We start from the raw sequence: 51,893 nt of genomic DNA on the forward strand, positions 1-51,893 counted from the left end.
TGAATTTACCACAAGTGGACTCCAATCAAGTTGTAGAAACATCTCAAGGATGGTCAATGGAAACAGGATGCATCTAAACTCAATTTTGAGTCTCATAGAAAAGGGTCTGAGTATTTATGTAAATAAGGTACACTACCGCTCAAAAGTTTGGGGTCACTTAGAAATTTCCTTGTTTTTGAAAGAAAAGCAATTTTTTTGTCCAATAAAATAACATCATATTGATAAGAAATGCATTGTAGACATTGTAAATGTTGTAAATGACTATTGTAGCTGGAAATGGCAGATTTTTTATGGAATATCTACATAGGTGTACAGAGGCCCATTATAAGCAACCATCACTCCTGTGTTCCAATGGCACGTTGTGTTAGCTAATCCAAGTTTATCATTTTAAAAGAATAATTGATCATTAGAAAACCCTTTTGCAATTATGTTAGCACAGCTGAAAACTGTTGTTCTGATTAAAGAAGCATTAAAACTGGCCTTCTTTTGACTAGTTGAGTGTCTGTGTAACAGTCTAGCTTCCGTCACTCTCCTCGCCCCTACCTGGGCTCGAACCAGAGACCCTCTGCACACATCGACAACAGCCACCCTCGAAGCATCATTACCCATCACTCAACAAAAGCCGCGGCCCTTGCAGGGCAAAGGGGAACAACTTCTTCAAGTTCTCAGAGCGAGTGACGTCACCGATTGAAACGCTATTAGCGCGCACCACCGCTAACTAGCTAGCCATTTCACATCGGTTACATCTGGAGCATCAGCATTTGTGGGTTCGATCACAGGCACAAAATGGCCAGAAACAAAGAACCTTCTAAGGAAACTCGTCAGTCTATTCTTGTTCTGAGAAATGAAGGCTATTCCATGCGAGAAAATGCCAAGAAACTGAAGATCTCGTACAACGCTGTGTACAACGCTGTGTACAACGCTGTGTACTACTCCCTTCACAGAACAACGCAAACTGGCTCTAACCAGAATAGAAAGAGAAGTGGGAGGTCCCAGTGCACAACTGAGCAAGAGGACAAGTACATTAGAGTGTCTAGTTTAAGAAACAGATGCCTCACAAGTCCTCAACTGGCAGCTTCATTAAATAGTACCCGCAAATCACCAGTCTCAACATCAACAGTGAAGAGGCGACTCTGGGATGCTGGCCTTCTAGGCAGAGTTGCAAAGAAAAAGCCATATCTCAGACTGGCCAATTTTTTTATTTATTAAGATGGGCAAAAGAACACAGACACTGGACAGAGGAACTCTGCCTAGAAGGCCAGCATCTCGGAGTCGCCTCTTAACTTCTTTTGTGGTAGGGGGCAGTATTTTCACATCCGGATGAAAAGCGTGCCCAGAGAAAACTGCCTGCTACTCAGGCCCAGATGCTAGGATATGGATATTATTAGTGTATTTGGATAGAAAACACTCTGCAGTTTCTAAAACTGTTTGAATGATGTCTGTGAGTATAACATAACTCATATGGCAGGTAAAAACCTGAGGAACAATCCAACCCGGAAGTGGGAAATCTGAGGTTTTTAGTTTTTCAACTCTTTGCTTATCCAAGATACAGTTGAAATGGGGTCATGATGCACTTCCCAATGCTTCCACTAGATGTCAACAGTCTTTAGAACCTTGTATGATGCTTCACTGTGAAGTGGGGGCGAATGAGAGGGGATTGAGTAAGGTCTGCCATGAGCTGACCATGCGCTGACCATGCGTGTTCATGTGAGAGTTAGCTTGAGTTCCATTGCATTTATGAAGACAAAGGAATATTCCGGTAGGAACATTATTGAAGATTTATGTTAAAAAAATCCTGAAGATTGATTCTATACTTCGTTTGACATGTTTCTACGGACTGTAATATGACTTTTCGTCTGAACTTTTGCCTGGACCTGCCCGTGCGTCGTGAGTTTAGATTGTGTACTGAACGCGCAAACAACAAGTAGGAATTTGGACATAAATGATGGATTATCGAACAAAATAAACATTTATTGTGGAACTGGAATTCCTGGGAGTGCATTCTGATGAAGATCATCAAAGGTAAGTGAATATTTATAATGCTATTTCTGACTTCTGTTGACTCCAACATGGCGGATATCTCTTTGAAGTCTGAGCGCCATACTCAGATTATTGCATGGTTTGCTTTTTCCGTAAAGTTTTTTTGAATTATGACACAGCAGTTGCATTAAGGAGAAGTGGATCTAAAATTCCATGTTTAACACTTGTATTTTCATCAACATTTATGTTAACTATTTCTGTAAATTGATGTGGCTCTCTGCAAAATCACCGGATGTTTTGGAACTACTAAACATAACGCGCCAATGTAAACTCAGATTTTTGGATATGAATATGAACTTTACCTAACAAAACATACATATATTGTGTAACATGAAGTCCTATGAGTGTCATCTGATGAAGATCAGCAAAGGTTAGTGATTAATTTTATCTGTATTTCTGCTTTTTGTGACTCCTCTCTTTGGCTGAAAAAATGGCTGTGTTTTTCTGTGACTTGGCTCTGACCTAACATAATCGTTTGGTTTGCTTTCGTCGTAAAGCCTTTTTGAAATCGGACACTGTGGCTGGATTTACAACAAGTGTATCTTTTAAATGGTGTAAAATACATGTATGTTTGAGAAATTGTAATAATGGGATTTCTGTTGTTTTGAATTTGGTTTCACTGGCTGTTGACGAGGTGAGACGCTACCGTCCCACATACCCTAGAGAGGATAATGTTGACGTTGAGACTGGTTGTCAGGTGTGTGCATACTGGTAGCAAGTCAGGTGCAGGAGAGCAGAGATTTGTGAACAGGCGCACACTTTATTGAGGCAAAAGTGCAAAACAACAATAATTATGTTTAACAATAAACATCTTCGTGAAATATCACGGAAAAAGCAAACCAGTCTGGCGCGTCAACAACATACACGTAACACAAACAATCTTACACAAAGACATGATGGGGAACAGAGGAATGAATACATGTAGATTGATTGGAGAATGAAAACCAGGTGTGGAGGGAACAAGACAAAACAAATGCAGCGGCGATGGCTAGAAAGCCGGTGACGTCGACTGCCAAACGCCGCCCGAACAAGGAGAGGAGCCGACTTCGGCGGAAGTCGTGACACTGGTGTTTTGCAGGTACTATTGTTTTGTGAGTACTATTGCGGGTACTGATAATGGGCCTCTGTACGCCTTTGTAGATTTTCCATTAAAAAATCAGCTGTTTCCAGCTACAATAGTCATTTACAACATTAACAAAACACACATCACGACAAGAGAGACACCACAACACTACATAAAGAGAGACCGAAGACAACAACATAACATGGCAGCAACACATGACAACACAGCATGGTAGCAACACCACATGACAACAACATGGTAGCAACAAAACATGGTAGCAGCATAACATGGTAGCAGCACAAAACATGGTGCAAACATTATTGGGCACAGACAACAGCACAAAGGCAAGAAGATAGAGACAACAATACATCATGCGAAGTAGCTACAACTGTCAGTAAGAGAGTCCATGATTGAGTCATTGAATGAAGAGATTGAGATAACACTGTCCAGTTTGAGTGTTTGTTGCAGTTCGTTCCAGTTGCTAGCTGCAGCGAACTGAAAAGAGGAGCGACTCAGGGATGTGTGTGCTTTGGGGACCTTTAACAGAATGTGACTGGAAGAACGGGTGTTGTATGTGGAGGACGAGGGCTGCAGTAGGTATCTCAGATAGGGGGGAGTGAGGCCTAAGAGGGTTTTATAAATAAGCATCAACCAGTGGGTCTTGCGACGGGTATACATAGATAATCAGTTTACAGAGGCGTATAGAGTGCAGTGATATGTCCTATAAGGAGCATTGGTGGCAAATCTGACGGCCGAATGGTAAAGAACATCAAGCCTCTTGAGAGCACCCTTACCTGCCGATCTATAAATTATGTCTCCGTAATCTAGCATGGGTAGGATGGTCATCTGAATCAGGGTTAGTTTGGCAGCTGGGGTGAAAGAGGAGCGATTACGATAGAGGAAACCAAGTATAGATTTAACCTGCAGCTTTGATATGTGCTGAGGACAATGTAGGTCTAGAAATACTCCCAAGTACTTGTATGAGTTGACTACCTCAAGATCTAAACCGTCAGAGGTAATAATCACACCGTTGGGGAGAGGGGCATTCTTCTTACCAAACCACATGACCTTTGTTTTGGAGGTGTTCAGAATAAGGTTAAGGGCAGAGATAGCTTGTTGGACACTAAGAAAGCTTTGTTGTAGAGCGTTTAACACAAAATCCGGGGAGGGGCTAGCTGAGTATAAGACTATCATCTGCATATACAGTGGGGCAAAAAAGTATTTAGTCAGACACCAATTGTGCAAGTTCTCCCACTTAAAAAGATGAGAGAGGCCTGTAATTTTCATCATAGGTACACTTCAACTATGACAGACAAAATGAGAAAAAAAAATCCAGAAAATCACATTGTAGGATTTTTAATGAATTTATTTGCAAATTATGGTGGAAAATAAGTATTTGGTCACCTACAAACAAGCAAGGTTTCTGGCTCTCACAGACCTGTAAATTCTTCTTTAAGAGGCTCCTCTGTCCTCCACTCGTTACCTGTATTAATGGCACCTGTTTGAACTTGTTATCAGTATTTCATCAAATTGTGGCGAAAAACGGTTAATTACTCAGAGCCTCATTATCTGTTCACAACGTTCACTAGTGGCATCTGCTGGTCAGTAATACATAGCAGCGTGTGATTATCAGATAATTGTTTTTCCTCATTGTTTTCATAAAAATGTGGGGTTTAAACATTTTCAAAAACGTAATCTTTGGCATTATTTAGGATGTTTAAGACAGAAGCTTATACTTTACTAAATAAAAAATGATTTGAACAACAGTCCAGAAAGTTTGGTTTCACATAAAACTATTTTCAAAATGGTGCCCATTCAAATGGATTCTACCTCATACCCTCACATCCTTAAATGTTCCATAGTACCCTACTCTACCAGAAAAGGTTAGGTGAAACTTTCTGTACAAAATCCGAACTATATTTGTAAGTACGGTGTCCAGGAGAGGTCGGTGTTTGAAAGCAGCTTGTTTGAAAAAGCAAATGATCGAACAAAGCTTTGTACGTCATTGATGACGTACTGCTGATAAAGTGATACACGCATCGGCACACTGCTTCGAAGTTAGCCACCTGCAGAATCACTCCTTTTTTGGGGGTGTCTTGCTAATTGCCTATAATTTCCACCTTTTGTCTATTCCATTTGCACAACAGCATGTGAAATTTATTGTCAATCAGTGTTGCTTCCTAAGTGGACAGTTTGATTTCACAGAAGTGTGATTGACTTGGAGTTACATTGTGTTGTTTAAGTGTTCCCTTTATTTTTTTGAGCAGTGTATATTTGTGATGGTGAGAAATATTTTTTGTTGTTGTCTGAATTACAGCTGTAACGACCCTTTGGAAAGAATTCAACTTGGTTGAGCTTCTCTAGTGTCCGTGAATTATTTACTCTGAAAAATGAGAACCTAACAAGCTAAAGCAAATGGATGTCCACGTAAGGTTTTTAAACCCCACAACCAACAAGGTTACACTACCTGGACTCATCTTTCATGGGACATGGCTCAGCAAAGGACTGTCCTTCACAGAGTTGACATATAAACTTAACACGTTTCACCTCCTACAAATGTCGATGTTTGGACCAAATGTTAACCACAAGTTTTACAGAGAATTCATATCTATTGCAGAAGCCACAGACAGAGAGATAATTGACATTGAAACATGTTCCTTGCAGTGTTCACAATTCGTTTCGAAATGCATTTGACTTCATAGACTGGGACATGGTGTCTGAAGTCTCTCGTTGGTTTATCTTGATCAGCAAAGACAAGCAATGACACAAGTATTTAGTGAATATGTTAGTTCAACAATGCTCTGCAGTCATCCCAGTATCCCAGTACCTTTTGAGTTGAAAGCTCTTATGAATGAAAGGTGTGTGGTGTGAAAAGGATTGTGATAGAACTTCATTTCTAATTAAGTGTTTCGTATCTGTGCCAGTGCCCAGACTCCTGTATTTGTCAACACATGGTTCCAAATTTTTACTGAACAAAAATATAAATGTAACATGCAACAATTTCAAAGATTTTACTGAGTTACAGTTCACATAATGAAATCAATCAATTGAAATAAATGCATTAGGCCCTAATCTATGGATTTCACATGACTGGGAATACAGATATGCATCTGTTGGTCTCAGATACCTTGGACATTCCTGTATTCAGCATGCCAATTGCGTGCTTCCTCAAAACTTGAGACATCTGTGGCATTGTGTTGTGTGACAAACTGCACATTTTAGAGTGGCCTTTTATTGTCCCCAGCACAAGGTGCATCTGTGTAAGGATCATGCCGTTTAATCAGCTTCTTGATATGCCACAGGTGTCAGGTGGATGGATTAATATTGGCAAAGAAGAAATGCTCACTAACAAGGATGTAAACAAATTTGTGCACAACATGTGTGCGAAATAAGCTTTTTGTGTCTATGGAGAATTTCTGGGATATTTTATTTCAGCTCATGAAACAAGGAGCCATGATTGGCTGAGATAATGGATGGGCTGAACATACCGGGAGATGAGTTTGGATTCGTCTGTCTATAACGTGAGCTGCTCCGTATGTGTTGATAGTCCTTTCTACCGGGCCATTTTTGAAAGATATGACGTTAGTCCTCAAGAACTACAAAAGTATTGCTACTTTTCTCTACGACATTGAAGCCCTGAATTTAGCACGCACTATCGACAGACCAGTTGGAAAACGCGATGGGCTGCTTTCTGCACGTGCTACGGTCAGTGTGAACCGGAGTGACTTGACACAACGCTGTCCAAACAAAATGTAGCTACAAACAAAACTGAGTTAAATGGTTCCAGTCTACCGTAAAGCGTTCATCCATGTATACGGCTAAGAGTCTAGCTACATTTTCAGATATTATACATTTCTAATTTACTCAGAAAGTCATTTTCATTGCAAGTTAAAGCGTACTGTTAGCTAGCTAGCTAGCGAACGTTAGCTTGCTGGCTCGCTAGCTAATGGTATGTGTATGATCTGTGTAGTAATATTATTTAAATCAGAAATTCATTTGGATTGCTAGTTATAGCCTAATGTTAGCTCGCTAATGTTGAACCTATTTGTTAGCTATAGCTACCTGCAGATTCATACTATCCCTATGACAATGTTTGTATTGGTAGTAGTATGAGTTGGGATTATGCCGGTTCATTGTTTAGCTAACTAGTTAGTCTAACAAAAGACTCCACTTCGCCAGATGATTACATGACCCATCAAGTTAGCCAGTTATATCTGGGGGTGATTACGGACATCTACTGTATTTCATGAACATGTGTACATGTCTAGACAATAGTGACCCATCAATTTAGTCAACATCCGCTAGATGTGGCATGGGGGTGGTTATAGAATTTTCTTCACATGACCCATCAATTCAGACAAGTCTGTCGGATAAGCGTCATCTAATAGTTATAACATTTTTATCGGATCCTTTCTGTTTTTTCTATTGCTACTATGCTAGTAACCACTTCACTGAGCAGTTTACACCTTCTGTGTCCTGTGCATGTGACACATAAACTTAGATGTTATTTGATATAGTGTGTTTACCAGAAACGGTAATGTGAAGAGCAACATTACCTGCACCAAAGTCATGTTAGGATATAGGACAAGGACTAGATAGTGTATTTTTACCTGGAGTTTTTCCTTATTGTAGGCTACTACTTTGACCACTTTTAGTCTTAATCTCTGGTCATTTACTAAACTACTCACTCTGTTTAGCACATGGCCTCACATGTGAATCCTTAGCCCCACCCACAGAGATGGGTGGGGCTAAGGCTTAAGAGGGTGTTAACGATGCTGAATGGGTGTAGACAGAGCTCTCCAGTAGGTGTACCAAAACATTCAAGGACCAACTTTATCAACTTTCAAAGCGGAATTACTTTCCCATTATTCCTCAACTGCAGTGTATGATATACTATTTTCTAGTTCTGAGTCTCTACTTTTATCCAATGTAAAAAACACAATTTCAAATTCTGCTACATAATACCGAATCGAGGCAGTCGGTCACATTTTTGCTCAGTGTGGACATGAAGAACAAAACACACATGCTGTATGTAAACAAGCTTTTATTAATTGAAAAAATAACTTTCCTCTACCTCAGCTAAATTATGAGGACCATTTAAGGAAATCTCTTTTGATTTCTCTCTTACTATTCAACAAACATTTTGTAAAGTTACTGTATGTCGATACTATGACTTTGCCTTAAATGTGTTAAAATTATGTAAATTAATCCACACTTTTATAAGAAAAACAGAAACTTCGATTCTTTGTTTTGACTCTTCAAGGGTGGAGGCGATAGTAAAACAAGTGCGTAATCTGCAACCACCACATCTACATGATCTCTGAAGTACATTCTTTCGGAAAGCTTTGAAACAACTTTTTAAATTGAATTGGTATAAAATGTATTTTCCAGATATCAGTGTTTCTATTTTTCTACTCTAAACTGACATTTTTGTGTGTGTTAACGTTGTATCAAAAGACCTACTTGAGCAGTTATACAGACCACTGACATTAGCTTGTGTGCCTGACTGTTTTTGCATTCAACACTGCATTATTCCTTTGATCAGTTTTTGCAGATATACCTAAACACTTCTTGTGGCTCCTTTGTTGATCTGAAAGAATGGATGGCTGGGGGGCTACCAGAGTTATTGGAGTCTCAGGCATTTTGCTTAAACCTATCCCTACCTGTCAGTTCTTTAAAGGGATACTTTGGGATTTATCTACTTCCCCAGAGTCAGATGAACTTGTGGATACCATTTTTATGTATCTGGGTGCAGTTTGAAGGAAGTTCTTAAACTAGCGCTAGCGCAATTGCTAACTAGCTTTAGCGCAATGCCTGGAAGTCTATGGGTATCTGCTAGCATCTTTCTAGTCATTGTGTTAATGCTAGTTAGCATTGGCTTGCGAAACTAACACGAACTTCCTTCATACTTGACACAGAGACATAAAAATGGTTTCTACGAGTTCCTCTGACTCTGGGGAAGTAGATAAAGGGCATCATTGCCAAAATCCCAAATATCCCTTTAAGGGGTCACTTAGTTTTCTACTCTAAGAATTGAGTTAACAGCCTGGGTTCAGGACTATGACATTGGTCCTGTTCAAATACCTTAGAATGCATACTTCCTCCCTACCTACCTTGATTTCTTCAAGGAAGTGGGGAGGAAGGATGCATTGTAAATGTATTGGAACAAGGCCTTGGTGTTTATTTTAGTAATCGTCGATCTTGTACTCGTATTTGTAATCCAAGATGGAGTCCGTGAAACTTTCCGGTGCCGACGTTTGCTCCTCTCCTATGAACCACGAGTCGTACCAAGCAGTAGTGGGCTCCGCCTCTGTTGTCGTGGGAACCGGCGTGGTCGTCGGGGGAACCGGCGTGGTCGTCGGGGGAACTGGCATGGTCGTCGGGGGCAACGTTGTTGTCGATCTCATCAGTCTCTGTTGCCGTAGACGACGGGTGCGGTCGAGCCCTAGCTTTTGCTTTTGCCTGCGACGCGCCTCAGGACCCATGGCGGTAACTCTGTCGGTATGCATCACATGCCTGTTACCATTGGAGACCGTGTTCCGTCTTGTTCCGCCGTTGCCGAGGCTGAGCAGGCGTATGGGCTTGTTGCCGTGCAGGGCCATGATCTGTGGATGAATAGATAGCATTTATATAGTGCTTCAATGGCTCTAAAGTGGCTAATAGGCAATTGAATTATAATTGTAGGTGTAGCAGTACCCACTTGTTTGATACGGTCCCAGTTGGACTTGGCCAGGTTAAAGCTGCAGGTAGTTGCCCCTGCCTCGTAGCCCACCACACACAGCTTGGTCAGGGGGGCGAAACCTTCTGCCCGCACCGTCACACGGTACTCACCTGGGTTCAACAAGCGCCAGTAGTCCCCTGTTACAGCTGTGGAGGAAGCAGAGAGGAGAGGGCTTAGACTGCACACTCAATAAAGATAGCACTAACAGGCTCCTGGACGTCCACTGCATGTAGGTTTGTTCAGGGGGAAGGGACAACAGGTTGTTACCAATATTTACCCCAGTTGTAGTTTAATGAATATACCAATATAACAGTGCATAGCTACATTCATGGGTTCACAACAGTCAGAATGCCAAGGGCAGTAGGCTATGGGACATGGTTAACACAAAGCCAGACACTGTACCCACCTGTAGAGACATCATGGTTGACCCCCTCTACAGAAACTGTAGCATTAGCGATGGGGTTCCCCTCATTGTCTTTTACCACGCCCCTGATCCCACGCTGCACCTAGGTGGGGTGAAAACCAGGGTTCAAAAGGTCAGTCACTCTACAGCAGTGGTATACAAACTTTTTCAGTGGGGACACCATTTTTCCCACAATAATTTATTGCGATGCCAGAGATGGTTGTCCTTCTGAAAGGTTCTCCCATCTCCACAGAGGAACTCTGTAGCTCTGTCAGAGTGACCATTTGGGGTCTTGGTCACCTCCCTGATCAAGGCTCTTCTCCCCCGATGGCTTAGTTTGGCTAGGCGGCCAGCTCTAGGAAAAGTGTTGGTGGTTCCAAACTTCTTCCGTTTAAGAATGATGGAGGCCACTGTGTTCTTGGGACCTTCAATGCTGCAGACATTTTTTGGTACCCTTCCCCAGATCTGTGCCTCGACACAATCCTGTCTCGGAGCTCTACGGACAATTCCTTCGACCTCATGGCTTGGTTTTTTCTCTGACATACACAGTCAACTGTGGGACCTTATATAAACAGGTGTGTGCCTTTCCAAATCATGTCCAATTTACCACAAGTGGACTCCAATCAAGTAGAAACATCTCAACGGATGATCAATGGAAACAGGATGCACCTAAACTCAATTTCGAGTCTCATAGAAAAGGGTCTGAATACTTATGTAAATAAGGTATTTTTTTATATACATTTGCAAAAAATTCTAAAAACCTCTTTTCACTTTGTCATTATGGGGTATTGGGTGTAGATTGAGGAAACATTTTTATTTATTCCATTTTAGAATAAGGCTATAACATAACAAAATGTGGAAAAATTCAAGGTGTCATTCGGAATACTTTCAGAATGCACTGTATATATACAGTATATTACATTTTGGCGACCCCAGCTTTGAATACCACTGCTCTACGGCCACACTCCAGGACTGTGTGTGTGTTTGGTATACTCTCAAAATGTGTTAATTGTTTCTCTGTGTGTGCATACGTGTGTCTGTGTGTACCTGCTCCATGAAGGTGAGCATGGCCTCTCTATTCTTCTCCCACTCAATGACCAGCTCACTCTGATGGGGGAACTTATCACAGCCCAGGAACACTGACAGCTCCAGACAGTTAGTGTGCAGGTAGCTGAAGTCATTCATACCTGAGGATGGAGGGAGGGGGGGGGAGATAGTTGGCAATGAGAACCCGCAATGCAAATGATGAGCCACCAGAGAGCGCCATTACCCGCAAAACTGGGTCCTTTACTCTGATCAATGTTACATTACAGGTTTCAACCTTTTTGAACTACTGTATGTAATGTCGACTATCATAAAAAATGGCTTAATGAACAGCAGACAGCAATGGAATAAAAAAAGGGGCATGTCGGTCCTTACTTCCTTTGACGGGCTGCCACTTGGCGCGATTGACGATTCCAACGCCTCCAGTGATGTCATTGCCGTGACAGGAGCCGTGGGAAGTGTATGTCATCGACAGGTGAGTAGAGGCATAAGAGATGGCCAACCACCTATAACACACAAACACACACATAGTCAGATAGGGTAATCTGATCCTAGATTTGTGGTTAACTTGGGCTCACGAGTGGCACACATCTCAGTGCCAGAGGTGTCACTAGAGACACTCTGGTTTGAATCCAGGCTGTATCACAACCGGCTGTGATTTGGAGTCCCATAGGGCGGCGCACAATTGACCCATCTTCGTCCGGGTTTTGCCGGTGTAGGCCGTCATTGTAAATAAGAATTTGTTCTTAACTGACTTGCCTAGTTAAATAAAAACATTTACTTCATGCTACACACCTGAAAAAGGAGGCATCTGCTGTGGCCCTGGGTTCATCCTCAGGCTCTGCGTACCCCCCTCTCCCTCTGTCATCCTCCTCTTCCTCTTCCCTGTGTCCATAGCCATGTCCCCTCCCCTCCTCCTCCGGCTGCTGGTATCCCCTGTTATACTGGTCTTCTTCTCGCTGCTGGTATCCCCTGTTCCACTGGTCTTCTTCTGGCTGCTGGTATCCCCTGTTCCACTGGTCTTCTTCCGGCTGCTGGTATCCCCTGTTCCACTGGTCTTCTTCCGGCTCCTGGTATCCCCTGTTCCACTGGTCTTCTGGCTGCTGGTATCCCCTGTTCCACTGGTCTTCTTCTGGCTGCTGGTATCCCCTGTTCCAATGTTCTTCTTCCGGCTGCTGGTATCCCCTGTTCCACTGGTCTTCTTCTGGCTCCTGGTATCCCCTGTTCCACTGGTCTTCTTCTGGCTGCTGGTATCCCCTGTTTCTATCATCTTCCTCCGGCTCCTCAAACTCCTCGTACCTAGAAGAATGATTTAAATTGAGTTGATTGTTTGTTTGGTTTCATATCATTATTACTCCTGCCAAAAATAGCAAGAGTGCAGGAAGAGAAAGAGCCTCGTACTGTCTCTTCTTGCGGCTCTGTGCCCTCTCTCTCTTGCCCTCTCTGGTGCTGGCGCCGGCGGTCATGGTTAGGCGGTGATTGTCGTAGGGGTACGCCACGAACCTCTCTCCCCCCTGGAAGTTGGCCCCCAGTACGAATGGGTGGCTCTCCATCCACAAGATGATGGCTCGAGTCTCCACAGCAATCTGCAGGACAAGAAGAACAAACAGCAGCCATCTTTTTTTATTTAACTAGGCAAGTCAGTTAAGAACAAATTCTTATTTACAATGATGTCCTTCCCCGGCCAAACCCTAACCCGGAGGACGTTGGGCCAATTGTGCGCTGCCCTTTAGGACTCCAAATCACGGCCGGAGGTGATACAGCCTGGAATCGAACAAGGGTCTGTAGTGACGCCTCTAGCACTGAGATGCAGTGACTTAGGCCGCTGTGCCACTCGAGTCCCCTTGTTAAGTTGATAAACAGAGAAATGGACTTGCTTGTACTGTCTCTGCTCTTCACACCATATACATTTCCTTCCCTCATGTTTCTCCCCTCCTGTCTTCATCCCCTCGCTTTCTCCCTTACCTTCCCCTCCCCTCCCCTCCCCCTCCCTCCACCTCCTTCCTCCACACACCCTGTCATCCCCCTCTTGATCTGCAGGGATCTTGACATGGTGATTGGGGGTCAGTTTGGGCACCATGCCCTTGTCCTCGGCCTCCCACAAAACACTGTTCAGGTCAGGGAAGTTCTGGAAGATGTCATGGCCGTCCTCCGTCCAGTGGCCTGTTGTCCAACCACTCAGCTCGGAACCCTGTGGTGTCAATGGAACAGGATGTTATGGAGATATGGGCTGCATATTTACTGCAGTAATATCAACGTGTTAAAACCAAACGTCTTAGGATTTGCTTGAATGTCTCTAGTCTTGACTTAACATATGAGATATGTTTTTTTCTCTTGAGGAAAATAAAGTTGGGTGCTAGACTGTTCCTGCATACAACAATACTTTCCTACAGGACAACAAGTTGGCTAAATCAGAAACTGTCTGGCATCCCTTTTCCTTAATAGAAGAAAACAGATTTGCACCCTGGAAGTGTAAAGTATAAATACAGGCTGTATTTCCCTGTGAGGGTCGTTCTTGAATTACGGTGGCCTTTTGGCATGGCATTTTGGAAAATAATTACTTGATTTTTTATTTAAATGTAGTCGGGTACATCTTCCCATTCTAAATCAACTAATATGGTAGCTTAGTGACTTAAAATATGTTTTTACCATTATGATAACATTGTGCCACCAGTGGAGTAGCAACACCAATGAGGATTTTCTGAAATGGAGGCCACAAATGCTCAAATCTAAGGTCAATCCTTTAAAAATAATTTACTAAAGTGATTAATTATTTCCATTTATTTAAATTGGCTGACATATGATGAAGGAAATGCTCATATTTATGACATACTGAAAGGTCGTGATAAGCTAATAATTTTCTTTAATATAGAACCCTCCCTCAATAACAGCTTGCCACTGGAGAAAATGCTCAAGGTCCTTGTCCCACTGGTGATGTGTAGTGACATGTTTTGGGGTTTATAGATACTGTATCTATCTATTATTTTGAATGCTAGACAGTAAACAAAAGTATTTAATATACTTTTTATCTCCCAAACTCAACTCTGGACCTTGAAGCCAGTTCCACTGTATTGTTTCATTGTTCCCCTCTAATCGGGGACTGATTTAGACCTGAGACACCAGGTGGGCGCAATTAATTATCGGGTAGAACAGCAAACCAGCAGGCTCCGGACCTCGTAGGGTAAGAGTTGAATGCTCTTGCTGTAGATCAATAAAAACACCTGTTGTTTTACTAGTATAATGTGTGTCCCTCAGTTTTATGTCATTGGTGTTACCACTTTGAAAATAGCTGATTACAAAAGATAAGGACAAGCCAATTTGCTAGCCCCCAGTAGTTTCAACAATGCATACAAATAGTTGTTTTGCAGTATAAAGGACTTACATATGTTTTCCAATTAAATAACAATGAAATCAAATTAGAATGTATTATTTTTAATGTTTTCGTATTTTTAAATTGTTTTTACATGGTGCCAAAGTCAAGGGACAACATTTACCACCGCAATTCAAGAATGAACCGTATAATATCCAGTACTGACCACTGTGAGGGCTTTCTCCTGCCCATCAGGGTTGAGTGAGGGCACCAGGTGGATACGTATTCCCTCCACCAGGCGGCGCACTCTGGGGTTGCCATCATTGTACTCCTTACACAGGTACTGCAACAGAAGAAGAACCATCTCCCGCCCCGTCGCCTCGTTTCCATGGAGACCGGCCGTGTAGCGGAACTCCGGCTCACCTAAGGAGAAAAACACAGATTGTCATTGTCTTTACATGCTTGAGAGGACACGAGTACTGAGCTTTCTATGACAGTTAGCCTGGAATAACAAACAGGTGCAGTTAGCCTGGAATAACTAATGGGTGCATGTCCTGAAAACTGTGGACACAGACACAATATTGGTTTCATCCCACCTATCTCGTGTTCTGTGGGGTTGCCTGATATCACCATGGCCAGGATGTCCAGTCCGTTGGAGCTGCGACCCAGGCTGTACATACTGGTGATGTTGGGACACTCCTCAGACACAGACTTCATCATCTACCAGAAGAGACGCACAGGGGAAAGCAGCAGTTACCAACCCTGGCCCGGGACACCTTCAGTGAGTCTGTGCAAGTCTTTGTTCAAGCCCAACACTTCTTATTAAATGAATCCCAAAAGTGTCAAGACAGAGTTGAAGTCAGTCGTCACAATCTGTCAGACAAAACATTAGACCTGATTCAAGTTCGAACAGGTGGTACTGATGAGGTAAGGTTTGAATCGCCCCTGAAATGGGAGTGTTCCGTCTCACCATGACCATGTCTGAGTAGTTGTGATGTCTGAAGTCCAGGTACTGGACAGGAATCACCTCATTCTGCAGCCTCTGGTAGGCACTGGTGGGGTCTGAGGAAATAAAAATGCACAGTGTGAACGTTTGCGTGTGTTTTATGTTTTACTATCCTTGTGGGGACCAGAAGTCTAGTAGGGTGGGTGCGTGTGTCACTCACCAGGCAGTGGGCAGCCGAGTACCTCCAGCCTCATACAGCAACTACCATTCCAGCTCTGAGGGATAACTCTGATGTAGCGCGCTAGCATGGGCTCAGCTAACTGATTCAGCACAGGGGTATCCTTATCAGAGTTACCAAAAAACAACTAGATATAGAGAGAGGGGGGAGGAGAGTGGTAAAGAGAGAGGGAGAGACAAATATATTTGACATGATGAACTTTTGTGCCCCATTAAAAAGAGCATGAGAGTGAACCCTGGGACCAAAGTACATTTGAAGCAGCGAGGCTGACAGACTCACCCAGTCAGAGTAACCGTCATGGATGGTTTTCCATTCTCTGCTGTCATTACTGAATTGCACGTAGTACGATGTCACAAAGTCACTCCTGAAACAGAAAGACGCACACAAATTTTGTCACCATTTTGTCTTTATTTCTGAAATTGTCGGTGCGCTTGTGTGTGTGTGTGTGTGTGTGTGTGTGTGTGTGTGGTTTGGTTTCACTATCCTTGTGGGGACCATAAGTCCTCACAAGGAGGGTAAAACAAGGAAAAAGGCTATTTCAGGCTTAGGGTTAGAATTAAGGTTAGGGTTTAGGGTTAGATTTAGTTTCAGGGTTAGGTTAAGGTTTAGGAGTTAGGGAAAATAGGATTTTGAATGGGAACACATGTTTTGGTCCCCACAAGAATAGTAAAATAATGTGCTTGTGTGTCTTACTCGTTGCGTGAGTCTCGTCCCTGTGTTATGATCCCAGTAAACTCTGTTGCTCTGCGAGCGTCCATCTCAAACCAGTGAATATTGTCCTCTGGGTTAGGACACCACGCCCCACCATGCATGTCCTCCTCATCATCCGAAGCCTAGAAACCATGGAAACCATACAGTGTTGGAGATGAGGGTAAGGGGGCTTACCGTCAGGTTCGAATTAGTGTGAGGAGTATACCTGCATGTTGAGTCATGCTCTGTGTCGGCTGGAGCAGTACTGAGACTTCGGGTTAGTCAATGGGTTAGGGTTAGTGTGTGAGGGTTAGTGTATAAGGGTTATGGGTTAGTGTGCGAGGGTTAGACTTAGCGTGTGAGAGTTAGGGTGAGTGTGTGAAGGTTAAGGTCCGTGTGTGAGGGTTAGTGTGAGAGGGTTGGACCTAATGTGTTAGGGTTAGTGGGTGAGAGTTAGACTTAGCGTGTGAGAGTTAGGGTGAGTGTGTGAAGGTTATTAAGATTAGTATGTGAGGGTTAGTGTGTGTGAAGGTTAAGGTCAGTGTGAGAGGGTTGGACTCAGTGTGTGAGGGTTATTGTGTTAAGGTTAGTGGGTGAGGGTTAGGGTCAGTGTGTGAGGGTTAGGGTCTGTGTGTGAGGGTTAGGGTCCGTGTGTAAGGGTTAGGGTTACCTGTATGTTGAGTCGTGCCCTGGCTTGGCTGTAGCGGTAGTGAGACATGGAGGAGGCCAGCAGCTGGTCTGATTCTATCCTATGAGACTCCATACCCAGGGGAGGACACTCTGCCACCAGGGGAAAACATCTCAGTCACACACACATCACAAAAACTTCAAACCACAATGGAAAACCTCTCAAGCTCTTGCTAAAACTCTTGCTAACCGAGTATTGTATCATTGGATGGTAGCAAGTGACTTACTTTTGGGCTCCTTGAATACGTGTGGTCTCTTCTTGGCTTTGGCCCGCTCTTCCTTCTCCCTCCTCTGCTGAGCTCTCTCTGTCAAACAGCACCATAGTCAATCACTAACTACAATTCCAGTAATGGATTCTCTGTGTGCGCGCGTGCGTGTGTCGACAAACGCAGTAATGTCTCAGAGGATCCACATGCCTTCACATTGCAGATAGGAAGGAAACCAGATGAATTCTGTTTCTCCAAATTCAGGAATGTGCTGATTAAATTCAGATTGTTCTTTTTTTCTTCAGTAAATCTAAGACAGGCCACACACTGTTGTATCCAAACTTTCATAACCACCAGTCACATTTTATGGGTAACCCTACTTAAAGTGTCAATATCTCTAACTGGATGTGAAAGCTGTCACATTTTGTATTAAATGGAATTTTGTCCTACATACACATGTGCAATCACGGATAGTGGTGGACAGAGTATCCCCCCCCCTGACCCCCATTCTACAAGGTGTTGAAAGCGTTCCACAGGGATGCTGGCCCATGTTGACTCCAATGCTTCCCACAGTTGTGTCAAGTTGGCTGGATGTCCTTTGGGTGGCAGACCATTCTTGATACACACGGGAAACTGTTGTGGGTGAAAAACCCAGCAGCGTTGCAGTTCTTGACACAAACCGGTGTGCCTGGCAACCTACTGCCATACCCCGTTCAAAGGCACTTAAATATTTTGTCTTGCCCATTCACCCTCTGAATGGCACACATACTCAATCCATGTCTCAAGGTTTAAAAATCCTTCTTTAACCTGTCTCCTCCACTTCATCTACACTGATTAAATTGGATTTAACAAGTGACATCAATAAGGGATCATAGCTTTCACCTGGATTCACCTGGTCAGTCTATGTCATGGAAAGAGCAGGTGTCCTTAATGTTTTGTACACTCAGTGTAATCTCCCATAAACAAAAGTCCCCGGTTCCATTCTGATTATACATTGAGCTGGTTCTACTCTCCTCGCTGTGCAGGAGGTACAGTACAGAATGGAACATGTGGCAACAGCTGTTGGTTCTTATCCCGAGTGTTTCGATCTTCATTCTCAGCTCGTGATTTCAACATCTCTCCCCTCCATTACTGTCAGACTCGCTACTCCTCTGTTTTTATCCCTTGTGTTGTTTTTCTCTCTTTCCCTCATCTTTCCTTCCAGCATGTTCTGGAACCTCTCTTTGCTGTGCCGTCTCTCCCTTTCTTTCTGCTCCAGCCCAAAGCTTCTTCCATGCACCAATACAGGTTAAAGGCGTCTACATTTGAGTCATTTAGCAGACTCTGTTATCCAGAGGGACTTACAGAAGCAATTAGGGTGAAGTGCCTTGCTCAAGGGCACAGCAACAGATTTTTCACTTAATTGACTCGGGGGATTCGAGCCAGCGACCTTTCCTTCCCTACCTTCCCTCACAACACATTTCTATGGTTCAGATTTGTCCTGTTCTAGATAGAATTAACTTGTGTCCCTTGTCTTAGCAAGTGGAGCCATTATGAAGCTTCACAGCTACATGTTTGCAATGCCCAGGTAGAGACTGATGTGTGTTTTCTTTTCTTCCTCATTCGCTTTAAGCGGAAACATGAACCATTCGGGACTGTTATTCCTCCACCACATTATGAATCTGTGAGTGACATGGTCATATGTTCATCTGCTTGACTGGGAGCTGTGACAGCGCAAAGTATGACATGGCAGTGTTACTAAGTTTTACTTGCAATGACTCTGATATGTGGTTGTTTTACCTACCTTGGTTTAATGGACACAAAAAAAATGCTGGGTTGTTTGGCTGACCCATCTGCTGGGTTGCAGACATTGGGTCACTGAGTTTTTTTTTTTACATTGTGGCCTTCCATTCTAGAATTTTGCTTTGATGTGGATTGAGGCCTATACTGTACATTCATATCAGTTGTGTTCCTCCATTTGTATTCACCTTCCCTATTTCTAATGTGGGGTTGTGTTTCTGTGCCCAATTGGAAACTAAAAAACTATGAGCAAACTAACCTATGTAATTGAATACTGTACATGGAAATGAATTGTGATGATACCCATGAATGAATGCTGCACAATGTGCTTATTTTATCTTTTTCTTTTTTTATCAGGGATAAAATTTGATGTGATATATATGACATTGTTTGGTGAAATATGCATAAAAGGAGAGTAATTGCCCCTAATTCTGCACTTTAGTATACTTTTGTACTTCCAATTTTGATCATCATGATTTAGTGAATGCAAAGAAAATGGTTTGATCCACTGGGATTTTTAAAAGAAAGACTAACTTTCTGTTTTGTCTGTTTGGACAAAAGTATGGCTGCGTTAATCTTTTTGCAGGGCAGTCGTGTTCTTTTTGATGAATGTATTTGCAATTTCGATGGTATAATATAGTTTTGATGAATGTATTTATGTTTTGAGACGGCAACTACATTTTGAAAACGCATTTACTGTTCTGCAAAAGGGAGTTCTGTGTCTTGTGGACTTTGTTTAAAAAAAATCAACAACATGATTCCAAAAATTGCTCGTCAACCCAGAATGAAAGTTAATAAAAACCAGACTGATCGTTAAATGAATGTTTGGGTAATCCCAACAACCAATCGGTTGACTGGGTCAAAACAACCCAGTGTCTGTTCTATCCAATATTTACCCAGTGCTGGGTTACCAAAACCCCCAAATTGGGTTGTTTTTAACCCAGCATTGTTCTGTGAGTGCATTGACTGTAAGTTGCTCTGGATAAGAGTGTCTGCTTAATGACCAACATGTAAATGTTACTGTATAATGTGAAGTATCTACAACGGAAGATAGATAGATCACAGTCATTCAGATCATAATGGAAAATAGGCTGTGCACAATACCTCTATCCTCTCTCTCCTTTTCTTTCCTTTGGGTCTCTCTCTCCTCCTGTTTTTTCACTGTGGTAAACAAAGGAGGGAAAAACAGTCATGGATGAATTTGAGGTTACTTTCCCCCACCTCCCCATTACATGTAACAGTATACTGTGTATGTGGGGTGTTTTCAGTGGAGTGAAACATTTGAGAACGTTGCAGATAGAATAAAAGATAACGTCATGATTTCCTATTGTAACTGGCAGACAATCAATCATAATATACACAAACATTCTGTAACGTTTCCACCTCCTGAACAGGCCCAGGTGTTTCTTAAGGTTTGCCACATTTCCAAATGATAAACATGACAAAGTGTTTGACGCGGGTAATAATCTTGATCTGACTGTTGTTTGTTCCAGTCACTTGGCATTTTTTTATTTGGGAGTTTGGAACATCAGCTGCCAAAGTCTTGCTTAACCCAAACTTAGACAACAGACCATATAATTGAAACAGTATACACTTATTTTCTTTCATTCTTGTGGGGAATGAGAAGTGTAGGCCCATTACTTTTGACTCTGTGGTAAAGGGCCAGTTCTTTATTGTGTCTATCTAATTTTTATTTCACCGCAGGGTCCCATTGAAATGAAAAACATATGTCTATTGAAGATTTGGCCAAGGGTTTATTTTACAGTGCAGAGTGTGTGTGTGTGTGTGTGTGTGTGTCAGTGTGTTTTTGGTTTTACCTCACAAGGATAATAAATCAAGGAAAATACAGACAAGTGGAGACATTTCGCAGGGATTATTTTAGGTTTAGGGGTTATGTTTAGGGTTGCAATTATGGTTACGGTTAGAATTAGGTTTCAGGGTTAGGTTTAGGGGGTAGGGTTAGGTTTAGGTTCATGGGTAAGGTTAGGGTTAGGTTAAGGGTTAGGGTTGGGCTTAGGGCTTAGGGAGAATAGGATTTTGAATGGGAATCAATTGTTTGGTCGCCACAAGGACAGTGTGTGTGTGCCCGTGTGTGTACATACTCTGTCCACCACTATGCCCGTAGTCATACTCCTCGTACCATGGGCTTTCATAGGTGGGTGGTGGTGTAACAAGCTCCTCTGTATTGGAAGGAGAAAACACAAACACATCATTACAGTAGCCTAGACTGAGTAGCACACTGTTTCTGCATTGATTCAACAGTACATAACTGCCATGGCAAAACCAACCTGACTCAAGCAGAAACAGACTGGCAGCTTGTCTAGTAGTACTAATCTATTTTTACTAAACAACATCACAGAGAGAGAGAGTCTCTTTGGTGTAACATATGCCTTCCAAAGCGCTCTGAAGTTAAAATGCAGTATGTAGTTTCAAAACATTAATACAGTAATCTTCCACTACAGTGATGGTGGAACAGAGCCTTTATTTCTGCAGCCACAACAGACACTCTGTTTGGACCCACATAAAGCTAGCATAACACGCTGCCTGTTATTTGCCTCGTTAAATGTTTAATTTAAGTTTACAAGGAATATAACAGAGCAGCCATCTTGTGAAAGGCTTCTCGCTCAAAAACAAAACCATGAAAAGCCTTTGGCTGTTTAGAACTACACTCTCACCCACTCGCTCTCCTCTTAAAAAGCAGGGTGATGATCTAGCCTCCTACTCTGTCATTCCCTGGACTAAGAGCTCTATTCAATCTGATCCGCTTTAGCCGACATCAGCATAGCGGTTATTTTGGCGGCGTTGGAGGTGGAACTGCGTTAGAGCTATCAAATCCACAAGCGTCTCCAGGCATTATACCTAAAGCAGACATTGGCATTGGCTGCACAGAGTTGCATTAACCTCTACGGAATCGGTATCCCTAAACCGGGACGGTTGTTGCTAACATGCACTAATGGGACTAGTATGACATTGTAAGTAACAGACAACTTTCCAGGACATAGACATGTCTTATATGGGTAGAAAGCTTAAATTCTTTATAATCTAACTACTGTGTCAAATTTACAGTAGCTATTTCAGTGAAAAAAATACCATGCTATTGTTTGAGGAGAGTGCACAACAACAAAACACTTTTATCACGGCAACTGGTTTGATACATTGAACTCTGAAGGTAAATATTGTACTTACATTCAGTAATCTTGCTCTGATTTGTCATCCTGAGGGTCCCAGAGATAAAATGTAGCAAAGTTTTGTTTGATCAAATCGATTTTTATATTCAAATGTAGGAACTGGGTTCTACAGTTTGAACCCCTGCTGTCTACCCCTGCTGTACACCTCAGACACCGCCAAAACATCAGCTCATCTGATTGAATCTAGGTCTAAGAGTGTGGTTTACAGGATCGACTTCCACACTATAAACCCTAAAACAGGGGTTGTCTTTCATTCATAGAAAGGAGGAATAGCAGCATACACTGTGGTCCTCTAAACGGTGACTGACTGACTGACTGACTGATTGATTAATTGAGATGTAAGTCACCTGTAACAGCATAGCTCCAGTCATCTTTCTCTGTGGGGATGACCACTGTACCATCAGGGAAAGGAAGATTCTCGGGCTCCTCGTCTGTTATTGGAGAACGGAGAAAACGAGAAAGTGAGAATGGAGATCTCAAAGAATAAAGAGAGCAGAAAAGAGAAAAGAGAGAGCAAGATGGAAGAGGCACACGAGAGTAAGGACGGAGGCAGATGGAGAAGTAAGAGAAAGGAGAGGATGAGAATGGAGAGAGATGGTGGAGTGAGAACAGAGAGAAATGGAGAGGTGCAGGAGAGTGAGATACTGTAGGAGTGGAAATCTGGAGAAATGGTAGAGTGAAACAGTAGTGGAATTATGGACACAGTAAAAGTAATGAAAACCTGTTGCAGCTATCACACAAAGTACAGATGAGCTGAGCTTTGCAATGAATGTCACTGACAAACCTTCACATGAGATGAGATTTCCATCATATAAGGTGGAAAACCTGACTCATTGGTTAGAGTCCAGTTGGCAAATATCATAAAGGGTTCGATTTAGAGTGGATCTAGATGAGAAATCCAGAGATAAAAAGTTGTTATAGAATTTTAACCCCGTCCCAAACCTTAACCATTACCTTAACCATTCAGAGTTCATGCCTAACCTTAAGAATTTGGAGTTAATGCCCAAACTTAACCTTTAACACTAATGAAATTCAACATTTGGAACAACTTCGCAATTTAACATTTGAGGAAAATGAATGGACATCTAATTCTGACGTGAGACTGTGAGGGCTGGTAGGTTATACACCTATATTACACGTTTAAACTAATAGCTAGTATTTGAAAAAATACTTTGATACTAATTTTGAAGTAGTTAGTAAAGTTAATTGAAATTGGTATTTTTTGTCATTGATGCCTTTGTTCCATTCATTCATTAAGTTATTCCATCCATAGACTGTGTATATACACAGAGTATACCAAACATTAGGAACACCTTCCTAATATTGAGTTGCGCATGGACGTCGGGGCATGGACTCTATAAGGTGTCTAAAGCGTTCCACAGGGATGCTGGCCCGAATTGACTCCAATGCTTCAAGTTGGCTGGATGTCCTTTGGGTTGTGGACCATTCTTGATACACACGGGAAACAGCTGAGCATGAAAAACCCAGAAGCATTGCAGTTCTTGACACAAACCGGTGTGCCTGGCAGCTATTACCATATGCCGTTCAAAGGCAAAAGATAGCTCCAAGAAGGCGTAGCATTCGGACGTGTGTTTGTCTTGTCTTGTCCCGTCTTGTCCCGCGTAAATAGTCCTCGTATTTTTTGTATACATTTCGTATATATTTTAATTTCACTTTCCATCTTGGAACTGAATATACATTCCCGCAACCCGCCTCACCCAATGTGGTACGGATCTGCTATTTTTTATACTTTAGAACCGTAACCCCAATCAGAAGCTAGCCAGATAACTAGCTACTAGCTAGTAGTCAGTTAGCCACTGCTGCGGTCTTCGCCCTTAACTCGGACACCAGCCAGCTTCAGCTCGGGCAAATACCTGCCAGTCTGCAGGCGCGATATCAACCCAGAGAATATAGGACTGCTTTTTCTCTACCACATCACCGGATTCCTGACGCAAGCTCTGGACAATTACACCGGATCATCGTCGCTAGCTAGCTGCAACCAGGTGGCTACTACTGGCTAATACCTCTGTCCCGAAACAAGCACCAGTTAGCCTTGAGCTAGCCTCGAGCTAGGCCCATCTGCCGGCTAGCCGAAGAGGCCTACCAGCGAATTATTGGGCTACAATACCTCTTTTGCCAATTGGACTGGACCCTTTATTGCCGACACGGAGCCCCGCCGATCCATCACGACTGGTCTGCCGACGTAATTGTCCGAGGTGGTTTCAACAGGCTTTTCCATTGCGACGTTTCTGAATACCCATCTGCTAATTATTAGCTGTCTTATCGGCTGCTATCTAAATAAATATACCGGACAATTTTTTTTTTCCTTTCCTGGGTCACTATATCTATTTTGCCAATTGGATCGATCCCCTCTACCACACGGAACCCCACTAATCTACCGACAGAAACGAACGAGGTGACAAAAAAATAAAAAATAAAAACAGACCTCCATCCTATGTTATCTTGCTACCGATAGCCAGCTACCCGGCCAGCTGTCTGGATCGCCGTGCCCCCAACCAACCTCTACTCACTGGACCCTTATGATCACTCGATTAAGCATGCCTCTCCTTAATGTAAATATGCCTTGTCCATTGCTGTTCTGGTTAGTGTTTATTGGCTTATTTCACTATAGAGCCTCTAGCCCTGCTCACTATATATCCAACCTCTCAGTTCCACCACCCACATATGCGATGACATCACCTGGTTTCAATGATGTTTCTAGAGACTATATCTCTCTCATCACCCATTACCTAGGTTTACCTCCACTGTATTCACATCCTACCATACGTTTGTCTGTACATTATTCCTTGAAGCTATTTTATCGCCCCCAGAAACTTCCTTTTACTCTCTGTTCTAGACGTTCCAAACGACCAATTCTCATAGCTTTTAGCCGTACCCTTATCCTACTCCTCCTCTGTTCCTCTGGTGATGTAGAGGTGAATCCAGGCCCTGCAGTACCTAGCTCCACTCCTATTCCCCAGGCGCTCTCTTTTGATGACTTCTGTAACCGTAATAGCCTTGGTTTCATGCATGTTAACATTAGAAGCCTCCTCCCTAAGTTTGTTTTGTTCACTGCTTTAGCACACTCTGCCAACCCAGATGTTTTAGCCGTGTCTGAATCCTGGCTTAGGAAGACCACCAAAAATTCTGACATTTTCATCCCTAACTACAAGATTTTCAGACAAGATAGAACGGCCAAAGGGGGCGGTGTTGCAATCTACTGCAAGGATTGCCTGCAGAGTTCTGTTTTACTATCCAGGTCTGTTCCGAAACAATTTGAACTCCTACTTTTAAAAATCCACCTCTCTAAAAACAAGTCTCTCACTGTTGCCGCCTGCTATAGACCACCCTCTGCCCCCAGCTGTGCTCTGGACACCATATGTGGACTGATTGCCCCCCATCTATCTTCAGAGCTTGTGCTGCTAGGCGACCTAAATTGGAACATGCTTAACACCCCAGCCATCCTACAATCTAAGCTTGATGCCCTCAATCTCACACAAATTATCAATGAACCTACCAGGTATCACCCCAATTCCGTAAACACGGGTACCCTCATAGACATCCTCCTAACCAACTTGCCCTCCAAATACACCTCTGCTGTTTTCAACCAAGATCTCAGCGATCACTGCCTCATTGCCTGTATCCGTAATGGGTCAGCAATCAAACGACCTCCACTCATCACTGTCAAACGCTCCCTGAAACACTTCAGCGAGCAGGCCTTTCTAATCGACCTGGCCGAGGTATCCTGGAAGGATATTGATCTCATCCCGTCAGTAGAGGATGCCTGGATATTTTTTTTAAATGCCTTCCTCACCATCTTGAATAAGCATGCCCCATTCAAGAAATTTAGAACCAGGAACAGATATAGCCCTTGGTTCTCTCCTGACCTGACTGCCCTTAACCAACAGAAAAACATCCTATGGCGTTCTGCATTAGCATCGAACAGCCCCCGTGATATGCAACTTTTCAGGGAAGCTAGAAACCAGTATACACAGGCAGTTAGAAAAGCCAAGGCTAGCTTTTTCAAGCAGAAATTTGCTTCCTGCAACACAAACTCAAAAAAGTTCTGGGACACTGTAAAGTCCATGGAGAATAAGAACACCTCCTCCCAGCTTCCAACTGCACTGAAGATAGGAAATACTGTCACCACCGACAAATCCATTATAATTGAGAATTTCAATAAGCATTTTTCTACGGCTGGCCATGCTTTCCACCTGGCTACCCCTACCCCAGTCAACAGCACTGCCCTCCCCTCTGCTACTCGCCCAAGCCTTCCCCATTTCTCTTTCTCCCAAATACAGTCAGCTGATGTTCTGAAAGAGCTGCAAAATCTGGACCCTTACAAATCAGCCGGGCTAGATAATCTGGACCCTTTCTTTCTAAAACTATCTGCTGAAATTGTTGCCACCCCTATTACCAGCCTTTTCAACCTCTCTTTCGTGTCGTCTGAGATTCCCAAAGATTGGAAAGCAGCTGCGGTTATCCCCCTCTTCAAAGGGGGAGACACTCTAGACCCAAACTGCTACAGACCTATATCTATCCTACCCTGCCTTTCTAAGGTCTTCGAAAGCCAAGTCAACAAACAGATTACCGACCATCTCGAATCCCACCATACCTTCTCCGCTATGCAATCTGGTTTCAGAGCTGGTCATGGGTGCACCTCAGCCACGCTCAAGGTCATAAACGATATCTTAACCGCTATCGATAGGAAACAGTACTGTGCAGCCATATTCATTGACCTGGCCAAGGCTTTTGACTCTGTCAATCACCACATCCTCATCGGCAGACTCGACAGCCTTGGTTTCTCTAATGATTGCCTCGCCTGGTTCACCAACTACTTCTCTGATCGAGTTCAGTGTGTCAAATCGGAGGGTCTGTTGTCCGGACCTCTGGCAGTCTCTATGGGGGTGCCACAGGGTTCAATTCTTGGACCGACTCTCTTCTCTGTATACATCAATGATGTCGCTCTTGCTGCTGGTGAGTCTCTGATCCACCTCTACGCAGACGACACTATTCTGTATACTTCTGGCCCTTCTCTTGACACTGTGTTAACAACCCTCCAGGCGAGCTTCAATGCCATACAACTCTCCTTCCGTGGCCTCCAATTGCTCTTAAATACAAGTAAAACTAAATGCATGCTCTTCAACCGATCGCTGCCTGCACCTGCCCGCCTGTCCAGCATCACTACTCTGGACGGCTCTGACTTAGAATATGTGGACAACTACAAATACCTAGGTGTCTGGTTAGACTGTAAACTCTCCTTCCAGACTCACATCAAGCATCTCCAATCCAAAGTTAAATCTAGAATCGGCTTCCTATTCCGCAACAAAGCATCCTTCACTCATGCTGCCAAACATACCCTTGTAAAACTGACCATCCTACCAATCCTCGACTTCGGTGATGTCATTTACAAAATAGCCTCCAAAACCCTACTCAATAAATTGGATGCAGTCTATCACAGTGCCATCCGTTTTGTCACCAAAGCCCCATATACTACCCACCACTGCGACCTGTACGCTCTCGTTGGCTGGCCCTCGCTTCACACTCGTCGCCAAACCCACTGGCTCCAGGTCATCTACAAGACCCTGCTAGGTAAAGTCCCCCCTTATCTCAGCTCGCTGGTCACCATAGCAACGCCCACCCGTAGCACGCGCTCCAGCAGGTATATCTCTCTGGTCACCCCCAAAACCAATTCTTCCTTTGGCCGCCTCTCCTTCCAGTTCTCTGCTGCCAATGACTGGAACGAACTACAAAAATCTCTGAAACTGGAAACACTTATCTCCCTCACTAGCTTTAAGCACCAGCTGTCAGAGCAGCTCATAGATTACTGCACCTGTACATAGCCCATCTATAATTTAGCCCAAACAACTACCTCTTTACCTACTGTATTTATTTATTTTGCTCCTTTGCACCCCATTATTTCTATCTCTACTTTGCACCTTCTTCCACTGCAAACCAACCATTCCAGTGTTATTTTTTTTACTTGCTATATTGTATTTACTTCGCCACCATGGCCTTTTTATATTTTTATTTATTTATTTATATATATATATTTTGTTTGCCTTCACCTCCCTTATCTCACCTCACTTGCTCATATTGTATATAGACTTATTTTCACTGTATTATTGACTGTATGTTTGTTTTACTCCATGTGTAACTATGTGTTGTTGTATGTGTCGAACTGCTTTGCTTTATCTTGGCCAGGTCGCAATTGTAAATGAGAACGTGTTCTCAATTTGCCTACCTGGTTAAATAAAGGTGAAAAAAAAAAAAAAAAAGGCACTTAAATATTTTGTCTTGCCTATTCACCCTCTGAATGGCACACAGACACAATCCATGTCTCAATTGTCTCAAGGCTTAAAAATCATTCTTTAAGCTGTATCCTCCCCTTCATCTACACTGATTGAAGTGGATTTAACAAGTGACATCAATAAGGGATCATAGTTTCACCTGGATTCACCAGGAAAGAGCAGGTGTTCTTAATGTTTTGTACACTCAGTGTAAAAGCCCCTCTCATTGAATATCTCAAGTACCGCTGGCTGCCATTAGAAACTAAATTATACTTATATTTCAATATTATCCTTATTTATACCACAGCATTGTTGAGTACTCGTTTCTGATTGGCTAGAAAGGCATTCTGTGTGTGATTTTAAAATAATCGATTTAAGGACACATCTGATGTAATAGCAGCACGAATATTGACCCTGAAGATTCCTATTTTCCCATTGCCTATAATGGAGGATCCTGCTTTCTGGCAATAACAGCCTGTAGTACCCTGGTCGACCTTGAACTTCATGGCTTCAATGAAAGGGGGAAGTTGTTCTCCCCTGACTCATTCATTCATTCGGTCAATGAGTCATTCATTTTAGGACACAGAGGGGGATGAAACATACATCTGGCGTCCCAGTAGTCCTCGTCTCCCTTGTCCACCTTTCCATCCACCACAGGAGTGGGGGGCGTGGCCGTTGGGTTCTCTCCCTTCCAATAGTCATCTTCTGGGTCGACCACTGGGCCTCCGGGCTCCTCCTCATCTGGCTTCCAGTAGTCATCCTCTATCAGAGGGACACATGGACAGTAGAGGTAACTTTATTAGTGTGGAGATTTGTTTTAAAAGCAAGATATAAAACAAAATCCACATGGTTTTTCAAGGTACAAATAAGATCATAAACAAAGTGGCTATACTATAACGTTTTGAGTGGTATTAGAACACGGAGGCCCCGGCTTCAGAGAAATTATATAATGGTTTGTCATCTGTACACATGATCTCACCGTTGTCTGAGTAGGGGTAGTCTGGGTATGGGTCAGGTTCTGTGGGAGCATCAGATGGGACAGAGATCAAAGTATTACAAGCAACTTTGTTACTCACACAATGCAAAGCCAATAAAAAAATCGAATCAACCAATCCTAGTCTGTTTTTATTGAAAACGTTGATTACAGTAGTAAAGTGGTGTGTTACTGCATTACCTGCTTCTGTGTACACCTCTGTGGTAGTTGTAGGTGGTGGTGTGGTAGTTGTGGGTGGTAGTGTGGTAGTTGTGGGTGGTAGAGTTGTAGGTGCTTCTGTTCGTGGCTCCTTTTCTTTGCCCTTCTTTGGCTTTTTGTCTGCTTTAGGCTTCTTGGTGGCCTTGGGCACTTTGGGCTCCTTGTTCTTCTTGTCTTTCTTGTCTTTCTTGTCTTTCTTGTCTTTCTTGCCCTTCTTTTTATCCCCTTTGCCCTCCTCTTCCTCTTCGGCTCTCCTGACCCTGGCTTGGGGACAACGGGGGAAAGGAAAGTTAATAAACTTGGTCATTTCGACATGTTGATTCCCGAGGGTCAAATGTCAGCTTTAACAGCACTTAACAATCCTATAACAGTCAGATATGCCAGGATAGGACAAGATGGCATTCAAACAAAGGCTATACATCAACACCAACTCTCTGCTACTGAAGTAGACTGATGAGAGATAGAGAGACAGATATAAATAGAGTGATAGAGTGAGAGAGGGCAGAGAGAGATGGTGACAGAGGAAAAACAGTGGGAAACAGAGACAGACAGACCGAAATCCCGGACCAGACAGGTGTAACTGGGATGGGGAAATCTGCCAGACAGAATCACTCTAGCAGGGGGCACAGCTGAGCTAACGTCTGGCAGATGGGGGAGATGACGGTGTCCTGTGCAGAAGAAAAGCTACTCTGTTTGCATGGTGAAACAACAGGGTCCTCTACTCACACACACACACATCAAGGAGAGGGACTGCAGTGATATCATCACACCCAAGGTCAAGGAGATCCCATCTGGATTTATGTAAATGTTTCTACATTGTCACATGACATTAAAACATTCCATAATCACGTGTTTTTTTCTATCTGATGTGTAATGGATAAAATATAAAGATTTTCTTCTTTCTGCCGCTTCCTCTGAATGTACATATTTACAGTGTGCTGCATGCTACGTATAGGATGTGGATGTAATTGTGCTCCGTGCTACTTACTGATGGTGCTGCTTAAATCGCTACGGAGGGTATTGTATTGTTTTGGGGAACAAGAAGTTGTGGAACTACAGAAGTCAGTGGAGTGTATTCATTGGTATTTCCCTCTCTCTATTCGTGGCTGTTTGAATACCTGTGCCAGTGACCTACAGTTGAAGTCGGAAGTTTACATACACTTAGGTTGGAGTAATTAAAACCTGTTTTTCAACCACTCCACAAATGTCTTGTTAACAAACTATTGTTTTGGCAAGTCGGTTAGGACATCTACTTTGTGCATGACACAAGTCATTTTTCACTTATAATTCACTGTATCACAATTCCAGTGGGACAGAAGTTGACATACACTAAGTTGACTGAGACGCGTTCTGGCTCAAGCCAGCGCATGTCCAGGCCCGTCTGAAGTTTGCCAATGACCATCTGGATGGTCATTGGCAAAGAGGAGGAATGGGAGAAGGTCATGTGGTCTGATGAGACAAAAATAGAGCTTTTTGGTCTAAACTCCACTGTGCCTTTAAACAGCTTGGAAAATTCCAGAAAATGATGTCATGGCTTTAGAAGCTTCTGATAGGCTAATTGACATCATTTGAGTCAATTGGAGTTGTACCTGTGGATGTATTTCAAGGCCTACCTTCAAACTCAGGGCCTCTTTGCTTGACATCATGGGAAAATCAAAAGAAATCACTCAGTCTGGTTCATCCTTGGGAGCAATTTCCAAATGCCTAAAGGTACCACGTTCATATGTACAAACAATAGTATGCAAGTATAAACACCATGGGACCATGCAGCCGTCATTCCGCTCAGGAAGGAGACGCGTTCTGTCTCCTAGAGATGAACGTACTTTGGTGCGAAAAGTACAAATCAATCCCAGAAACAACAGCAAAGGACCTTGTGAAGATGCTGGAGGAAACAGGTACAAAATTATCTATATCCACAGTAAAATGAGTCCTATATTGACCTGAAAGGCCGCTTAGCAAGGAAGAAGCCACTGCTCCAAAACCACCATAAAAAAGCCAGACTACGGTTTGCAACTACACATGGGGACGAAGATCGTACTTTTTGGAGAAATGTCCTCTGGTCTGATGAAACAACTTGCAAGCCGAATAACACCATCCCAACCATGAAGCACAGGGATGGCAGCATCAAGCACCTGCTTTGCTGCAGGAGGGACTGGTGCACTACACAAAATAGATGGCATCATGGAAGGAAAATTATGTGGATATATTGAAGCAACATCTCAAGACATCAGTCAGGAAGTTAAAGCTTGGTCGCAAATGGGTCTTCCAAATGGACAATGACCCCAAGCATACTTACAAAGTTGTGGCAAAATGGCTTAAGGACAACAAAGTCAAGGTATTGGAGTGGCCCTGACAAAGCCCTGACCTCAATCCCATAGAAAATATATGAGCAGAACTGAAAAAGCGTGTGCGAGCAAGGAGGCCTACAAACCTGACTCAGTTACACCAGCTCTGTCATGGCCGTCGTAGGGAGGAGACCAAGGCGCAGCGTAGTAAGCGTACATTCTTCTTTATTTAAACGAATGAACACTGAACAAACGAACAAAATAACAAACCGAACCGTGAAGCTAATATGGATGGTCCAGACAGGCAAGTAAACATAGATCAAGAACACACCAATATCCAAGGGAAATGGCTACCTAAATATGGTCCCCAATCAGACTTACAAATACCTAGACCTACTAAAACCCCTAGACTTACAAAACCCTAGACAATACAAAACTAGCATACCCACCCTAGTCACACCCTGACCTAACCAAAATAATAAAGAAAACATAGATACAGTGGGGAGTACTGTAATTTGCATTTTATTGCATGACATAAGTATTTGATCACCTACCAACCAGTAAGAATTCCGGCTCTCACAGACCTGTTAGTTTTTCTTTAAGAAGCCCTCCTGTTCTCCACTCATTTCCTGTATTAACTGCACCTGTTTGAACTCGTTACCTGTATAAAAGACACCTGTCCACACACTCAAACAGACTCCAACCTCTCCACAATGGCCAAGACCAGAGAGCCGTGTAAGGACATCAGGGATAAAATTGTAGACCTGCACAAAGCTGGGATGGGCTACAGGACAATAGGCAAGCAGCTTGGTGAGAAGGCAACAACTGTTGGCGCAATTATTAGAAAATGGAAGAAGTTCAAGATGACGGTCAATCACCCTCGGTCTGGGGCTCCATGCAAGATCTCACCTCGTGGGGCATCAATGATCATGAGGAAGGTGTGGGATCAGCCCAGAACTACACGGCAGGACCTGGTCAATGACCTGAAGAGAGCTGGGACCACAGTCTCAAAGAAAACCATTAGTAACACACAACGCCATCATGGATTAAAATCCTGCAGCACACGCAAGGTACCCCTGCTCAAGCCAGCGCATGTCCAGGCCCGTCTGAAGTTTGCCAATGACCATCTGGAGGGTTATTGGCAAAGAGGAGGAATGGGAGAAGGTCATGTGGTCTGATGAGACAAAAATAGAGCTTTTTGGTCTAAACTCCACTCGCCGTGTTTGGAGGAAGAAGGATGAGTACAACCCCAAGAACACCATCCCAACCGTGGAGGTGGAAACATCATTCTTTGGGGATGCTTTTCTGCAAAGGGGACAGGACGACTGCATCGAGATCTTGGCCAACCTCCTTTCCTCAGTAAGAGCATTGAAGATGGGTCGTGGCTGGGTCTTCCAGCATGACAACGACCCGAAACACACAGCCAGGGCAACTAAGGATTGGCTCCGTAAGAAGCATCTCAAGGTCCTGGAGTGGCCTAGCCAGCCAAAATCCCTGTTGCAGTGTGTGCAAACCTGGTCAAGAACTACAGGAAACATATGATCTCTGTAATTGCAAACAAAGGTTTCTGTACCAAATATTAAGTTCTGCTTTTTTGATGTGTCAAATACTTATGTCATGCAATAAAATGCAAATTAATTACTTAAAAATCATACAATGTGATTTTCTGGATTTTTGTTTTAGATTCCGTCTCTCACAGTTGAAGTGTACCTATGATAAAAATTACAGACCTCTACATGCTTTGTAAGTAGGAAAACCTGCAAAATCGGCAGTGTATCAAATACTTGTTCTCCCCACTGTAACTAAGGTCAGGGCGTGACAGTAACCCCCCCCCCCTCTGGTTCTGGACGCCGCCTCCCCTCTTTACACTAATCCCTCTGCCTTTGTAGATCCGGACCGTGGATCATCGCCTGAGGCTCTGGATTGCGGATCATCGCCAGAGGCCCCGGACCGGGGACCCTCGCTGGAGACCCCGGACTGTGGCCCGTCGCCAGAAGCTCTGGACTGGGTACTGTCGCCGGAAGCTCTGGACTGGGTACTGTCGCCGGAAGCTCTGGACTGGGTACTGTCGCCGGAAGCTCTGGACTGGGTACTGTCGCCGGAAGCTCTGGACTGGGTACTGTCGCCGGAAGCTCTGGACTGGGTACTGTCGCCGGAAGCTCTGGACTGGGTACTGTCGCCGAAAGCTCTGGACTATGGAAGCGCACTGGAAGCCTGATGCGTGGTGCCGGAACTGGTGGTACCGGGCTGAGGACACGCACCTCAGGGCGAGTGCGGGGAAGAGGCACAGGCCGTACTGGACTGTGGAAGCGCACTGGAGGCCTGATGCATGGTGCCGGAACTGGTGGTACCGGGCTGAGGACACGCACCTCAGGGCGAGTGCGGGGAAGAGGCACAGGCCGTACTGGACTGTGGAAGCGCACTGGAGGCCTGATGCGTGGTGCCGGAACTGGTGGTACCGGGCTGAGGACACACACCTCAGGGCGAGTGCGAGGAGCTGGAATAGAGGAGCTGGAATAGAGCGCACCGGGCTATGAATGGGAACTGGAGACACCGTGCGCATTTCTGCAAAATACGGTGCCTGACCAGTCACACGCTCTCCACGGTAAGCACAAGGAGTTGGCTCATGTCTCCAACCTGACTCAGCCAATCGCCTCGTGTGCCCCCCCCCCCCCCAAAAAAAAAAAAATATTGGGGCTGCCTCTTGTGCTTGCCTTGTTTGTATTTCTTCTCATATCGCCGTTCCGCTTTTGCTGCCTCAAATTCCACCTTCGGAAGGCGATACTCCCCAGCCTGCGTCCAGGGTCCTGCTTCATCCAGTATCTCCTCCCAGGTCCATTTCTCCATAAAATGCTGCTCCTCCTTTTCATGCTGCTTGGTCCTTTTATGGTGGGTTCTTCTGTCACGGCCGCCGTAGGGAGGAGACCAAGGCGCAGCGTGGTAAGCGTATATTCTTCTTTATTTAAACGAATGAACACTGAACAAATGAACAAAATAACAAAACAAACCGTGACTTAACTTAACATAGATCAAGAACCCACCAATACCCAAGGGAAATGGCTACCTAAGGTCAGGGCGTGACAAGCTCTCAGGAGGAATGGGCCAAAATTCACCCAACTTATTGTGGGAAGATTGTGGAAGACTACCCGGAACGTTTTACCTAAGTTAAACAATTTAAAGGTAATGCTACCAGATACTAATCGAGTGTATGTACACTTCTGACTCACTGGGAATGTGATGAAAGAAATAAAAGCTGAAATAAATAATTCTCTCTACTATTCTGACATTTCACATTCTTAAAATACAGTGGTGATCCTAACTGACCTAAGACAGGGAATTTTTACTAGGATTAAATGTCAGGAATTGTTAAATGTATTTGGCTAAGGTGTACTGTATGTAAACTTCCGACTTCAACTGTATCTGTGGAACAGAGGGGGGTGGGCATTCTATGTTGTGTTCTATGTTGTCTAGTTCTATGTGTTTGGCCGGGTGTGGTTCTCAATCAGAGGCAGCTGTCTTTCGTTGTCTCTGATTGAGAACCATACTTAGGTAGCCTTTTCCCACCTGTGTTTGTGGGTAGTTGTTTCCTGTTGTGTGTCTGCACCAGCCAGAACTGTTTCGGTCGTTATTCTTTGTTATTTTTGTTATTTCAGTGTTCATTTAATAAATATGGACACGTACCGCGCTGCACCTTGGTCCTCTCCTTCCAACAGCCGTTACACAGAGGTTGTGTATTCATGTCATATTCATGTGTATTTAATATTCCTCTCCATTAGTAACCCAGCCAAACTGTAATGGCACGCTGTCAGAGCATCATCAACATTGTCCTGTCCCTGTCCTTAAGATATCTGATTCTGTCTAGTTGGTGTTTCTAATATCTTTTCAATTGTGCAAGCCATAAATATGTAGCCTATGACAGTAGTAGTAAATTTTACATAGTTTGTAGTGCACTATGTAACAATGTGTACCCACAAAATAGTTATACAGTACCTACTAGCTAATGTAATTACCATGTAAATACAAGGTTTTAGTGCAATTTAATTTGGAAATGGGACTGATTAAACCAACAGATGTGTGTGCTGAAGTTAACTCGATGTTAAGCTGTGAATCTCAGAAACAAAATGTGTTTTATAACTAACACTACATCATCAGCCCATCTCAGAGGGTGAATCCTTCCATTTTGGAGCTGGGTTCTGTGGTACAGTAGAAAATAAAAGTGGACTGTACAAATCTGTCTCCAAGATGCTCAGCTCAGAGCCCAGCCAGATCTGTTACTGCAGCCGACTGAATCTTCCCCAGTCCCAGGTCTACTCTGCTTTGGGCCAAGAGACAGTCCAGGTATGTGTGAGCTGGAGACAGACAGGTTAGAGTACTGTATGGTGTGTGTGTGTGTGTGTGTAACGGTTGTGCAGGGATTGAACCAAAATGCAGCGGATTGTGAAGACATGATATTTATTAAAGTAAAGACGGAAAACACGAAAACGAAATACACTTGACTAATTAACAAAATAACAAAACGGAGTAGACAAACCTGGACATACGAACTTACAATAAAACACGAGAACGCACGAACAGGGAAAATACCTACACATAAATGACGATGAACAAACAAACCGAACAGTCCCGTATGGTGCGACAAACACTGACACAGGAGACAACCACCCACAATGAACACTGTGAAACAACCTACCTAAATATGACTCTCAATTAGAGGAACGCCAAACACCTGCCTCTAATTAAGAGCCATACCAGGCAACCCTAAACCAACGTAGATCCAGACAACATAGAATGCCCACCCAAACTCACGTCCTGACCAACTAACACATACAACAAACTAACAGAAATAGGTCAGGAACGTGACAGTGTGTGTGTGTGTGTGTGTGTGTGTGTGTGTGTGTGTGTGTGTGTGTGTGTGTGTGTGTGTGTGTGTGTGTGGGCACGGACACTGTTGGACTCGCATAGTGACTGAAAGGTGTGTGTGGGTAATTCAGGAAATTGCTGGCTTCTTTCATGACCAACACTCTCCTCCACCTGCCTTGTCCCCTGTGCCTGCCTGATGATGTCATATAACGTTCTCCAATCCTCGCCCTGGAAGGAGGCATCTGTTCCAGCCCAACAAACAGACACGGTTGATGATTCTAATACTAAGGTTTTGATCGTTAGCTGATATGATGATAAGATGTGTTGAACAAAGGCATGTACACCAGCTGAATTGGGTCCTATCTAGCAGGTAAAACCATCCATGTTTCTAGCCACAACTCAGATGGGACCCAATTCTCCACTTAGTAACATATATAGCATTATAATATGAATGTTCCTACTAGGCAAAAACTGGTTGAAACAACGTTTCCACGTCATTTCAACCCAAAAATTCAATGTGATAACTTTGAATCATTGTGGAAAACTGATCGGATTTGCAAAAAGTCTTCAACGTAGGAGAATTTTGTATTTTATTCATCAAACTTTTAACCTCAATGACAGGGTGACATTTTTGGCTGAGTTGAATTCACGCTAGTTGACAACTCAACCAAATGTAAATAAAACTAGACGTTGAACTGACGTCTATGCCCAGTGGGTTGGCTTTGTTCTTACCTGGTAGGGCATCCTCCTCTGTGGCTCTCTTTTCCTTGCTAGTCTGGCTTTGTGTCTCTGTGAGTTCCTCTTCTTTAGCTGGTTCATCCTGGGACTCCTCTCCATATAGGGCCTCCATCCCTCTCTCCTCTACAGCCTGGCCTAAAGAGACAATGCCTCCTGCACTCTCCCCTGCTCTGGGCAGTAGCACACAGCATAGGGCCAGCAGAACCAAACACACCACTGCGATATGACCTCCCATCCTCCTTACGCTACCTGGCTCAGGATTCTACCTCAATGTTCCACTGAAAAGTTCCAGCTCAGTGTTCCGATTAAGTATTCCAGCTCTGTATTCTAGTTCAGATTTCCCAAAATCTTGCTAAAAGTTCCAGCTCAGAACGCTACTCAGAAATTCTACCGAAGTGTTCTATATCTGAATTCTACCTCTCAGTTTTCTACTCTCGTGTTCCATGCCTTCTCTCCGGTGAGGAAGATTCTGGAGCTCCAAGCCACAGCCAGACACAGACTCACTCAGAGCATGAGGCAGGGCTGGACACAGAGAGAAGAGAATAGTGAGAGAGGGAGGAAGAGCGAGGGAGAGCAGTCCAATTGTCCTGCAATTTAACTAAACGACAGCTGAAAAAGTTTTGGCTGAGAGAGATATAATCCCCTTCACCTGGCTGACGAGTTTCAACAGATGCAGAGATCAAAAGGCGAGCTCAGCATAGATTGAGCAGAGCAGCTCACTGGAGAAGCCAGGAGAGGGAATGAAGAATCCAAGTTGGCTCTATAGAGGCTGTAACTCCTGGTTGGAGAGGTGAAAAGAGTTTAGTCAGGCAGCAGAGAACTTCTTCCACTTCTTCCGCCTCCTTTCCCCTCTGCAGACTGCCACCAACAGGCAGGAATGGAAAGGGGGGGGGGAGGAGTCGAGGACAGTGCTAACAATATTGAAACCCACAAATATTTAAGGAACAGAGGAACATAATATAACTATACTATATAACTACTGCTATACACACATTTATCTATTCACATACTGTCCATACACACCATTCACATACATATTTATAATTTATATTCCTGACTCAGGTCCAGAAGCAAATTTCCTGCAATTATATCCATTTTGCACTGTGTTTTTATATACTGTATTCTCGACATAGTTCATTCTAATATTTCTACCACTGTACATTGCATTTTAGTTACACTGTTTATACACACCACATATTTATTTATATACTGGATTCTTGACATATCTCACTCTAATATACCTACTGCTGTACATACAGTGCCTTCAGAAGTATTCCTTGACTTATTCCACATTTTGTTTTGTTACAGACTGAATTCAAAATGGATTCAATATATGTTTTCCTCGCCCATGTACACACAATACCCCATAATGACCAAGTGAAAACATGTTTTTAAAAAGTTAGCAAATTTAAATACAGAAATATCACATTTACATACACTACTGTTCAAAAGTTTGGGGTCACTTTTTCTGTCCATTAAAACAACATAATATTGATCAGAAATAGAGTGTAGACATTGTTAATGTTGTAAATGACTGACTATTGAAGCTGGAAACTGCAATTTTTTATGGAATATCTACATAGGCGTACAGAAGCCCATTATCAGCAACCATCACTCCTGTGTTCCAATGGAGTGTTGTGTTAGCTAATCCAAGTTTATCATTTTAAAAGGCACATTTATCATTAGAAAACCCTTTTACAATTATGTTAGCACAGCTGAAAACTGTTGTTCTGATTAAAGAAGCAAAAAAACTGGCCTTCTTCAGACTAGTTGAGTATCTGGAGCATCAGCATTTGTGGGTTCGATCACAGGCTCAAAACAAAGACCTTTCTTCTGAAACTTGTCAGTCTATTCTTGTTCTGAGAACTGAACGCTATTCCATGCGAGAAATTGCCAAGAAAGTGAAGATCTCGTACAAGGCTGTGCACTACTCCCTTCACAGAACAGCGCACACTGACTCTAACTAGATTAGAAACAGGAGTGGGAGGCCCCGGTCCACAACTGAGCAAGAGGACCAGTACATTAGAGTGTCTAGTTTGAGAAACAGACGCCTCACAAGTCCTCAACTGGCAGCTTCATTAAAGGTCCTGAACGCTCTGGAGCAGGTTTTCATCAAGGATCTCTCTGTACTTTGCTCCATTCATCTTTGCCTCGACCCTGGCTAGTCTCCCAGTCCCTACCGCTGAAAAACATCCCCACAGGATGATACTGCCACCACCATGCTTTACTATGGGGATGGTGCCAGGTTTCCTCCAGACGTGATGCTTGGCATTCATGATCTGAGAGTCTTTAGGTGCCTTTGGCAAACTCCAAGCGGGCTGTCATGTGCCTTTTACTAAGGAGTGGCTTCCGTCAGGCCACTCTAACATAAAGGCCTGATTGGTGGAGTGCTGCAGAGATGGTTGTCCTTTGGGAAGGTACTCCCATCTCCACAGAGGAACTCTAGAGCTCTGTCAGAGTGACCATCACCTTCTTGGTCACCTCCTTGACCAAGACCCTTCTCCCCGACTGCTCAGTTTGGCCAGGCGGCCAGCTCTAGGAGAGTGTTGGTGGTTCCAAACTTCTTCCATTTAAGAATGATGGAGTCCACTGTGTTCTTGGGGACTTTGAATGCTGCAGAAATGTTTTGGTACCCTTCCCCAGATCTGTGCCTCGACACAATCCTGTCTCGGAACTCTACGGACAATTCCTTCAATCTCATGGCTTGGTTTTTGCTCTGACATGTACTGTCAACTGTGGGACTTTATATAGACAGGTGTGTGCCTTTCCAAATCCTGTCCAATCAATTAAATGTACCACAGGTGGACTCCAATCAAGTTGTAGAAACATCTCAAGGATGATGAATGGAAACAGGATGCACCTGAACTCAATTTCGAGTCTCATAGCAAAGGGTCTGAATACTAAATGTAGGTATGTATGTATTTCTGTTTTTCATTCCTAATACATTTGCAAACATTTCCAAAAAACCTGTTTTCACTTTGTCATTTTGGGGTATTGTGTGTAGATTTTTTATTTATTTAATCAATTTTAGAATAAGATGTAACGTAACAAAATGTGGAAAAAAATCAAAAGATCTGATTACTTTCCGAAGGCACTGTACACACACACACACACACACACACACAGAGAGGATAACTATTTAAGCATCTGACAGAAGTTTGCTCTCTGCCCTGTCTGTGGCCTCACCATCCTCCTGTGAGTGTCAGCAGTGTGAGGTAGGAGTAGTCCCCTACTACAGCACCTCAGCGTTTAACCAAGATGGTTGAATTAGAGAACAAACCAAATGTGCAAAAGATATGCGGCCGTTGGGGGAAATCTGAATGGAAAATTCTTCATGGTAAAATTTAAAAAAAAATCTGCACTAAATTGTAGTGCTGCAAAAATAAACGGATATGCTTACAATTCGTCTGACTCACAGACTCACAGCCAACCAGCTACAGAAGAAAAGAAAAAAAGGAAAAAAAGATTCTAAACAGGATTGTTTAGATGATGAGTAGTATAGTAGTACTGTCTCTTGAGATTTGGCCAAAATGACCAATTGATGAAATGTGTTTAGAGTTAAAGCCCACAAATCAAGTTATAAGCATCTGGATGGAAATGACTTAAAATGAGTAAGGGTTGTTTTCGACCAGTCTTGTTTTTGTCTCTGTTTGCTTGATGAAAGCAAGCTGGATTTATAGTACTTTGGCTGGTGCACATAGGGCCCGATTCCAACTTTAAGAATTTACACCTTTCCTACACACGCCTTTCCTACGCACTTCTCAATATTTGGTATTCAGACTTACCTTATTCTTTCAAGTAACGCGCTCTGCAGGTGTGGCTCACTTGCTCGTTCTAAATAGATTTCATTCACTTGCTGGCCAACAGATTTTCACATGGAGTAGGGTTTTCAGTACATTTATCTTAAACCATCCCATTAAATACTGTGTACCTTTTAGTTGTGTGGGGGCTGTGCCTTGGCAAAGTGGGTGGGGTTATATCCTTCCTGTTTGGCCCTGTCCGGGGGTATCATCGGATGGGGCCACAGTGTCTCCTGACCCCTCCTGTCTCAGCCTCCAGTATTTATGCTGCATTAGTTTATGTGTCGGGGGGCTAGGGTCAGTTTGTTATATCTGGAGTACTTGTCCTGTCTTATCCGGTGTCCTGTGTGAATTTAAGTATGCTCTCTCTAATTCTCTCCTTCTTTCTCTCTCTCGGAGGACCTGAGCCCTAGGACCATGCCTCAGGACGACCTGACATGATGACTCCTTGCTGTCCCCAGTCCACCTGGCCGTGCTGTTGCTCCAGTTTCAACTGTTCTGCCTGCGGCTATGGAACCCTGACCTGTTCACCGGACGTGCTACCTGTCCCAGACCTGCTGTTTTCAACTCTCTTAAGACAGCAGGAGCGGTAGAGATACTCTGAATGATCGGCTATGAAAAGCCAACTGACATTTACTCCTGAGGTCCTGACGTTTTGCACCCTCGACAACCACTGTGATTATTATTATTTGACCCTGCTGGTCTTCTATTAACATTTCAACATCTTGGCCATGTTCTGTTATAATCTCCACCTGGCACAGCCAGAAGAGGACTGGCCACCCCTCATAGCCTGGTTCCTCTCTAGGTTTCTTCCTAGGTTCTGGCCTTTCTAGGGAGTTTTTCCTAGCCACCGTGCTTCTACACCTGCATTGCTTGTTGTTTGGCGTTTTAGGCTGGGTTTCTGTACAGCACTTTGTGACATCAGCTGATGTAAGAAGGGCTTTATAAAAAAAATTGAATGATTGTCTTGGCAAAGTAGAAAAATGCTCACTAACAGGGATGTAAATTAATTTGTGCACAACATTTGAGAGAAATAAGCTTTTTGTGCATATGGAACATTTCTGGGATCTTTTATTTCAGCTCATGAAACATGGGACCAACACTGTACATGCCCTACTTTTGTTCAGTATATACAGTGCCTTTTTCCACATTTTGTTACGTTATTCTAAAATATATTAAATAAAAACTATTCCTGAGCACTCTCCACACAATACCCCATAATGACAAAGCAAAAAATGGTTTTTAGAAATGCTTGGAAAGGCCTCCCGGGTGGCGCAATGGTCTAGGGCACTGCATCGCAGTGCTAACTGCGCCACCAGAGTCTCTGGGTTCGCGCCCAGGCTCTGTCACAGCCGGCCGCGACCGGGAGGTCCGTGGGGCGACGCACAATTGGGCTAGCGTCGTCCGGGTTAGGGAGGGTTTGGCCGGTAGGGATATCCTTGTCTCATCGCGTTCCAGCAACTCCCGTGGTGGGCCGGGCGCAGTGCGCGCTAACCAAGGGTGCCAGGTGCACGGTGTTTCCTCCGACACATTGGTGCGGCTGGCTTCCGGGTTGGAGGCGCGCTGTGTTAAAGAAGCAGTGCGGCTTGGTTGGGTTGTGCTTCGGAGGACGCATGGCTTTCGACCTTCGTCTCTCCTGAGCCCGTACGGGAGTTGTAGCGATGAGATAAGATAGTAATTACTAGCGATTGGATACCACGAAAATTGGGGAGAAAAGGGGATAAAGAAAAAATTTAAAAGAAGAAAAAAAATAAAATAAATGCTTGGAAATCTATTAATAATGAAAAACAGAAATACCTTATTTACATAAGTATTCAGACCCTTTAATATGAGACTCGAAGTTGAGCTCAGGTGCATCCTGTTTCCATTGAGCATCCTTGAGATGTTTCTACAACTTGATTGGAGTCCACCTGTGGTAAATTCTATTGATTGGACATGATTTGGAAAGGCACACATGTCTATATAAGATCCCGCAGTTGACAGTGCACGTCAGAGCAAAAACCAAGCCATGAGGTCGAAGGAATTGTCCGTAGAGCTCAGAGACAGGATTGTGTCGAGGCACAGACCTGGGGAAGGATACCAAAACATTTCTGCAGCCTTGAAGGTCCCCAAGAACACAGTGGCCTCCATCATTATTACATGGAAGGAGATTTGAACCACCAACACTCTTCCTAGAGCTGGCCGACTGGCCAAACTAAGCAATCGGGGGAGAAGGGCCGTGGTCAGAGAGGTGACCAAGAACCCGATGGTCATTCTGAGAGAGCTCAAGAGTTCTTCTGTGGTGATGGGAGAACCTTCCTGAAGGACAATCATCTCTGCAGCACTCCACCAATCAGGTCTTTACGGTAGAGTGGCCAGACGGAAGCCACTCCTCAGTAAAAGGCACATGACAGCCCGCTTGGAGTTTGCCAAAAGGCACCTAAAGACTCTCAGACGATGAGAAACAAGATTCTCTGGTCTGATGAAACTAAGATGAAACTCTTTGGCCTGAATGCCAAGTTTCACCTCTGGAGGAAACCTGGCACCATCCCTACAGTGAAGCATGGTGGTGGCAGAATCATGCTGTGGGGATGTTTCTTAGTGGCAGGTACTGGGAGAATAGTCAGGATCGAGGCAAAGATGAACGGAGCAAAGTAGGTTCACAAAGGTTCACCTTCCAACAGGACAACGACCCTAAGCACATATCCAAGACAACGCAGGAGTGGCTTCGGGACAAGTCTCTGAATGTCCTTGAGTGGCCCAGCCAGAGCCCGGACTTAAACAAGATCGAACATCTCTGGAGAGACTTGAAAATAGCTGTGCAGCAACGTTCCCCATCCAACCTGACATAGCTTGAGAGGATCTGCAGACGAGAATGGGAAAAATTGCCCAAATACAGGTGTGCCAAGCGTGTAGCACCATACCCAAGAAGACTCTGCCAAAGCTGCTTCAACAAAGTACTGAGTAAAGGGTTTGAATAGTTATGTAAATATTATATTTATATTTTTTATTGCTTTGTCATTATGGGGTATTGTGTGTAGATTGATGAAGGGAAAAAAACGATTTAATCAATTTTAGAATAAGGCTGTAACGTAACAAAATACGGAAAAAGTCAAGGGGTCTGAATACCTTCCAAATGCACTGTACATATAAAGTGGATAAAACAGTACGTAAACATTATTCATGTGACCAGTGTTTATTGTCTCTATTTACATGGTCTCTAAGGTGCAGGGCAGAGTAATGGGTGGTGGCCGTTTAGTGATGGCTGTTCAACATGTCTGATGGCCTGGAGATAGAAGCTGTTTTTCAGTCTCTCGGTCCTGGCTTTGATACACCTGTCTTCTAGATGGTAGCAGGGTGAACAGGCCATGGGTCGGGTGGCTGAGGTCCTTGATGACACCGGGTGCTGTAGATATCCTGGAGGGCAGGCAGTGTGCCCTCGATATTGCGTTGGGCTGACCGCACCACCCTCTGGAGAGCCATGTGGTGGCGGGCGGTGCAGTTGCCGTACCAGGTGGTGATGCAGCCCGACAGAATGCTCTCGATGGTGCATCTGTAGAAGTTTGGGAGGGTCTTAGGAGCAATACCAAATTTCTTCAGCCGCCTGAGGTTTTAGAGGCGCTGTTGCGCCTTCTCTCCACGGTGTCAGTGTGGTGGGACAATTTCAGGTTTTTGGTGATGTGCACGCCAAGGTACTTCAAGCTATTGACCCTCTCCACTGCGGTCCCGTCGATGTGGATGGGGGCGTGCTCTTTATGCTGTCTCCTGTAGTCCACGTTCAGCTCCTTTATTTTGTTGACGTTGAGGGAGAGGTTATTTCCCCAGCACCACTCCGCCAGGGCACTAACTGCCTCCCTGCAGGCTGTCTCGTCATTGTTGGTGATCAGGCCTACCACTTTTGTGTCATCAGAAAACTTGATGATAAAGTTGGAGTCGTGCATAGCCACGCAGTCATGGGTACAGGAGGGGGCTGAGCACACACCCCTGGGGGGCCCCCGTGTTGAGGATCAGTGTGGCGGGAGTGCTGTTTCCTACCCTCACCACCTGGGGGGCGACCCGTCAGGAAGTCTAGGACCCAGTTGCACAGTTCAGTTCTAGTTCCAGGGCCCTGAGCTTAGTGATGTGCTTGGGGGGCACTATGGTGTTAAGAGCCGAGTTGTAGTCATTGAACAGTATTCTCACATAGATATTCCTCTTGTGCAGGTGGGATATGGTTGTGTGCAATGCAGTGGCTGTTGCGTCATCCATGGGGACGCGATCTGTTGGGGCGGTATGCACATTGTAGTGGGTTAAGGGTGTTGGGTAAGGTGGAGATGATATGGTCCTTGAGAAGGTTAACACGCTTGAAAGCTTTATTCACTTCGGCCACGGAGATAGCACAGTCCTCATGAGCAGCGGCGGGCCCCGTCGGCGGCTCTGTGTTATTCTCCTCAAAGCAGGAGATTGTGAAACCTGGTTCTGCAGACTCTACTGTAGCATTTCTGAATATCGTCCCTGTCATTTTTTGACACGCACACAGATGCATGCATACACCCTTAACCACACACACACACACCTCCCTTAGTGGTGAAGTGATTCACTTTGTATGCCACTGGACCGAAGAGCAGAGAACTGTGTCGGTCTCTACGCTCTCTATGGGGATTCAGACTGTGTCCAGGGATGACGTTCTAGCCAAAGAATGCTGCAGATTACGATTCCTATTCAGACTACAGTAAGGTCAAAGTGAGAGGCCAGCGTATTTGGCAATGCTACAGGCACATAGGGGAGTGCTTGGAGTTGTATTCATTTGACAGGGGAGCAGAGACAAAAGCCTCATACGTTTCTGTGGTTTTCCCATGCTCTCCTACCCTACCCCATCACTGGAGTATTTCACAGACGCAATGCCAAGATTAAACATAAAAGTGAGAGGAAAAAGTTCAATCGACGTATGAGGGATTGCTGAAAAGTTTCTCAACACCTTAAAAATGGCTGTTCTTAGACTACAGCATCATAACGCACAGCATTCCATTTTCCCTCAAAACATTTCTTCCATCTTTGCAAATGTGATCATTACTATATCTGATTCAGCGTCGTTTCCATGATTCTCTTGAATTGTTCTCCTAGTGGGGGTATTGTGGGACTGCATGGCACGATGCTTAATGGACACCAGCCAAACTACTCCACCATTATAAAACTCATTCTCGTGAGCTGAACCTGTAAAAGCAGTGTGTTATGTCAACTTTCCATAGTTTGTGATGAAATATAAATTAGATAGTTGGCACTGGGCATTCAAATATCTCTTTTGCACTGAGAATATTTCATGCATATGAGGCAATTTTGTTTGTGGGCTGGATTGCAGTTGTACATTTTCACCCCTATGACAAGGGACAACATTAAGCACAACAGCCATTCTCTTATGTGTGATGACTGACGAGTGTGTTCTCAAGATATTTTTGACACGCACATGTTCACACACACATGAACACTAGCCCGTACACACACATGAACACTTGAAGAACTTGGATCCACGAGGAAACGTGAGCATAAAAGACCCAAATTCTTTAGAGGCCATACAGATGCCATACAGATGTCTCATTACTCAATGAAACACAGATACGCACACAAATGTAATACACTTCTTTGTTCAACTTCCAAGTTTTCTGAAACCTAATCGAGGAATGGGACACAGATGGTCACATTCCAACCCAAGTCGGAAAAGCATATTCATCTTCATTCTCTTATCCTCTCATGACACTATGTTGATCATTGCTCATGTTTGTTCATTGCTCATGTCTTATCAATGCTCATGCATGTTGTCTGTCACAGGATAATATGAGTTGGAATGGCTTCCTTCCAGCTGGCCTACTCCTTGAACATATCACTTATAATTCTATGTACTGTATATCTATGGCTTTGTTGATGTCTATTCTCTACTTCTAGCAAGCAGCCCCGAGAGAGGAGAGAAAGAGTTAGAGAGGGAAGGAAAGAGGGCTGAGTAAGAGAGAGGGGAAGTGTGTGTGTGTGTGTGTGTGTGTGTGTGTGTGTGTGTGTGTGTGTGTGTGTGTGTGTGTGTGTGTGTGTGTGTGTGTGTGTGTGTGTGTGTGTGTGTGTGTGTGTGTGTGTGTGTGTGTGTGTGTGTGTGTGTGTGTGTGAGAGAGAGAGCTGTCGTATTCCAGAAGGCTCTCTAGGTACACATGGAAACCGATATTTATTTAAACTACTCCCAGCCTTATGCCTTCATTCTCCTTATCTTCCTTTTGACTTGTAACATTCTGAAACCCTCCTAAACCCTTCTCCGACGTCTGACATACCAAGCTACCGTCTGGCTGCTGGAAAATAAATCCCTTTTGCATGCTTTAACATACTTTTATCATCTCACTTTAAGAGTAGGCGGAGACTGTGTTGCACTTTAAAACAATGGGTATGGGTATGAAAGATAGGAGGGACAGAGGCAGAGAGAGGTGGAGAGACTGAAAGTGTTAGTAGCCTTCAGTAAGCCTTCATGGCCTCAGGCCCTCTTAATAGTGATGTATTTCCATCCAGCTATCAGTTTGTTTATATAAGATGACTTTTCCTCTGGTCTAAGCATGCCAACTGTGTTATTGTGAATACCTAATCGATATGTACAAGACATACAGTGGGGCAAATAAGTATTTAGTCAGCCACCAATTGTGCAAGTTCTCCGACTTAAAAAGATTACCTATTGCAGATTCAGTCTTCCCAGCCTGGTGCAGGTCTACAATTTTGTTTCTGGTGTCCTTTGACAGCTCTTTGGTCTTGGCCATAGTGGAGTTTGGAGTGTGACTGTTTGAGGTTGTGGACAGGTGTCTTTTATACTGATAACAAGTTCAAACATGTAACGGTAATCCTCCTCCTCTTCATCAGACGAGGAGGAGTAGTGATCGAACCAAGGCGCAGCGTAGTGAAATGACATAATTTATTGAACACGACGGAAAAACAAACTAAACTTGCACAAACAAACAAAACAAATAAACGATGCAGACAGACCTGAACGACGAACTTACATATAACGTGAAGAACGCAATGAACAGGAACAGACTACATAAAACGAACAAACCGCATACAGTCCCGTATGGTGCAAACATATACACAAACACAGGAGACAACCACCCACAACGAACACTGTGAAAACGCCTACCTAAATATGACTCTTAATTAGAGGAACGCCAAACACCTGCCTCTAATTAAGAGCCATACCAGGCAACCCAATAAACCAACACAGAAACAGAAAACATAGAATGCCCACCCAAACTCACGTCCTGACCAACTAACACATATAACAAACTAACAGAAATAGGTCAGGAACGTGACATAACCCCCCCCATAAGGTGCGAACTCTGGGCGCACCAGCACAAAGTCTAGGGGAGGGTCTGGGTGGGCATCTGACCACGGTGGTGGCTCAGGCTCTGGACGAGGTCCCCACCCCACCATAGTCAATCCCAGCTTACGTTTACCCCTTATCATGACCACCCTCTTATTTCCCCCACCTAATTTAAGGGGCAACACCAAGATAAAGTCCAGCTCCAGGACAAGGTAGCTCAGGATAAAGAGGTAGCTTAGGATAGAGGGGCAACTCCGGACTGAAGGGCAGCTCCGGACAGAGAGACAGCTCTGGACTGAGGGGCAGTTCTGGATTACTAGCCGCTTCTGGCTGAGGGGCAGCTCATGGCTGACTGATGGCTCTGGACGCTCATGGCAGGCTGACGGCTCTGGACGCTCATGGCAGGCTGACGGCTCTGGACGCTCATGGCAGGCTGACGGCTCTGGACGCTCATGGCAGGCTGACGGCTCTGGACGCTCATGGCTCGCTGACGGCTCTGGACGCTCATGGCTCGCTGACGGCTCTGGACGCTCATGGCTCGCTGACGGCTCTGGACGCTCATGGCTCGCTGACGGCTCTGGACGCTCATGGCTCGCTGACGGCTCTGGACGCTCATGGCTCGCTGACGGCTCTGGCTGCTCATGGCTCGCTGACGGCTCTGGCTGCTCATGGCTCGCTGGCGGCTCTGGCAGATCCTGTCTGGCTGGCGGCTCTGGCAGATCCTGTCTGGTTGGCGGCTCTGGCAGATCCTGTCTGGTTGGCGGCTCTGGCAGATCCTGTCTGGTTGGCGGCTCTGGCAGATCCTGTCTGGTTGGCGGCTCTGGCAGATCCTGCCTGGCGGGCGGCTCTAGCGGCTCCTGCCTGGCGGACGGCTCTAGCGGCTCCTGTCTGGCGGACGGCTCTGTAGGCTCATGGCAGACGGGCGACTTTGCAGGCTCATGGCAGACGGGCGGCCTTGCAGGCTCATTGCAGACGGATGGCTCAGACGGCGCTGGGGAGACGGATGGCTCAGATGGCGCTGGGGAGACGGATGGCTCAGATGGCGCTGGGGAGACGGATGGCTCAGATGGCGCTGGGGAGACGGATGGCTCTGGCCGGATAAGGCGCACTGTAGACCTGGTGCGTGGTGCCGGAACTGTAGGCACCGGGCTAAGGACACGCACCTTCATGCTAGTGCAGGGAGTAGGGACAGGGCACACTGGACTCTCAAAGCGTACTCTACACCTGGTGCGTGGTACCGGCACTGGTGGCACCGGGCTGAGGGCAAGCACATCAGGATTAGTACGGGGAGAAGAAACAGTGTGTACAGGGCTCTGGAGACGCACAGGTGGCTTAGTGCGTGGTGCCGGAACTGGAGGCACCGAACTGGATACACGCACTACAGGGAGAGTGCGTGGAGGAGGAACAGGGCTCTGGAAACGCACTGGTAGCCTAGTGCGTAGTGTAGGCACTGTAGGTACTAGGCTGGGGCGGGGAGGTGGCACCGGAAATACCGGACCGTGCAGGCGTACTGGCTCTCTTGAGCATTGAGCCTGCCCAACCTTACCTGGTTGAATGCTCCCGGTCGCCCGACCAGTGCGGGGAGGTGGAATAACCCGCACCGGGCTATGTAGGCGAACCGGGGAAACCATGCGTAAGGCAGGTGCCATGTATGCCGGCCCAAGGAGACGCACTGGAGACCAGACGCGTTGAGCCGGCCTCATGACACCTGGCTCAATGCCCAATCTAGCCCTACCAGTGCGGGGAGGTGGACTAACCCGCACCGGGCTATGCACACGTACAGGAGACACCCTGCGCTCTACTGCGTAACATGGTGTCTGCCCGTACTCCCGCTCTCCACGGTTAGCCTGAGAAGTGGGCGCAGGTCTCCTACCTGCCCTTGGCCCACTACCTCTTAGCCCCCCCCCCAATAAATTTTTGGGTGTTACTCACGGGCTTTTTGGGCTTCCGTGCAAGAGCGTCCCCTCATAACGCCGGTTCCTCTCTCTCTTCTCCTCCGCTCTCCGAACTGCCTCCAGCTGTTCCCATGAACGGTGATTCACTTTAGCCCATGGTCCTTCTCCGTTAAATACCTGCTCCCAACTCCACAAGTCCTGTAAACTCTCCCGTTGCTCGACATTACGCTGCTTGGTTCTGGAGATTTGGTGGGTGGTTCTGTAACGGTAATTCTCCTCCTCTTCATCAGACGAGGAGGAGTAGTGATCGAACCAAGGCGCAGCGTAGTGAAATGACATAATTTATTGAACACGACGGAAAAACAAACTAAACTTGCACAAACAAACAAAACAAATAAACGATGCAGACAGACCTGAACAACGAACTTACATATAACGTGAAGAACGCAATGAACAGGAACAGACTACATAAACCGAACAAACCGCATACAGTCCCATATGGTGCAAACATATACACAAACACAGGAGACAACCACCCACAACGAACACTGTGAAAACGCCTACCTAAATATGACTCTTAATTAGAGGAACGCCAAACACCTGCCTCTAATTAAGAGCCATACCAGGCAACCCAATAAACCAACACAGAAACAGAAAACATAGAATGCCCACCCAAACTCACGTCCTGACCAACTAACACATATAACAAACTAACAGAAATAGGTCAGGAACGTGACAAAACAGGTGCCATTAATACAGGTAACGAGTGGAGGACAGAAGAGCCTCTTAAAGAAGAAGTTACAGGTCTGTGAGAGCCAGAAATCTTGCTTGTTTGTAGGTGACCAAATACTTATTTTCCACTATAATTTGCAAATAAATTCATAAAAAATCCTACAATGTGATTTTCTAGATTTTTTTCACTCATTTTGTCTGTCATAGTTGAAGTGTACCTATGATGAAAATTACAGGCCTCTCTCATATTTTTAAGTGGGAGAACTTGCACAATTGGTGTCTGACTAAATACTTTTTTGCCCCATTGTAGCTTCCTCAATTACCTCGTACCCCTGCACATCGACTCGGTACTGGTACTCTCTGTATATAGCCATGTCGTTTTCTACTTCCTATATATAGCCATGTTATTTTTATTTATTTTATTTGTTATTCACTGTGTATTTATTCCTCGTGTCACTATTTCTATTTTTTATTAGATTGTGTTTC

At 44.4% G+C, this 51,893-nt stretch overlaps 1 protein-coding gene across 1 annotated transcript; it reads right to left on the bottom strand.

Moving 5' to 3' along the window:
* Positions 1–8,130: 8,130 nt before the first annotated feature.
* LOC129853808 (inactive carboxypeptidase-like protein X2) lies at positions 8,131–38,515 on the bottom strand. Its single transcript, XM_055920222.1, has 23 exons — positions 37,675–38,515; positions 29,780–30,061; positions 29,585–29,623; positions 29,209–29,367; positions 22,663–22,746; positions 21,230–21,307; positions 20,232–20,288; positions 17,370–17,447; positions 17,126–17,235; positions 16,459–16,598; positions 16,045–16,129; positions 15,748–15,892; positions 15,552–15,643; positions 15,178–15,301; positions 14,808–15,004; positions 13,286–13,462; positions 12,673–12,857; positions 12,067–12,570; positions 11,647–11,777; positions 11,275–11,414; positions 10,231–10,330; positions 9,804–9,970; positions 8,131–9,708 (listed from the first exon to the last, which is right to left on the bottom strand). The coding sequence occupies exons 1-23, from the start codon at positions 37,913–37,915 to the stop codon at positions 9,289–9,291; spliced, it is 3,735 nt and encodes a 1,244-aa protein (XP_055776197.1). The 5' UTR covers positions 37,916–38,515; the 3' UTR covers positions 8,131–9,288.
* Between the last annotated feature and the right edge of the window lie 13,378 nt (positions 38,516–51,893).

This window comes from Salvelinus fontinalis, chromosome 4, assembly GCF_029448725.1.
Source record: "Salvelinus fontinalis isolate EN_2023a chromosome 4, ASM2944872v1, whole genome shotgun sequence".
In the NCBI taxonomy this organism is placed as follows: domain Eukaryota; kingdom Metazoa; phylum Chordata; class Actinopteri; order Salmoniformes; family Salmonidae; genus Salvelinus; species Salvelinus fontinalis.

What these genes read in the sequence shown, in the direction of transcription:
- LOC129853808 (XM_055920222.1), bottom strand. Translation starts at nt 37,915, where the DNA reads ATGGGAGGTCATATCGCAGTGGTGTGTTTGGTTCTGCTGGCCCTATGC. An exon ending in CGGGCATAGTGGTGGACAGA is followed by an intron (nt 20,289 to 21,229) that starts GTATGTACACAC and finishes TGTTTACCACAG; the next exon opens with TGAAAAAACAGGAGGAGAGA. An exon ending in CGTATTCAAGGAGCCCAAAA is followed by an intron (nt 17,236 to 17,369) that starts GTAAGTCACTTG and finishes CCCTGGTGGCAG; the next exon opens with AGTGTCCTCCCCTGGGTATG.